Source organism: Sus scrofa, chromosome 8 (genome assembly GCF_000003025.6).
Source record: "Sus scrofa isolate TJ Tabasco breed Duroc chromosome 8, Sscrofa11.1, whole genome shotgun sequence".
NCBI lineage: Eukaryota > Metazoa > Chordata > Mammalia > Artiodactyla > Suidae > Sus > Sus scrofa.
This window is the reverse complement of record NC_010450.4, coordinates 99,967,239-100,039,327: the sequence shown is the minus strand read 5'-3', so window position 1 is coordinate 100,039,327 and position 72,089 is coordinate 99,967,239. Positions and strand designations below refer to the sequence as shown.

At 36.5% G+C, this 72,089-nt stretch overlaps 1 pseudogene; it reads right to left on the bottom strand.

Moving 5' to 3' along the window:
- LOC100518919 lies at window positions 22,713-61,311 on the bottom strand (annotated as a pseudogene).

Here is a 72,089-nt window from a genome sequence, read left to right as displayed (position 1 = left end):
TATTCAGAGCCTTGTCAGGGGAGTTTAGAGGCTAATTTTTTTCTGGGGACACAAAAGCCCAGCTACAATCTAGGAATGCTTTACCCTTATCTTGGAAGAATAGATTTAAATGTCATTAATTTCCCCTGATGATTCAGAGTTGATTTTTATTTAGGTCTCAGTTAATGCCAAAAAAGCAAACTGCACTATTCTCAAATCTATTAGTCATGATTTGCATTGCTTTAAACTATCACCTGCAATAAACTATTCTTTTTAGTTCTTTTTGATGCCTGGGGGTGTTTGTGTCCCAGCTGCCATCTGGCAGTCATTGCTAAGCCAGTGGACCCTTTTTTTCCCCTCAGATTAGTCATCATAGTAAAGTGCAGTGTTCATATGAATGTCTGTTCTATAAATGAATGAAAAGGAGAAACTGTGCTCAAAGTTTAAAGTATGAAAACAGATGCAATTTCTTTCAGAAGAATTGAGTAGGATTTGAATGAGAATCTCTAGATTTATAGAGCTCCCCATAGCTCCCCAACTTTTACATAACAACCAAACATCCATGTACTACTGCTGTATTTTCATTGCCTTTAGGTAACTCATTGGTTCTGAGTCACTTGATTTCTATTTATTTATTTCCTTCAGTCACTCACCCCTGTACCCTCTGACCTTCCGTTTTTATGTCTCCTTCCTACTTGGGCATGTTTGGCTTGCCTGTGTAGTTCTAATCTTTAGTAAACGGATGATTTTCTCAATAGGATGCTTTTAGTATTTCCTTGACATTGTTAAGCATCCTATCCAGAGTGTCAGCTTGCATCCTTGTACCTCTAATACACAATGGACTAATACTCTTGGGTGAGGTGGAAAGGAAACTCTTGTCTGGTAGGTAGAGACATAATACCAGGACAGATTTAAGGCTGGTATGAAAGTTAACTAAGTGGTGCGGTTTTTGATCCTACCTCTTTGTGCCAAGAGGATACTAAGACAAAAGAATGAATGAAGCAGAAGGAAAATCAGAGTTAGCTCTGTTTGTGAAGAGGTGTTAATTAATGGTTTCCTGAGTGGAGAACTGGCAGGTAAAGCTTTTGTCTTGGCAGATCCGAAAAGTAGGACCATGAATTAAAGTTTCAGGTTGTAAGCACCTAAACAAGGGCTACATCTGTGTAACTGGTTTTGTAAAGCCTAGGGCCGTGCTTGGGTGGTCATTTAGTAATAACTAGTGACTGACGTAGCAAAAGGCTTCCAGTTGACTCTAACACTACATCCAGTTTAGATCAAACCCTGTGTTGCTTAGACAATGCCTTAGGTTTCTCTCTCTCATCTTGGGAGCAAATGATACTAGCTGTATTTTTATAAAATTTGTGTATGAGATTAAAATTCATAAGAATGATTCAAGCTGCCTCCAGCATAGGTGAGTAATGGTTTGCAGGTGATAAAGAAAACAAAGAAATGAAGGGGAAAGGAAGTTGAACAAAATACTATGAGAAAAAAAATTTTCAGTTGCTTTTCCCATTCTCCCAACCCTAACTTATTCATCCATTGCAACATACTGTATTTTTTTTTCACTTTTTTCTTTTTCACTTTTAAAAACGGCTACCAAAAGGTACACATGTGGCATTCTATTTCTGCCAAATGTGATCAACGTACTGTGTTTTGTTATTTTGTAGTTACCTCTGCAAAACTATGAGCAACTTGAGTTTGGAGGAAATTAGACTCATATGCTATGATACTGACTAGAGAGTTCTGATCAGACTAGACTATTTTAAATACAACCTATGTTAAATGCTAGTCATGGGTCCACAAATAGAGCAGAATAGTGAAATGAATTTTGGATAGCAGTATACATAGATCATGCAGATAGGTCCCCAGTTTTTATTTTCTTCTATCTTCTCATTCTTACCTCTTTCATCCTTGCTTCCAACACACTAAACTCTTGAAGAAAGGTTTTGAAGAGTGGGAGGGTTTTAATAGGCAGAAACAAAGAGGGGGAATGTTTTGGAGAGAACAACCTGTACAAAATTAGGATTGATTGTAATTACAAGAGCAAACCAGAATGGTGAAGGAGATCAGAACAAAATAAATATGACTCTGACATAAATATTATTTGAGCTGAAGGAAATTAAGAAGTAGCACATGCAGAAAAGCTCTCTCTGCTGTCTCCCTTTTCTGCCTAAAGGCAAGATATAATTTCTCTTTTTTACCATAGATAGACTTTTAACAGTCCAGAAGCACCAAAGGAATTTGCAAACAAAAACCGTACAACATTAGACTCCTCTACTATATTTACCTTCCTAAACTTTGCCACCCCTGCAAATAGGTCCCCTATTTTTATTTTTCCTGTCATTTCTCTACAAGTGTATTATTCTTTGTTGAAGATACTATAGAAAGCCATAGTTCTGGCTATCAATTTGATTTACTTTGTCAAGGTTAATCCTATGTAATTTGTATTGCAGACATTAATAAACTGTTTTTCTCTTGTTAATCTGTCTTATGATTAAAGATTATCAGCTAAAACTCTAAGGGTAGAGGTAAAGTTTTGCTTCTCCTCCAATGGTCAGAGTATAGGATATGTAAGAAGGGAAAGAGCTATAACCTTGGCATGGTGGTTGTAGATACCATGGGTGGGAAGGAAGCAGTAGGGTAGGAGTTAAATTCTTGATTGAAGAGTTTAAACGTAATTTACTATGCAATGAGGAGCCACTAAATAAAGGTTTTAATTGTAAGGAAGTGATCAGGTAAAAGAGTGGTGCTTTAAGTTTACTTTCAAAGTGGTATTTTACTCATTCACATCTATTTATTAACCAGTTTTAATAAAGAAGTATACATTAAATGCTATAGAAGATTAAAAGTATAACTTCTCCTTTAAAGAGAGTGCAATTTAGGGATCCATTACAAAATCTTTGCTGTAGCTGTGCCACCTAATAAGTAGTAAATATCCTAAATGTATAGAAGGAATTGAGAGGAGAGACAGCCTGCTTCTGGTCAATTGGGAAGACCAATTAGGAGGTTAAAACCAGAGGCCAAGCATGAGGAACTTAAACTACCAAAGCAACTGCAGTCGGAATAGAGAGCAGAGAGAATAGATGCTATAATAAACCTAAGAGACTTGGTCACAATTTTGATTAGTGAGGTAATGGGAAGAAGAGTCAAATGATTGAATTTTCCAAGCTTAGACAACCCAGATTTATCCAGTCATTTTCCCATTCATCAGTTTGGTACCTATATATGTAATGATGACCATGTTCCAGGATTATGTAAGTTGTTAGGAAGGGAGGGATGAACAAACTAGTCCTCATGGAACTTACTGTCTAGTAAGGGAATGAGAACATAAACAGAGAAATAGTGTTGTATGACCCAACAGGAAACCAGGGGGAGAGGTTGATTATAAAAGAGGTTTTCATTTATTTTATAATATTTTGAGTTTTAGATGATAATAAGATATGTATTTAGACAGGAAGGAGAGCCAGAGGGATACACTGTTGTTTATCCAGTGGAAATAGTTCAAGCTATGAGGATATATGAGCTCGCTAAAGAGAAAGTACTGAAAAGCAAAAAATAGAGTTTAGCATAGAATCTTAGGAAACACCTGTATTTAGGAAACAGAATGTTGAGTCAGAATCAATTAATGAGACAGAAGAAGAGGATGAAAAATTTGGAAGCAACCATGGATGCTACAAGTTCAAAGAAAATATTTTTAAAAACCCAGCAGTCAAGGAGTTCACCTGTTCAGTGCAACCAAGAGTGTAGGAATATAGATTGAGAAACAGTATAATATTGTAGTGGGGGAGTTCCCATATGGCTCATCTGGTTATGAACCCGATTAGTATCCATTAGGATTCGGGTTCAATTCCTGGTCTCACTTAGTGGGTTAAGGATCTTATATTGCCTTAAGCTGTGGCATAGGTTGCAAATGTGGCTCGGAGCCCCGATTGCTTTGACTGTGGCGTAGGCCAGCTGCAATTCAACCCCAAGCCTGGGAACTTCCATATGCCATAGGTGCAGCCTTAAAAAGAAATAATAATAACAATAATAATAATATTGTTGTGGGGTGAGAATCTAGATTGTAAGCTAGTCTTAGGTATGAAAGGAAACAGGGTGACTAGAGAAGAGCTTGTGAGAAAGAGATAAATTACAAGAAAGTTGTTTTAAGACTAATAATCTTTCATGATCACTAGTATTTGGAATTTTTTGAGCCAAAAAGAAGGAGAAAGCAAAATGAGGAAATAGCTTATCAGCCCAAGGAAGTGTGACAGGGTGAGATTGAGCACACATAGAGAGCCTTGGCAAGGGAGACTGGAACCCACTCTTCATTAGTTGCGGCAGGTATGCAGAAAGAGGTGGTAAAGGAGTGGTCAGGGGGGCAGCTGTGGAAACTGCTGTCAGATAGCCCTGATATTCTTGATAACTCAGAGAAAATACCGTACTGATTTGGAGAGTGTTGGGTGAAGCTTCTAAACATGAAAAATGAAGACAGTTTGAAATAACTGCAATAGCAAATGAAATTATGATTCAACAGAGGTGATTCAGATGATTGCTCACCAGCCAAAAGGCTCTCTGCAGAGAACATTTATCTGCAGTGCGCTGATAGATATGGTTTTACAATTCCCTCTAATAAGCATTGGCTGCCTGGTAGCGGAGAAAAGGGTCTGGTTGATCCCAATTCCCCTTTCTCTAGTCTACCAAGCGTGCTACTGGCAGGGCCGAGGGTGATCCATCTGGTGTCAGAAGAGATACAAAGGGTTTTTCTCCTCATGTTCTCCATGGTTTGTTTACCTCTTTGATGAAAAGAAGCTATATGCCAAAGTGAAGAAAGCAAAGTCACCAAAACATAAGCCCACTCATCTGTCACTGACAGTGTTTCAGACTCTTTCAGTCCAGTTGTTGTGCTGATGAGTGGCGATAGAATTGCCAGAAACCTGAGGAGGAAAGTTCTCAGAAAGTTAAACCAAGTGGGAGTAATTCATTTTCCCAAACATGGAGTGAAAAGTATCTCCAAGAGCAGTAGGAGGTCGCACTCGAGCTTCAGGAATTCTCTCCTATTGCATGTCAGGAGCTCCAAGTACTTTCTGTCACTTTTCTGACTCCTCCTGAGGGACCCTGGAGGACTTGATGCCAGTCAATGCGAGTTGATCCTTATAAACATTCCCAGCTCCAGGTTTTTTGTGGATTTATGTAATATATAAGTGTCATGCTTTCATATGCATGATTGTGACTCAGCTCTTAAGCTCAACCTCAGAACCCTATTGGGAACAGTGTCAGTATAGTCTCTGATTGTCAGGAGTGAATGTGTCAAAAATGTGATTCATATGATAATTTAGACAGTAAAACAGCCCAACAAAATAAGCTTTTAAAAAAACTTTAAGGGAGACCATTTTGACAATACAAACCTGAGGGTACATATTGTAATCCAGCCACTTAAAATTAGGAGACATCTCTCACCAGAGAATTTTTAAACTGCCATGGTCTCTGTTTTTGCAATTAAATTTGCTAATGGTCAAGTTTGTAAGCTAGGCAATATCATTCAAGCTCAGCTCTGTTTTTTTATCCCAAGCAAAGGATCTGTTGAAAGGATGCCATAATAAAGTAAAGATAGGGCTCCTTTGTGCCTTTTGATGAAGTGAGACAGAATGGCATCAGATCAGGGATAACTTTAAGCACTATCACTGCTACATGAGGAGATAAGACAGAAAGCAGTCAGTGTCTGAGTTGTTTTGAAGCAGAAGTCTGCACTTCAGCAAGGAATATTTGTAACTGGAACCAAGTACACTCTGAACTAAGAACTAGCATTGGCTGTGAGTAATGGATTCAGTGCCTGAGGACTGTGTTATTGCTTCTGCTTTTCAATATCTTGGTTCCAGGGAGCAATATGTTGGATTTAAGCACATTTACAAAAGAATAATATAGTTTAACTTTCTAGAATTGATGGAGATAGAGAAAAGGAAGGGCTGCATATGAAGCACTCTTAGCCACTTCCTCAGAAGGGTGAAAAGGAAAGTCTAATATGTTAATCACTTTTTGTATGTCTGGCTCTTAACTATATTAAGCCAATTTTTAAAATAATGAAACTAAGTATTTAAGAACCTTGCTCAGTCACACAGCTGAAAGTAGCAAACCCAGTAACTGAACTCATCAAATTTACCCCTTTGCTTAGTTTGTCTCCAAGTATAGACTTTGGACCAGCAGCATTGGCATCACCTAGAGACTTGTGAGCAATGAAAATTCTCAGGCGCATCCCAGACCCACTGAATCAGAAACTCGGAGAGTGGGGCTTAGCCATCTCTGGTTTAGCAAGCTCTCTAGGTGATTATGATAAATACTAAGGTTTGAGAATCACTTAACCAGTAAAAAGTCCATGTTCCCTCCCAGTTTGCCTCTCTTTCCCCACTATGTAAGAATATTAAGTATAGAATATTAAGCCAGTATGTATTGAGGACATTTTGCCCATGTTGTATGTCCATATTTTCATCATCTACTTAAACATTTACTTATACATTCGTTCATTCATTCATTCATTCATTCAAGTATTGTATGTATAGAGTATTTAATATTGACAGTAGATAAATAAAAGATTAAGATAAACTCACTGATGTTGGAGAAATAGGGCAGGTGCACACTAAACAGTTATGTAACAACCTGAGGCACTATCCAGTAATAGACAGAGTGCAGAATCAGAGAATTCCTCAAGATTTTGGATTTGAAGATGACATTGTCATGGTAGGACTTCATGGAGAATCCCAGAGTCCAGCATGATCTTGGAAGAATGAGGATATAAAGAAGTGATGGTGATGCTGGGGTGGAGGGGGCATATTCCAGGTGGATAAAATCCTAAAAAAATATGTTTGATAATTTCCAGAGCAATATCCTGTTTTCTTAGATAATGAAATTGCGACAGTGGTTTAAGTGTTCACAGGAGGCAGCTGAGGTATAAAGAATCTTGGAATCAGAATGAGGAGACCTGGGTTCTGTCCTCTCACAGCTGGTGACATTTGGCAAACCTTCCATTTCCTTATTTGTAAAACAGGACTTTCAGTGTAGTACTTTTAACAAAATTGCTATAAAGATTAAAAGAAATAATCTCTGTCAGGGTTTCTCATTCTGGCTTTTATGTATGTGCTAAAACAAACAAACAAACAAAAAAAAGCCCAACTTTCAAATCAATTTGGAGAACAGTAGGTTAAATTATGTGTTCAAGAGATCACGACTCTGTGAGAGGAGAAATCAGTATGTGCTGTCCCCCAAACATTGTGCCAATAAATGCCTTTATTTGAGGAGAATCTTTTACTATCTCCTTGGATAAGCATTTCAGAGAGTATAGTCTGAAACATGGTGATCTATAGTGACTGGGCACAGAGTGGGGCTTTTAAATATTGATTAAACTGGATTTTGTGCAGACCAGTTACAGTTCATCTTAGATCTCAATGTGCAATAGTGGAAATGGCACAGTAATGTGAATTCTAAAGCCAAACCTTCTAAAGTCCCAGAGCAATAGGTTGGTATTTATATCTTAAAACTTTTGCCCTTAAACTTTGTACAAAATGCATTTGTTTTTGAAAGTGTTAATAAGCTGTTTCGGAGTTCCCGTCGTGGCGCAGTGGTTAACGAATCCGACTAGGAACCATGAGGTTGCGGGTTCGGTCCCTGCCCTTGCTCAGTGGGTTAACGATCCGGCGTTGCCGTGAGCTGTGGTGTAGGTTGCAGACGCGGCTCGGATCCCACGTTGCTGTGGCTCTGGCGTGGGCCGGCGGCTGCAGCTCCGATTGGACCCCTAGCCTGGGAACCTCCATATGCCATGGGAGCAGCCCAAGAAATGGCAAAAAGACAAAAAACAAAAACAAAACAAACCAAAAAAATGAACTCAAAACAGATCAAAGGTCTAAATATGGAAAGTATAACACTCTTTGAAGGAAACAGAGGGCCAACGCTTCATGACTTTGAATTTGGCAAAGGATTCTTAAATATGACACCCAAAAACAGCAAAAAAATAAAATAAATAAGCCGTTTGACATTCTGAAGCCTTAAATATGTAATGAAATTGCCAAAAATATATTTCATGATTGATGCAGTCAGTTGATAAATGAAACCTATTAAGGTTTCAGAAGTAGTAAAAAAATATTTAAATTAAAATTATATGTAGATGTAATTATACATACATAAATCCAAGGGAGTATTGTGATTGTTATATATAAATAGGACAAAAATTGCATTTTGTATTTTGTAGGCAATAATCATTTTTCATACCCACTCTGTGTGTCAAAGACTGGGCAGGCAAGTTTGAAAAATGTGACAGAATATTTTCCTACGAGGTGAGCTAGTGGAAGACAGCAATACCCATATGAACCGTAAGTGCTAAGGAAGGGCCAAACATTCCATGGAAATTAAAGAAGCAAGCATTTCTGTTGGGGAGGAAGAACAATGGAATGCTCTATCGAGAAGGCAATTCTCCATCTGGGCCTTGAGAGATTATTTTAAGATGTTTGGGGGAAAGGGAGGGATTCCAGGGGGAAAGTACAAAAATGTCAAAGTGCAGGTCCTGTTCAGAAAAAGTAAATAGATCTGCGTAATGAGAGAATAGAATGGGGGCAAGAAGCAGCAGGGGACTTGAGCTGGCCATTAATGTTGAAGCAAGAGTGTAAAGATGGTTAGTGACAATGTAAGAAATTGAGACTTCATTCTGAAGAACATAGGGTATTATCAGAAAGATTTGTGGCAAGAAAAATCTCTACTTTATAAAGATGGTTCTGATTTCTCATGTGAAAATATATTCTAGGTGAATCAAATAGTTATAAGAAGTAGTAGTAGCAAAATATCTATCTATAGAGGACTTGTACTGGGCATATCACAATACTCAATGCCAAGTCCTTTACAGATATTCTCTTCTATAATACTCTCACAACAAGAGGGAGGAATTCTTTTCCTCTTTTTTTTACATAACATAATGTGCTTAAATTCACACAGCTTAAAATTATAGGGGAGAATTCCAAGCCAAATCTGTGTAACTAAAGGCTTTCAACAACCATTCCATGCTAATATTCATTGAAAAATAACAAAATAAACAGAAGGAAATATGGTGAAGCTTTTTTTGTTTGTTTGTTTGTTTGTTGTTTTTTTTTTTTTTTTTTTTTTTTTTTACATTCTTGAGGATAGCAAAAGCCTTTATAAGTAAAATATAAAAGTCAGAAAGGAGAAGTCCCCCAGTGGCCTAGTGAATTAAGGATAGATATTGTCACTGCTGTGGCTCAAGTTTGATCCCTCCAGAGGAACTTCTGCATGCCATAGGCATGACCAAAAAAAGTCGAAAAGGAAAATGATTAAGGAAAAAAGGTAGATTTTATTACATAGACATTAGTACTTTCTGTATAGAGTAATTATAAACAAGGTAGAAACACAAACAATAACCTAAAGAAAATACTTGCAACTGGTATGACAGAAAAAGTATCTACAATATATAAATATCAAATATTTCTAAAACTAGGTAGGGAAAATTTGGACTCCCCTTACAGAAAAATGGGCAAAGAATACAGACAACTAGTTCATAGAAGGTGGAATACTACGGGGAATTTTTAGGAATAAACAGACTGTGAGAGAATAAACATATTCATGCAAAATTTGGTTGGGGTATAACTTTGTACTAGCTTTCTCAAGGAAACTTTGACAGTATGCATCATAATGTAACAATGTGTATTTTTTGACTCAATAATTTCATTTTGAGATTTTTTTTTCCTTTAAGTAGTAAGATATAGTTTGACAAATAGAGACAAAATGATTAAATTGGTTGAAAGAAAAGAGACTTCAAAATTAAATCAGGAGTTTCCATCATGGCACAGTGGAAACGAACCCAGTTAGTATGCATGAGGATGCTGACTGGTTAAGGATCCAGCATTTCCATGATCTATGATGTAGGTCGCAGCCATGGCCCGGATCTGGCATTGCTGTGGCTGTGTTGTAGTCTGGCAGTTGTAGCTCCGTTTTGACCCCCAGTCAGGGAACTTCCATGTGCCACGAGTACAGCCCTAAAGAGGAAAAAAAAAAAAAAAAAAGATTAAACCAAAATCTCTGGATGTAAAATATTAATCTTGCTGAAATTCTTTTCTTTTAAGTGTACTGAGCATACTCTGTAGTCCTTGCTGTTCCTCTGAAATGTTACAAATCTCCAGGGAGAGATGATGGGTATTAGAGAGAACAGTGAGCTAATGAGGGACCATTTTAAAATTTGGCTTCGAGACATGGAATTCAAAGTTGTGGCCCCCTTTTCATAAAATATACCTATTCTGCTACCCTTGAATACTCAAAAAGTAGAAGAGTACTTGGGATGTTAACACTGAATGCATTTTTAAAATACCGTTTTTGCCTACATTTAAGCGTATTAACCTAAGGGTCAGAACTTTGAAATTCAGATTTTTGGATGCATTTTAGTTTCATAACTTAAGGTTATAGGCATTAAGTCTTTTAGTATGAACTTGTTCATATAATAGGCAAATACCAGCTACTCAGCACCTGGTTTCCAACAACCAACTTGCTGCATGAGTAAATATCAGTGTAACCATGTCACTAGATATCACTGAAATTTCAAAATTCTGTAGTCTTCTCAGAGACACAGTTAAATTAAAAGTAAAGTCAAGTGATCAAAAGTATTTGAACTTGAAAGGCACTAGAGTTTACAACCCCTATGGTGAAGGAGGTGATGGACAAAAGATGTGTTTAAAACTGGAAATGTTTCTTCTCTTGAATTGCTATCTCAGTTGTTAAAAAATAAACAAAACAGACATTTCTCCTTAATTTAACATCCTCTTACTGTATCTCTTAACATAACTTCCCCACTCATTTGAATTTCTGCCAGTCACTGTCTTTGGCTCATTATTATCTTTTCTATTGAGCTAGAAGAAACTTCTAATCTTTGATTTTCTCTAAGAAATATGAATACTGCACAATAGTTGTGTTTCCTCTGTATGAAGGATAAGAAGCAAGGAATCTGAAGTAAATACTTCCAATTAAAGCTTTACTCTGACATATAGGAAGCAGCCCTTTCCTGTGCACCCTGGGCCATTTTATCCATGTAAGGCAGTAAGAAAAATCTCATCAAGAATCTAATACAGATGTGTACTTCCTATCTGAATTTGAGATGCTATGCTGGGCTTGGATGTTTAGATCCAGCCACAGTGGAACTGTCTGGAAAACAAAAATTAAAAAGACCAGTATATAATATTCTATATTCTGTTTTGGTCTTCAGTTTTAGTCAGTTCTAGGATATCTATTTCCAGCAAAGTTATATTAGCCAGGGATTCCTTTATGTAAATATGATTTAAGTGTTTCTTTTCAGTGAATACTAACAGAAGGTGTTAACCCAATTCAGAATCTCAACTGTTACTTTTGAGAGATTGGAGGCGTGGCTGTCATCTGGTCACCTGCCATTGGCCTCTCCCAGTTCTTTCCTACTCTTTTGTCCAAATCACCTTTCATTGAGAGACTTTGTCACTGTCACCTGAATGTCACCACATTTGCCAGCTCTACTGGGCATCATTATTTTTCTAGCAAGATCTGCCATTCAATATTTATTTTCTTCTATATGCAGTATCAGCTTGTCTTTGAATCTTTGTATCTTCCTTTGAGCTTTTATTTCAAAGAGGAAATAGCTTCTCTAATTTCACAGAAAATGCAGTCAAAATTTTAATCTATCTCAGAGAGGAATTCCTGTTGTTTTCTTCTATTTCCTGCCTCTCTCTTGTTTTTTTTTTTTTTTTTTTTCTTTCCTTCCTGTTACATTTTTTTCCTTAGTATATCAGGTCCTATCAGCAATGTTGTCTAGCTATTCTGATCATGATGTATGAGGGTTTTATTTCAGGACCACCTATTGACTGGTAAAGAAGTAGGAAGCTTGGATATAGATCTCTTATCTCAGAATACTTCCTCTCTAACTTTATTCTGCAGTTTGAAGCAAAGATTTTTTTAGTGCAAGCAGATAGATGGATGTCCGGTTTGCAGTAAAACCCAGAATGGTGAAAGTTCTTCATGGAGAGATTTAGTGTTTCCTTCCTTTCAGAAACTTTGAGATAGCTCTTAGGTACAATCACTCCTTTATCCTGCCTCACTAACAATCTGCTTTTGCGAAATGCCTGTTTGAATGAATGAGCAATGGTCTCATGTGGATGGTAGTGATATATTTCTCAGAAACATGGTTCTCCCAATTTCTCCCAAACTGTCAGTATTCCTCTGGTTATTTTTCAACTTAAGGAGGCAATATAACATGGCATCTACCCAATGTGAAAAGTCTTAAACTTCATGTACTGCAAATTTAGAACAAAGTTTAAAAGAACATGAAGCTACTGCAGCATACAATAAAGGGGAACTGTTATTTGCCAAAATTTCTAACATTTTGATTTTCTGTGATTTAGGGTGTTTAATTAGCTTCATGAGGCTTTTCTAGGTGCTGTGCTCATGTTGTCTATCAGTTAAGAAGATTGAATACCCTAGATGACTAAACATGAAACTCTGAATTTTAATTCTAATAATAAAATTTTAACATTTTATAAAGAGTCTACCATATGCCAGACGTATACTTTTCCTTTTATCTTATAAACGTTCTCATCCTTCACATTCTAGCTCAGTAGCCTTCAGTAAAATATTCCATGATTCAACTCCCAGACAATATTATAATGTGTCATTAAGCAAATTAGGATCATCTTCTAGAAAATTTGCCTCTAAACATCTTGAGAAAAAGTTAGATAAATCATGATTGAAAAATCAATTTATGAATTTTATAAGAAATCTAGATTTTTGTTATCCAGTGTTAACATTTCTGGATTTTCTTTTATTTATTTATTTATTTATTTTAGCTTTTTAGGGCCACATCCATGGCATATGGAGGTTCTCAGGCTAGGGGTCAAATCAGAGCTGCAACTGCCAGCCTATACCACAGCCACAGTAATGCCAGATCCAAGCCTTGTCTGCAACCTACACCACAGCTCACAGCACTGCTGGATGGCTGACCCACTGAGTGAGGCCAGGGGTCAAACCCTCATCCTTATGGATACTAGTCAGATTCGTTTCTGCTGCACCACAACAGGAACTCTTGGATTTTCTTTTATTTTGAAAAAACAATTTTAAGTAGAAACTACAGTATGGTGGTTCAAAGTACATACTCTAGAATCAGAGAGAGATGACTTCATATAAATCTTTGCTTTGCTACTTAAGTAGTAGTTGGATGAGTTGAAATACATTGCTTAATTTCTCCTTATGTCATATTCTTCCTCCAGAAAATAGGGAGAATAATACTTGTCATAGTGCGTTGATTGCTACAGGCCTTGATATGTCATTGGGTTTTTTTTAAACATATATATACATATATATATATATTTAGATGTGTGTATATGTGTATATATATATATTTAGATGTGTGTATATGTGTATATATATATTTAGATGTGTGTATATGTGTATTCACATATTTAGATTACAAATTACCTAGTATATTTTTAAAGTCTTCAAAATAGGAAATATATCACATCTTTCTCACACCTCTATGCATAACAAAGCTGTCAAAAAATACTTAAAGTAAGAATGAATGAGTGGGTGAATGAATAGAGAAAGCGAGGGAGTGAATTAATTTGGCAGTGCTTGAATTCTGCCAGTTATCTCCTTCAAAAAAAAGAGTTTCCCTTGGAGTTTTTCTGTAGAGTAAAATCAGAAATTTAGTTTCTGGTGGACACCAAAGCAAGCCTTGATAAATTTAAGAAAACTGAAATCATCAAACATTTTTTCCAACCTCAAAGTTATGAGACCTGAAATCAACTGCAAGAAAAAAAACTGTAAAAAGACAAACATGTGGAGGCTAAACAATATGCTGCTAAACAACCAATGGATCACTAAAGAAATCGAAGGGGAAATTAAAAAAAATAACTAGAGACAAATGAAAACAAAAACACGATGACCAAAAATCTATGGGACATAGTGAAAGCAGTTCTAAGACGGAAGTTTACAGCAATACCAGGAAACAAGAAAATCTCAAATAAACAACCTAACCTTAGGCCTAAAGCACCTAGAGAAAGAAGCACAAAAAAAAACCCCAAGTTAGTAGATGGAAAGAAATCATGAAGATCAAAGCAGAAATAAATGAAATAGAGACTAAAAAGCAATACAGAAGATCAATAAAACTAAAAGCTAATTATTTGAAAAGATTAACAAAATTTAACAAGACTCATCAAGAAAAAGGAAATGGCCCAAATCAATAAAATTAGAAATGAAGAAATAATTACAACCAACACCACAGAAATACAAAAGGTCTTAAGAGGCTACTTCAAACAACTATATATAACAATAAAATGGACAACCTAGAAGAAATGGACAAATTCTTACAAAGGTACAATCTTCTAAGACTGAACCAGCAAGAAATAGAAAATATGAACAGATCAATTACCAGTTCTAAAATTGAATCAGTAATTTAGAAACTTCCAACAAACAAAAGCCCAGGACTAGATGGCTTCACAGATGAATTCTTCTAAACACTCAGAGATGAGTTAACACCTATACTTCTGAAACGATTCCAAATAATTGTAGAGGAAAGAACATTTCAAAACTCATTCTGTGAGGCCACCATAATCCTGATACCAAAACCAGACAAAGACAGCACAAAAAAAGAAAATCACAGGCCAATATCACTGGTGAATATAGATGCAAAAGTCCTCAGCTAGTGAACCAATTCCAGTAAAGCATCATATATCCTGAAAAAGTGGAATTTACTCCAGAGATGCAAGGGTTTTTTCAATACCTAAAAATTAATCAATGTGATATACCACATTAACAAATTGAAGAATAAAAAGCACATGGTCACCTCAATGGGTGCAGAAAAAAAAGCTTCTTTTTCTCTTTTTTTTTCTTCAGGGCCTCACCGGTAGCATGTGGAAGTTCCCAGGCTAGGGGTTGAATCGGAGCTACAGCTGGTGGCCTATACCACACCACAGCAGTGCCAGGTCCAAGCCACATCTGTAACCTATACCACAGCTCATGGCAGCACCAGATCCTTAACCCACTGAGCAGGGCCAAGGATTGAACCCACATCCTCATGGATACTAGTTGGGTTCATTTCCACTGAGGCACAGCAGGAACTCCTGGAAAAATCTTCTGATAAAATTTAGCATCCATTTATAATAAAAAAAAAGTGGGCACAGAGAAAACCCATCCCAACAGAATAAAGGCCATACTTGACAAACCCACAGCTAACATCATACTCCAAGGTAAAAAGCTGAAAACATTATGTCTAAGATCAGGAACAAGACAAAGATGCCTGCTCTCATCACTTTTATTTAACATAGTTTTGGAAGTCCTCACCATAGCAACCAGAAAAGAAAAAAAGGTGGGGGGGGGAATCTAAGTTGGAAAAGAGGAAATATAACTATCATTGTTTGCAGATGATATACATAGAAAATTCCCAGAACAGCTGTAAATTACTAGAGCTCATCAATGAATTTGGCAAAGTTGCTGGATACAAAACTAGTATACAGAAATCTGTTGCATTTCTACACACTTAACAACAAAAGGTCAGAAAGAGAAATTAAGGAAACAATCCCATTTACCATAGCATCAAAAATAATCAAATACATAGGAATAAAGCTACCAAAGCAGGCAGAAGACCTATACTCCAGGAGCTATAAGATGCTTTTGAAAGAAATTGAAGGTAACACAGGTGAAATACATACCATGTTCTTGGATTGAAAGAATCAATATTGTCAATATGACCACGCTATCCCATGTAGTCTAGATTCAGTGCAATCCCTATCAAATTATCAAAGGCATATTTTCAAAGAACTGAAACAAAAAAAAAATTTAATTTGCATTGAAACACAAAAGACCCCAAATAGCTAGAAAGATTTTTTTTTTTTTTTTTTAGGTGTGTCTTTTTGCCATTTTCTTGGGCCACTCCCGTGGCACATGGAGGTTCCCAGGCTAGGGGTTGAATCGGAGCTGTAGGCACCAGCCTATGCCAGAGCCACAGCAACACGGGATCTGAGCCGTGTCTGCAACCTACACCACAGCTCACAGCAATGCCAGATCCTTAACCCACTGAGCAAGGCCAGGGATCAAACCCGCAACCTCATGGTTCCTAGTTGGATTTGTTAACCACTGAGCCACGATGGGAACTCCTAGAAAGATCTTGAAAAAGAGGAACAGAGCTGGAGGAATCAGGCTCCCAGACTTCAGACTATACCACTAAGCTATAGTATCGAAACAGAATGATACTGGCACAAAAAGAGAAATATAGATCAATGGAACAGGATAGAAAGCCCAGAAATAAACCCTTGCATTTATGACCAATTAATCTATGACAAAGGAGGCAAGTATATACAATGGAGAAGAGACAGTCTTTTAAGTGGTGCTGGGGTCATTGGACAGCTACATGTAAAAAGACTGATATTAGAACATTCACACCATACACAAAATAAACTGAAAATGGATTAAAGACCTAAATTTAAAACCAGATAACTATAAAATTCTTAGAAGAAAACATAGCCAAGAACACTTTGACAGAAATCATAGCAATATTTTTTTGGACCTGTCTCCTACAGTAATAGAAATAAAAACAAAAATAAAAAATGGGATTTCATTAAACTTAAAACCTTTTGCACAGCAAAGGAAACCATAAACAAAATGAAAAGACAACCCACAGAATGAGAGAAAATATTTTCAAATGAAGCAACCGATAAATTAATTTCCAAAATATGCAAACAGCTTATATAGCTTAATATTTAAAAAAAAATTTTTTTTAAATGAGCGAAAGACCTATACAGATATTTCTCCAAAGAAGACAGGGATTTCTACCAGGAACATGAAAAATATGCTTCATATCACTAATTATTAGAGAAATGGAAATCAAAATTACAATATGGGAGCAGGATCAAGATGGCAGAGGACGTCATGGCACAGCAGAAATGAATCTGACTAGGAACCATGAGGTTGCGGGTTCAATCCCTGGCCTTGCTCAGTTGGTTAAGGATCCAGCATTGCCGTGAGCTGTGGTGTAGATCGCAGATGAGTCTCGGATCTGGTATTGCTGTGGTTCTGGTGTAGGCCAGCGGCAACAGCTCCGATTAGACCCCTAGCCTAAGAACCTCCATGTGCTGCAGGTGTGCCCTAAAAAGATAAAAAAAAAATAAAAATAAGATGGCAAAGGAGTAAGGCATGGTGCTCACCGACTCCCACAAACAAACACACACAAATAAATGTAGTACAGTTGACACAGAACATCTCCTGAATGCTGGCAGAAGACTGTAAACCTCCAAAAAGGGCAAGAAACCCTTCATATTACTGGGTAGAACAAAAGGAAAAAGAGAGAGAAGAGGAGGAGAAAAAGGAATCAGGATGGGACAGCACTCCTGAGAAGTAGCTATGAAAGAGGAAAGGAACCCACACCCTGGGAGGCCACCTAACTGACAAGATTAGTCCAGACAGAGGGACCTCAAAGCCTCAGAGAAAACTTCAGCAGCTGGACTGACGAGGGAAAAGTAGAGAGAGCCATGCAAACCATTGGTACTACTGCCCTCTGGACACCACAGCCTGAGATGCTCTGGCAGCAGGTGGGCATTGAGACTCACGCTCTAGAGGTGAATTCCAGGGAGAGGACTAGTGTTGTCTGTGTGGAGATAGACTGAGGGGCCATGGAGTGGTGCACCATGGCTTGGGGAGTGAAACACCACAACCGAGGGAACTCAGGAGGGCACCTGGGCCCCCAAGAGAAGCAAGCCACCATTGTTAGGGAGGGCAAGAGGAGAAGGTATGGGACCATATATAGGAATATCTTTTCTCAGCACATACGTGGGTGGCAGGACACCTCTTGTGTGGTCTGCAGGGAGCAGGGCACCTCTGGTGCAGGCTACGGGTGGCAGGAGCAAACCTCTATAGCTATCTCAGACTCCAAGGTGGGCATGGCTCACCACCACTAAGGGTCCATGAACAGGTACCACCTGTGGCACCAGTCACCTCAGGGGTCATTGCAGAGAAGGGCACTGCAACTGAGCACCACCTGTTGTTGCTCTCACTCCCCTGGGAATGGACACACCCTGCTGCTGCCATTACCAAAGCCTCTGATGCCTGATGGTCACTACCACTTCCCAGGGCCGAGCAACCAGGAGCAGCCAGTTCCACTGCCCCAAGAGTCCTTGCCACAGTCAGGGGCCTAGGAACCAGGCACTGGCTATTAGCTCTGCCCATTGCCTCCATCTTCCTAGAAGAAAGTGCAGATTGTACACCTGTACACCCCCTATCAAGGGGATAACAGCTTGTACACACTAAGAAAAGAGACAGCAAGCATCCACACCAAAAGCAGCACTCATGCCCAAAAAAATAGTAAACCATCACAAAATACCCAGGGCCACTCGCATATATAAATAGCCCTCCAAGGCTACAAGAGTTGTTTCCCCTAAACTCACAGACTAAGAAAAATATAGGCAAAATGAAGAAGCTCAGGAACCAGTCCTAGTTAAAAGAATAGTACAGTTCCCCTGAAGGTGCAAGCAATGAAATAGACTTCTGCAGTCTAATAGACATTGAATTCAAAAGGAGATAGTGAAAATACTGAAGGAATTAACAGCATATACGAATAGTAATGTAGATTACTTTACAGAGGAACTAGAAGATAAAAGGAAGAGCTACAAAAAATTATAAAATTCATTTGGAGTTGCAGGCTGAGTTAAAGGAATGGAAAAGCAAAATGAATAATGCAGAGGAACAAATAAGTGACTTGGAAGATAGAATGATGGAAATCACCCAATCAGAACAGCAGACAGCCAAATGAAAGAAACATGAAAGAAATTTAAGAGATCTATGGGATAATGGAAACAGGGCCAATCTCTGGATAATGTGGATTCCAGAAGATGAAGAAAGGAAAATGGGATTGAAAATATATTTGAAAAAATTATGCTTGAAAACTTTCCAAATCTAAAGGAAACAGATACCAAGATACAGGATGCACAGAGGGCCCCAAACAAGTTGAACCCAAGCAGACCCACAGCAACACATATTAAAATAAAAATGGCAAAATTTAAACATAAGGACAGGATTCTAAAGACAACAAGAGAAAAACAAAGAGTTAATTGTAAGGAAACACCCATAAGGGTATCAGCTGTTGTCTCTACAGGAACACTAGTAGGCCAGGAGAGAGTGGCAGTATACATTCAAAGTTTTAAAAGGAAAAAATTGCAGGCTAGTATACTCCACCCAGCAAGAATGTCATTTAAAATAGAAGGAGAAATAAAGATTTTCCTACAACAACAAAAAAAAAACTAAAAGAATACATCAATACTAATAAACCCATTCTAAAAGAAATTCTGAAAGGTCTCTAAATAGGAAAGAGGTAAAAGATAAAATATGGAGGAACTAATAAGATTTAAAATGGCAATAAATACATATTTATCAATAATTACCTTGAATGTCAGTGAACTGAATGCTCCAAACAGAAGACATAGAGTGGCAGACTGGATGAGAAAAGAACCTACGATATGCTACCTACAAGAGACTCACCTCAGGGTGAAGGACACATATAAATTGAAAGTGAGGAGTGGTAAGAGATATTTCATGTAAATGAAAATGACAGGAAAGCAGGAGTTGCAACACTCATATCAGACAAAATAGATTTAAAACAAACGCCTTAAAGACCAAAAAGGACACTATTTAATGATAAAAAGATCAATTCTGGAAGAGGATATTGCAGTTGTCAATATATATGCCCCTAATGTAGGAGCACCCAAATACATACAACAAATGCTAACAGACATAAAAGGAAAAATTGATGGGAATACAATAAGAGTAGGAAATTTTAACACCCCACTCACATCAATGGACAGATCCTCTAGACAGAAAATCAGTAGGGCAACAGAGATCATAAATGATTCAACAGAACAGTTAGATTTAATTGAGAACATTACATCTAAAAAAATCAGAATATACATTCTTTTCAGGTGCAGGTGGAATATTCTCAAGAATTGACAACATATTGGAGCACAAAATTAACTTCAGTAATTTAGGAGTATAGATATGATTTCAAGCATCTTCCCTTACCACAATGGCAATGAAATTAGAAATCAACCACAGGAAAAGAAATGAGAAAAACCTGACTCCATGGAGACAAAACAACATGCTGCTAAATAACCAGTGGGTCAATGAGGAAATCAAAAGGGAAATTTTAGAATACCTTGAGACAAATGACAATGAAAACATAACCATTCAAAATCTATAGGATGATGCAAAAGCAATTCTTAGAAGGCAGTTCATAATGATACAGGGCTTGCTCAAAAAAGAAGAAAAATCTGAAATCAATGACTTAACCTGCCACCTTAATGAATTAGAAAAAGAACAAACAGAACCTAAAGTCAGCAGAAGGAAGGAAATCATAAAGATCAGAGAGGAAATCAATAAAGTGGAGGTTCAAAAAAAAAAATAGAAAAAAAAATCAATAAAACCAAGAGCTGGTTCTTTAAAGAGGGTAAACAAAATTAAACCTCTGGTCAGTCTCACCAAGAAGAAGAGTGAGAGAACCAAAGTAAACAAAATAAGAAATGAAAAAAGAGAAATCTCAATGGATACTGCAGAAATACAAAAAACCATAGAGCATACTATGAACAATTATATGCCAACAAATTTGACAGCCTAGAAAAAATGGACAACTTTCTGGAGACATAGAGCACACCGAAACTGAATCAAGAAATAGATCAATTGAACAGACTGATCACTAGAATTGATTTAACATACTCAAATCAATAAACATCATATAGCACATTAACAAAAGAAAAGTCAAAAACCACATGATCATCTCAATAGATGCATAAAAAGCATTTGACAAAGTCCAACATCCATTCATGATAAAAACTCTTGGCAAAGTGGGTATAGAGGGAATGTACCTTAACATAATAGAAGCCATTTATGACAAGCCTGCAGTAAATATAATACTCAGTGGAGAAAAGCTGAAAGCCTTCCCACTAAAATCTGGAACAAGACAAGGTTGCCCCACTCTCACCACTTTTATTCAACATAGTATTGGAAGTCCTAGCCACAGCAATCAAACAAAAGAAATAAAAGGTATCCAAATTGGAAGACAAAAGGTAAAATTGTCACTGTATGCAGATGACATGATACTATTATAGAAAACTCTAAGGACTCCATACAAAAACTACTCAAACTGATTGACAAATTCAGCAAAGTAGCAGGATACAAGATTAACATTCAAAAATAGGTTGCATTTCTGTATACTAGCAATGAAACATTAGAAAAGTAATGTAAAAAAACCTTTAAAATCACACCCCAAAATTAGACACCTACAAATAAAACTGACCAAGGAGGTGAAAGACTTAAATGCTGAAAACCATAAACCATTAATCAAGTAAATTAAAGAGAATTCAAAGAAATGGAAAAATATTCCATGCTCCTGGATTAGAAAGAAGAATTAATGTTAAAATGGCTATACCACCCAAAGCAATCTATGACAATTCAAAACCAAAAAAATCCAGAATTGCCAAAGAAATCCTGGTGGGGGGGCCTTGGGAACAAGCAAGAGGCATAACTCTCCCAGTCTTCAGGCAATATTATAAAGCTGCAGTAATCAAGACAGTGTGGTAGTGTGGTGCTGGTACAAAAACAGACCTATAGACAAATGGAACAGAATAGAAGACCCAGGAAAAAATCCAGACACCTATGGTCAATTAATCTTCAACAAAGTAGGCAAGAATGTAAAATGGGAAAAAGACAATCTCTTCAGTAAGTGGTGCTGGGAAAACTGGACAGCTGCATGTTAATTAATGACACTAGTGGACAGCTGCATGTTAATCAATGAAACTAGTATACACCCTCACAGCATGCACTAAATAAACTCCCAATGGCTTAAAGACTTAAATGTAAGACACCATCAGACTCCTAGAAGAGAACACAGACAAAACATTCTCTGATATCAACCATACAAATGTTTTTTATGTCAGTCTCCCAAGACAATAGAAATAAAAACAAAAATAAACCAGTGGGACCTAATCAAACTTACAAGCTTTTGCTCAGCAAAGAAAACCAGGAATGGGATAAAATAGTTACAAATGGTGCAACCAATAAGGGCTTAATCTCCACAATATACAAACAACTAATACAACTCAACAGAAAAAAAAAATGATGAAAAAATGAGCATAAGACCTAAATAGACATTTCTCCAAAGTAGACGTACTAACGGCTAACAGGCACATGAAAAAATGCTCAACATCACAAATTATTAGAGATATGTAAATCAAAACTACAATGAGGTACCACCTTACACTAGTCAGAATGGCCATCATTAATAAGACTACAAATAACAAATACTAGAGAGGGTGCAGAGAAAAAGGAACTCTCCTACACTGTTGGTGGGAATGTAAATAGACTCAGAGGCATGAAAACAAACTTACGGTTACCAAGGATGATAGCTGGGGAGTGGGGGGAAATGAATTAGGAGTTTGGCATTAACACATGCACACTTCTATATACAAAATATATAAACAACAAGGATTTACTGTATAGCACGGGGAACTATATTCAACATCTTGTAATAACCTATAATGGAAAAGTATCTGAAAAACCACATGTACATATATATTTTTGAATTTTTTATGTACTTATTAAAGACAATCATTTATAGTTTATAAAAATTATTGCCCTAATATACACAAAAAAGTATTAATAATGGTAATTAAAGGCAGCTATACCCACCTTTCCTTGTGTCCACACCAGTACTCAATCTAGATTGATTTAATCTTGAGGTATAATCCAGTAAGACTGAAGATCAAACACTTCAGTTCCTGGAGAAGATAATCAAATACTTCTGGATCCTTAAATTGATTAACATCAATAAGGGAACCAATTTTTGTGTTGTGAGAGAAGTATATTCTTCTGCAATGATGATTTCAAGCTCCTGCTAGCCCCCTTGGTCAGGAGGAGGCCTCAAAGTACCATCCTCTTTGGTAATTTCACTGTCATCAATTATTCTCTTCAGTTCCTCCATCACACTTTTATGTATATAAGTCTCTTTTCGGCTCATGACATCATTTTTATAATTGCCGTTGTTGGCATATCTCAATTTCCCATCGGGTCAGAACTCAAAGTATAGGAATTCGTGACTGAATTTGCCCTTGTGACCCACATGGTAACACAGATAGAAATCACTCTCCACCACTCACAGAGGGCAGCCGGATGAAAGTAATACATAATATAGTTCATTTTAAAAAGTAATTGAGTTTTGGGTCAGTACAAGTTGCTGTTCTGTAAAGGTATGGTACTATTCTGGTATCTTGAGAATATCTGGCCAGTCAGAACTACTCATAGCCTGTCCTACTCCATCTGTCTCCTTTGGAACTCCCTGAAATTTTACTATACTTCAATTATATGTACATAAAATTATTGGAATATTTTCCTTTAAAATTTCATATGGATTTAAAATGAGAAGGCAGTGAATGAAAATGAAAGGTTACATTTGGGAATAAAAATAGCAGTATTCTAAAGTAGCATAGATCAAAAAATAGAGTCTGTAGTAGGACATAGAATCCTGGCAAAAATATTTTTTTTCCAAGGAAAACGTGAATAATTGCTTTTTGGAAAACATAGCTGATACCTCAGAAAGGTCTCTTGTAGATCCTAAAATATTGCATTACAGTGTTCCCCAAGGAGCACTGAAATATTTGGACTTAGAACGCATATAAATTTAGCAGAGAGCTTACTTTCCTAATCTTGTGTGTTGCTGTTATACTATCTCTCTCTTGTTTAACCTTAGTTTTCCCCACACACAAACACACATCTCTCTTAATCATGCAGAAAGGAATATAAGGTGAGACTAGGTCTATGCTGCACCAGACAGAAAGATAATGGGAAGGATATTGACATGAATGATAGGGAATAAGATTTATATTTAGTATAAAGCTGCTTGCAAGAGGAAGATTAGAGCAGCTATAGATTAATTTAAAGAGAAAGTTACCAAAATAAAGATCTGTAAATATTAAGCAAGTTGAAAGAGTGAAGAAATAAGATAAAGTATTTGTAGAGTAGATGCTGAGTTTGGAATTAATGGAACTAGGTTAAGACCTAGATGGCTATGGAAGAACACTATTACCTGTATATTGGGGTTTATATGCAGAGCCTTGTAAGAAAGGGTCCAGAGTGAGTGTAACTAAAAATCAGAACTAAGGAATTCCCGCTGTGGCACAATGAGATTGGTGGCATCTTGGGAGTGCTGGGATTCAGGTTCAGTCCCTGGCTGGGCGTAGTAGATTAAGGGTTCAGCGTTGCTGCAGCTGTAGCTTAGGGGGCAGTTGTGGCTCAGATCTGATCCCTGGTCAGAGAACTACATACGCTATGGGGCAGCCAAAAAACTTAACAACAACAACAAAAAAAATCGGAGCTAAAAACAAACTAGCAAAAATTAGAATAGAAAAAAGTGAACCGTTAGTGCTAAGCTTTACTTACGGATTCAGTGACCAAGCCATACCATAAAACTAACTTATTTGGGAGTTCCCGTTGTGGTGCAGCAGAAACGAATCCAACTAGTAACCATGAGGTTGTGGGTTCAGTCCCTGGCCTCACACATTGGGTAGGGGATCCAGCATTGCCATGAACTGTGGTGTAGGTCACAGATGTGGCTCGGATCCAGTATTGCCATAGCTGTGGGGTAGGCGGGCAGCTATAGCTCCAATTAGAGCCCTAGCCTGGGAACCTCCATACACTACAGGTGCAGACTTAAAAAGCAAAAAAACAAACAACAACAACCAAAACAAACAAACAAACAAACAAACAAAAAAAAACTACTGTGTATAGAGCACGGGCTCTGAAATTAATGGTACTTTAGCTGAAGATATTTTGCCACCTGAAGAGCACACAGTATCCTTCAGAGGGGTGCCTCCATGGGGCAGCACAACTCTCATTTCTGTGGAATAAGGGATGGACCTTTGCCAATAGTAAGAGCAACCACTTGTGCATGTGTGCACATATGAACTTGGGACTTTTCTCTGTGTTTACTTTCTGAGAGAATGCCATCACCCAGTTACCCATTGTCCAAAGCTGTAGAAGGAGAAGCCTTTGCAAATACTTCCTTCTCAATTTTTCACATTCAATACATTGCAAAATCCTATCAACATCACTTTAGATCTCCTGAATCCACCCACTTCTCCATTTCCACTGCTTTACACTTTTCTCACTTAGACTTTCATGAAAACTTTTCTGTTTCTTTGTTGTTTCTTGATTCTTTCTCACCCACCCCTAGGATATACTCTACTTTTCAAAGAGTGGATCCCACATTTGTTCAAAACATGGTTCATGATCCTCTATCTAATAGCACTTATCAAAGTTTTAATTTTTCTATTTTCTGCATGATTGTTTTCAAAGTATTGATTTTATCATACATTTCTGTTTTATTTATTTATTTATTTATTTATTTATTTTTTACTGCTGCACCTGCAGCATATGAAAGTACCCAGCTAGGGGTCAAATCAGAGGTGCAGCTGCCGGCCACAGCCACTGCAACACCAGATCCAGGTGTCATCTTTGATCTAGCCATAGCTTTAGGCAAGGCCAGTTCCTTAACCCACTGAGTGAAGCCAGGGATTGAACCTGCATCCTCATTGTATTGAGTTCTTAACCTGCTAAGCCACAACGAGAACTCCTAAAATTTTTTAAATGACTTATTACTTATGGTATAAAGACTACACTCTCTAGCATTAGTTAGGATAAGCTTTCTTAGCAGAGATCCCTCCAACATTCAGTGACTTAGAGCCGAAGATTAATCCTCGCCAGTGTGGCAGTCCAGGGCAGGAGTCCAGGCTGGCAAAGAATCTCCTGCAAGCAGTCTTTCAGGGTCCCAGACCCAGGATGATGCATCCCCCTTTATCACACAGCTTCCAGTGGTACCCTGCTCTTGCCACTGCAGCTCACAGAGTGGGTGGTGAGTAGTGGAAGAAGCACACCCACTGACTTAAAACCCTATCAGGGATGTAGTGACACCATATCTACTTGCCTTCCATTGGAAAGAAACATGTTGTGTGGCCACACAATGCAAAGGGCACTGGGAAATGTAGTCTCTGATGGGGCAGACCCACAGAAAGGAGAATAGACTGTAGCTCTTTCTGGCCCACCTTTTGCCCAGCTTCATTCTCTGCCATCATCTACCACACTCTCTTTACACCACAACTTTATATTTGTCCATGAAAACAGTAGTTGTCCCTAATTATCTCCTACTCATAATGGAGTTGTCAGGGTAAATATTCCTTCTCAGGGAGGCCATTCCTCACTTTCAGATTAGGCCAAGTCCCCCTGTACATCGCATGGCTCACCCTCCCTTCTCCTGTAGCACTTAGCACAGTTTTAATTTTTCCATTTTGTGCATGATTTTTTAGTATATTTCTTTGTCACTGGATTTTAAGCCCCTCATAAGACCTGTTGATTTTTGCCTCTCGTAAAACCCATTGATTTTGTACACCACTGGTATCCCTGTTTAGCACAGTAGATGAATAGGTCCATAGCAAGATATTGTTTCAGCATTGTTTTTGATATTTCCTTTAGTAGTATTGTCACATGACATTGTGTTTTCTTTTCTTTGCATTGCATTATCTTTTACCACAAGCCACAGTCACTTATTCAATAAATATATGTGTTATACTGTATTAGGAATATGGATGGTAATGTGGTGAGAAATGGGAAAATGTGGTCTTTGATCTTAAAGGTTTTATTTTATAGTTGGTGAAAATGAACAAAAGGTCCTCTAATATAAGACACTTGATAAAAGGTATTAAAAAACAGTATAGGATTAAATATACTGAATGAGTAGTATTGTCACAAAGAGTTATATAATCTCAGAGGTTCAAATGAGTGAGAGTTGTGATGCTGATGGAATGTTTCTGGAAGGAAGTAAAGAATGGAACTAAATCTTTACCTGTAGGTGCAAGAGTGGTGCCCAGACATTTTGAACACATATAGGTTTTTAGAGATACCAGCTAAGCACCAAACCTGAACTTATTCCCCTTAAGTCCTTGGGGATCAAGAAAGTCCTTAGGGAACATCCTCTGACCTCCTGTGACCTCTTCTAGGAAGCAGCTCAGAGTTTGGACTAGAGCCACAACCACCAATTGTTGTAGCTTGTGCTGAAGCAATTGTGTGTAGAGTGGTTGGCATTCTGTGATGTTTAGCCTAGAGGTCCACTCTCTTGTCTTTTGTAGCATATAAAGTCTCCACAGTTTAATGAATTTGTTATAGCTTAGCCCAAGTCTGCAGCTCAAAGGAACTTTCGTCAACATAAACATGTCTGAAAATTTTCAGACTCTGGGAGAAGATATGTAGCCACTGTAGTTGCTAGAGGGTGAGACCAAAAAAATGCAGCATACAAATGGTGAAAATACAGATGTGCTTATAAGCATAAGGATATACCCAAAGGATGAGAAAAAAAGATCTCACTGGACTGACCCAAGATTTGGCAAATGGATAATTAACTTACTGCAAAATAAAGGCTAATTGGGACAAATCTTGGTTATTCACCCTACATGCATCCTTATGACTCCACTTCATCTTTCCTGGCAGAGCCCACTTCCAAGTTTAGAGGCTGAACATGCCAGGCACAGCTAATTAGGAAAGCTTTCAGCTATGACATGAATGATGCTGACTCGCTGGGGCCTGAGTGCAGAGGAGCTTTGGGAAAGCTTTCCTTAGTAACAAAAACAAAGACCCATAGAAGGTATCACCTCTTTTTCCTTACTGGAGAGACCCTGCCTGCCTTTGCCTCATGGAACTATCATAGCTGTATTGAAAACACCAAATCCTAACCACTAAGCTACCAGGGGGCACGTTATCCCACAGCTATATTGAAATTATGAAATGTTGACATGCTGAAGTTGGCATACAATTCAGATGAAAAAATCATGATGGCATTACTGAACAAGGCCTCCATTGCTGAGCTGTCCAGATCTGTCTGGTATCTTGTTCATAGGAGGTTATACATGCCCTTACAGTCAATGCCACTTTTACTTGGGTATTGTATTACCTGCAGCTCAAAGCTCATATCTGACTTAGTAGCTAATCAAATAAAATATAAAAATGAGTTGGATAAAAGTGAAAGATAGCATAAAGATAAAAGTAAGGCTTTTAAGGCTGATTTGTAAAAACGTGTATTTTGCATTGTATTTGCTTGTACACTAAGTTGAATCTATCTAGGTAATATAGTGCCAAAACATCAGAGGACAACAAATATTAATTACAGTTTTCCTCATGTTTCTGAGCAATTACAATAAATAGTTCTTTTGAGCTTCAGTCTGCAGTATTTTAGAATTGATTGGTTGATTTTCTTTATGCAACATATTAAAACATCCTTTTCAGTTCTCTGTAAATTTAGTTGAAAAGTCACATCCTCTTCAAGTTGAATGTAGAAATTTGGTCTCCAATAGCTAGCAAGAAAGTGTTCCATCTATAAAATCTATAAATAACAAGGAAGTAAGCCAAATAGTCACCAGCCTTCATTATAATAGTTTCTTTATAAATGATCTTATTTATGCAATTTAAAAAGGAATCAAAATTACAAATGACACATCAGGTTCAGGGCCTTGTGAGGTCCAACTCAAGTGAGAGACCTTAAAGCTTCAACTTCAGTAACTTCTCTGTACATCTAACTTTAATAATCAATTTTGAATTTAAAAGTATTTATCAGAAGTTTCAATCTAGTCCTTTATATCAATATCAAAATTCATATCCTGGGTTCCAGTCCTGAAAAACCAGAATAAGTATCATTAACCTCAAAACCTGATCTACAGGAAAAAACTGTTGGGTGAACCTCACTTAAGGCAGTCTTTCTTTTCTAAAACTCTGCCCTTAAGTTTTCTTCCTGTGATGTCTTCTGTCTGAAGTTCAGTCATAAAATCCTTTCCTGACAGAGAAGAGAAAGGAGGACATAACGGTATGATCTGTGCTTCCTGCCAAGGTTGCTACTTTGGTGACAGAGGCGCTTTGTACCCTGTTGGTTATTGGATTACAGCTGCTGTTCCTGCCCCCATCCACCCAGGAGCCCAGTGCCCTGCCTTTGTTTCTCGCTCTTTGTGTTTACATGGTTGCCTTCTCTGTGCTGTGTTTTCCTCTGAGCTATCAAATATTTCCAATTCCTATCTGAAGCCTTGTAGCTTCCTGCCAACTCCCAGAGGCAGTCAGGGCACTCCTGACTTTGGCTCGGAACGCAACACATCCTGCCCAACATTTAACTGTTTTTCTACGTATAAATGCAATTTCTATGTCACTACCCATGCTGTCTTTTCTAAACTTGAAACGCTTTGAAACCACAAAACGTTTATCCTTTACCTTGGCTTCCACTCTCTCCCTTTTTTAAATGCACATCTTCTACCTCTTTTAGAGTAGGAGCCTAAGTGTCTGTATTCTTCCAACATGATTCATTTCAAATTGGAAAGATTTTAGGAAGACTGGCCTTTACTTACCTGTAGACTCAATACTTATATTTTATTCATTTGGAATTAACTTTTAAAAAATGAGTTACTAATTTAATAGGATTTTGGAAAGTGACTTAAATAACTTAATTTCCCTTTTGTTCTCCTAGTGCCCCATGTGCATATCACATTGTACTTAAATTGTTGTTTTCTCCTCTCTCCCAAATTGTAAAGGAAAAAGGTTATCTAGTTTCTTTTTAAGAACATTTTTTCCTATCAGAGCAATTTATATTATGGAGCAATTTATGTAATAATATGAAAAATTTAAATATTCTGTATAATCAAAATAATTATTCTGATTTTTCCCCACACCTGATACCTGAAAGCCATAAATGAATTTTTTTTTCTTTTTTTTGTCTTTTGGTCTTTTCTAGGGCCACACCCATGGCATGTGGAGGTTCCCAGAGTAGGGGTCGAATTGGAGCTGTAGCCACTGGCCTACGCCATAGCCACAGCAATGCGGGATCTGAGCCATGTCTGCAAACTACACCACAGCTCATGGCAAAACCAGATCCTTAACCCACTGAGCAAGGCCAGGGATCGAACCTGAAACCTCATGGTTCCTAGTCGGATTCATTAACCTCTGAGCCACAATGGGAGCTCCTCATAAATATATTTTTAAATGTGTGTTTATTTTATTAATTTATCTAAATCACATGAACTGTTGATGCCTTATTTTTACTAAGTTCTATGATCCTGATTACTCTTTAAGTAAAATGACATTTTATTTATTAAATATCATAGAGCTGGTAACTAATTTTTCATTTGGTTTTTCTTCTTTACATGCCCCCCACATCTCTCTACACTCACCAAATGCCTCTGCTCTTTTCTTTCATCTCCCTTTAATTATTATTACCAGTATCACAGTGTTAAAATAAAATATATCCATTTCTTATTACCAGCAGGTCTCACTTGATGTATTTTTAATTGTTAAATTCAAGCCTAAGCAAAAGGTGGATGTGTAGGGTCCTTAAAGCGTACCTATAATGAATCCTTACTATTTTTACACACACATCATGAATTTCACTGAAATAATTAATAAGCAGAGCAAGACAGTAAGTTTAATACATTGCCCTCTAAAAGAGAGGGGGATTAGAAAGTTCTAAACACACTTGAGTTCCAATTCATCTCTGATATTTTGTAGCTGGTGATCTTTAGTGGTTACTTAACTTCTCTGAACCTCAGTTTTCTCATGAAAAGAATGGAAAATGTAATGATCTTAATTGGTTGTTGAGAGGATTAATGGTATACTATATATATATATAATATATGATATCATTGCATCTATTTATAGAGTATTTTTTAAAAATCCCACAAACAAGTAACTATAAATACCAGAACTTGATTTTAAACTGAAAAAGAAAAACTAGATGGTTTATCTATAAATAACTTGGGATATTAAGATTGTTCATAACCTCATGTTCTTATGTCCTTAGGTACTTAAAGCATACAAAGTGAATTCCATATACACGAAGGTATTATTTCTATTTACAAAGGAATTTGTAAAACTGAAGAAAACACTTAGGAAAACCAAGGGGGAAATGCACTTTGTTTAAATTGAGTTTCACAGTGAAACCTCTATACATCCAAAATAGGACACTATCAGAAGTAGCAAATTTGAAGTTCTAGAAAGTTTAGACATTTAAAAAGAATTTTGGCTCTACATTATTGTTTTAAATTTCAGCATGAATAAACCTTATTGTAGCTTATGGCATTTCAGTTCCATGAGTGTGGCAGACACTGTGGATTGACTGATCCAAAGCCATTTGCATCCCCCTTCTTATCTTCTGCTACTGTAGGAGCTCCAAAGCTAGAGTTCCAATATTCATGTTCCTACACCCACTTCTTATTAGGGGTGACCACATGACCCAGTTCTACACAAAATGATTAAGTCGAAGTCACTGGGCTTACCTGCTAAGAAATTTCTAAAAAGGGACATTTAAAAAGGACACTGTCCTTTGGCTTTTCTCTACCAACTTCTTCCTCCTTCTACTTAGAAAGCATCTGAGAGCCTGCCCAAGCTACAGCTATCCCACAACCTCATGGAGACAACATGCATAAGGACCTACCTGACATGCTGAGAATAACTGAATAGCAATAAAAAGAAAAAAGAAAGTTCCCTAGAGCAGTAGACTACTACCCCTGACTGGCTGTCTGTCTGAGATAAATAACCCCTCTTTGTCTAAGTCACTGAATAGGCTTCTGGTTGCTTATATCTGAATTCAATCCTAATGATACAAGTTTCCACTTGAACACAGAAGACAGAGAATGATTTAAAGACTATTTTTTTTTTCAATTCTCTCATGGAAGGTACATAAGTAATATTCTAGAGGCAGTGAAGTTAATTTATTACATAAAATGAGTGATTAGGGTAGTAGGGTTTGCCTCTCTTCCACATCTAGCTGAGAAAAAATCTTCACTAAAATAAACCTTGCTGTATAAAACCTGCAGGTCAAACAGCCTAGGCATTATCAGATTAATTTATTAGAAATCTAGAATCTCAGATTCCCCTTCTTCATCTACTGGGAAAGCATCTTAACCATGATCTCCAGGTGATTCATATGTACATTAATGCTCATTTTAAAATAGTGGATAAATTGTGGGCTCTTTGAGGTGAAAGTACCAGTCTTTAAAAAAATATTTTATATCTCTATTTCCTGATACAGTGTCTAGATAGCACCTGATAAACCCAATCAAATATTTGATGAATGAAACAAAACACTGGCTCAGTATCAATCATTAAACTTCATTATATATTTGATTATCAGAAATCTAACCATTATTTGCAAAGTAGCACCTATGGCTATGAGGAAATGAGTAATGGGCCAGATATGATGTGAGACAGGAAAAGTGGTTGAAAATTTACAAAGTTTAGAATGGAATAAACAATAGGCTCTAGTTGTGCACTGAAATTAAAAGTTTTAAAGTATGCAGGCCCCTCTAACAGAAAGAGTTAAAGATAGAAAATTAAAGGGTAAGTCACAGAGAAATGCCCTTGCCGACAGTTACTATTTTGCCTAGACCCATCTGATCTGTCTGTTCTAGGCCACAGGTTCTCCTAGAGTGATGGGATCACTTAATTCTGAGGAAGACTAAGGCTGCTTTCCCAGGAAAATGCACAAACACATTTCATACAGCATCAGGAAGTAAACAGACTCCTTAAAGCATACCTATCAAGGGTGCAGTGGATTTTAGGTAGAGAGCCAGCCCTTCATGGAGTTTGAATTTCCCATATTATCAATTGGGTAGATTGATAGTCTGTCAAATCTAGAAATGGTTCAGATAAATAGATGGAGCCTCTTTCCTCACACATCTTAAATCCTAAATTATAATAATTTATTTCAAAACGTCTGTCATGATTATTAAGAAAAGAATTTATTCAGCAAGTATTCATTGATCTTCATTATGTGTAAGACATTTTCCTGTTTAGAATATAAGGATAAGTAGCAGATTCTATGCTTAATTTATCAGTCACGAATATGAGTACCCATTTAAAATACTTTAAAGTGTGTTCCTCTAAAGGGTTTCATTGAAATCCAGGTTAACTTTTGACTGAATGGAAGCATGGTCCTTCTGCTGGTCTTTCTTCTGTGGGCCTGTTGTGGCTAGTGAATAACCCATGATGGTTTAAGAAATGAGCTTTTACATACCCTTAGTTGTTGGACTAACAAATACTTGGACTTGGGCACAGATGAAGTGTACCCAACTTGGAAATATATACAAGGATGTGTTAGAGACTCCCTTCCATTCTTACAAGGCTGCTAATGTTAGAGGCTATTATGGGTTGAATTCTGTCCCCCTGAAATATGTAGTGAAGCCCTAACCCTTAGTACCTCAGAATTTGACTTTCTGTGGAAATAGGGTCATTGAAGATGTAATTAGTTAAGATGATGTCATACTGAAGTAGGGTGGGCCCTTAATTCAATATGATTGGTGTCCTTGTAAGAAACATAGAGACATGGGGGAGAACGTCATATGACTATAGGACCAGAGATTTGAATGGTTAGCAAATAGATGCAAACGAAAAAATGTCTGGGGCCACCAGAATCTGGAAGAGTCGAGGACAGGTCTTCCCATAGAAGGTCAAGAGGGAGCATAGCTTTGTGAACCTTGATTTTCTGACTTCAAGCCTCCAGAACCACAAGAGAATAAATTTCTGTTGTTTTAAGCCATTTGAGTTTTGGAAATTTCTTCCAGAAATCCTAAGAAACTAATAGAGTGGGAAAACCAAATCCTAAATTATAATAATTTATTTCAAAACGTCTGTCATGATTATTAAGAAAAGAATTTATTCAGCAAGTATTCATTGATCTTCATTATGTGTAAGACATTTTCCTGTTTAGAATATAAGGATAAGTAGCAGATTCTATGCTTAATTTATCAGTCAGGAATATGAGTACCCATTTAAAATACTTTAAAGTGTGTTCTTCTAAAGGGTTTCATTGAAATCAAAAAACTACTCTTACTATGTGCGTGTGTTAAGTGCCTACATATCTTCACTGTAGTATTCTTATTCTTAGAAAAAATATAGCCTAATTTTTATTTACAAATTATTTAGCTGATCTTGGTCTCTTGTTCTTTCATCGATAGAATGGACATTAAATATTAAATGTCAAAATTTTTTCAGAGTTCTAATTTTCTCTAAGGTTATCAAAAATAAGTGGTAGTTTGTTTGCTAGGGAATTATCTTAAATGGTTTGTGGGTATATTACCTAAAGAAGACAAAACTCAGGGAAAACAGCTATCTTCAAATAGCTGAAAGCAATAAAAAAAAAAAATAATGGAAGAGACACTGTCGTGTGTGGCCTCAGATAATAGAGGGGATCTGGTAGAGATGGAATTAGACTAAATATATGGGATAACTTCATAATGATTTTTGGCTTAAACATGTATTTTGACCTTTACATTACTAAGTTCTTTGTCATAAGAATTGGATACCTTAACTGCTGTATGTCAGTTATATCTTGATGAAACAAAAATAAATAAATAAACATTTAAGAAAAAAAAGAATTGTTCATCTGGACAATTATTTGTCAAGATAGATCAAAGTCATGTTAAGCTTCCGGGTTGGTTGGTGATTTCCTGAATCACATTTTCCGGATAATATAGAATCCAGAAGGGTGTATTCAGAAGTTCATTCACTTTGGAGATAGAATGGAGTTCAAACCCTCTGTCTGTCCTTTATAGCTATGTAAACTTAATTTTTTTTAATTTTTTAAGTTTTATTGATTTATAGCTGATTTACAATGTTGTGATAGTGTTTGCTGTACAATGAAGTGATTGAGTTATGAATGTACACACATCCATTGTTTTTCAAATTCTTTTCCCATATAGACCATCACAGAATATTGGGTAGAGTTCCCTGTGCTGTACAGCAGGTTCCTTTTGGCCAGTCATTCCATCTACCACAGTGTGCTTATGTCAGTCCCAAACCCTCAGGCCACCCCTCCCCCACACCAGTCATTTTTGGAACTGTAAGTTTGTTTTCAAAGTCTGTGAGTCTGTTTCTGTTCTGAAAATAAGTTCATTTGTATCCTTTATAAAGACTCCACATGTAAGTGATATCATATGATGTTTGTCTTTCATTGTCTAAGTTCACTTAGTATGATAATTTCTAGGTCCATCTATGTTGCTACAAGTGACATTATTTCATTCTTTTTTATGGCTGAGTAATATTCTACTGTATTTATATACCACATCTTCTTTATCCATTCCTCTGTTGATGGACATTTAGGTTGCTTCCATGTCTTGACTGTTGTAAATAGTGCTCTAATGACCATTGGGGTGCATGTATCTTTATGAATTACATTTTTTTCCAAATAGATGCCCAGTAGTAGGATTGCTGGATCATATGGCAGTTCTGTTTTTAAAATTTTAATTTTTTATTTTCCTTTCCTGTGGCATGTGGAAGTTCTTGGGCCAGATATCAAACCTGTGCCACAACAGTGACCTAAGCCACTGCAGTGACAATGCCAGATCCTTAACCCACTGCACCACAAGGGAACACCTATAAACTTAATTTTTGAATCCCATCTTCCTTGTCTGTAATATACATATATTAATACCCATACTAAAAATATTATTCTAAATTGCAAATAAAATAATGCGTATAAGGTATCTAGTCACTAGTCAGTACCTAATCAATGCTGGTTCCATCCCTTGCTCTGTAACTGTGATTGTATTTGCTACTGTTAACTGTATTTTGTACTATACAAAAATAAACTCATAAATGAAACAAGAAACCAACATTAAAGAATTTTTTAAAACAGAAAGACAAGTAATAAAATATATTCCACCTCCATGTTAATATTTACAGTTGTAAGGATATAGAAGTTTGCCACTAATCACTCAGATTTGTTCACTAAAGCATTTAAAATGGTAAATTTCAACCAAACATTTTGAAGATAGAGAAAAAGAGCAAAAGTTCAAAACCATTGCTAAACTCTGATCCTGTGAGGTACCAAAAGGTTCTGAGCAACTTGAAATAAAAATAGGCACTGCTTATATTATTTTCCAAAGTAGTTACTTCTTCATGACAGTTATTCAAATGTTTATATTTGAACAAACATTTATTCATAGTGAGAAAACACGGAATAGTATATCATTCTTCAGTTTAACTGCTATCTAGTATAATTCCCTGGCTATTTTACATTCACCTATTGTGTTCTTGATAGGGGTGGTTCTATAGTAATATTCTGCATTTCTCTGTTAGAGTTAGAATGATTGCCTATGCATTCCTAAAAGCAAAGTGAAAAACAGACAAATACATAAATGAAAGTCCATTGAAGCTCTTTTGTAATATTTATATGTTTTCCCAGGTCTTCTCTATGTAAATGCCAATAATGCTCATTTTTAAAAATTATTTCTACTTTTCTGAATATTAGCTTTTATTTTGGTATAGTTACTAGGCATTTCTTATTAAGTATTTTCAGTCTTGATTTATGAAGCTTTAATTTTCCTGTAGTTAAAACATTGGTGTTAAAATATGTCATTCGAAAGTATGTTTGTGAAAAATGAAAGAAACAACAATCAAAATCTTAAGATATATGTTCAGATTGTTACCAAATCAGGCCCACCTCAAAAATCAGTGCTAGAGAGAGGCAGATGTTGGTATAAAGGAAAGTTGCTTTTAATCAGAATGCCAGCAGTCTCAGGAGATGGTGGATTCATTGTCCCCTAAAAGCTACCTTTTAAGATTTTGCTCAGCCATAAAAGTTTTTAAAAGGGTAAAGGGATGCAATCTCAGTTAATCATTGAGATAGGAGATTAGAGTCGTCACCATCCTTCAATGTGTACAGACTTATGTGTGGGCTTGTCGCCTTCTTGTGATTTTTCTTTAGATGCCATCTTGGTCATATAGTTTGTTTCAGAGATTACTGAAGGGGAAGCTAGAGAAGAGATCTTGTCATCTGTTAGTTAGTTATTCTTCATTTCTACTTCTTTGATCTAAAGAAAGAACCAACAGGTTAGGTGAGGTATTGGGTGATCATAAGATTTGAAAGGTGTGCTAGGGCCGGAGATGAATAGAGCATGGGGGTGCCTGGCTTAAGGTTAGTGACAAGACAAAGGGGCCTCCTGGAAGGAACTTTCCTGTCAAAAGCTGCTTATAATATCTTTTTGGTCTTTTGTCTTTTTGTCTGTTGTTGTTGTTGCTATTTCTTGGGCCGCTCCCACGGCATATGGAGGTTCCCAGGCTAGGGGTTGAATCGGAGCTGTAGCCACCGGCCTACGCCAGAGGCACAGCAACACGGGATCCGAGCTGCGTCTGCAACCTACACCACAGCTCACGGCAATGCCGGATCGTTAACCCACTGAGCAAGGGCAGGGACCGAACCCGCAACCTCATGGTTCCTAGTCGGATTCGTTAACCACTGCGCCACGACGGGAACTCCTGCTTATAATATCTTAACACCATTATGGATTAGTAGGTGACTCTGGACAAACTACATAAATTTTCTGAATTTTTGTTTTCTTATGTACAAAAAGGAAATTATATGTACTTTCTACAAACCTAAGGATGATAAAACTCAAATTAAGCATATAAAAATTTCTATGTAAATTGTCAAGAGCCTCATTGACAAAAGACATTATTATTTAATGTTATTTTATTGTGATTACTCTATTTGTATTTTTCTATCTTTTTCAATTCTTAATACCTGTCACAGTATTAAACTTGACCCATTGTATATTTGGTTTATTGTCATTCTGACAATCTTAAAAAAGTCAAGTCCCTATTACACCAAAGGAGGTTGACTCCCTATTCAACCAATGCTTTCATTCAACAAATAATTGTCACTAACTATGTATCAGGAACTTTTCTAAGCATTGGAACCAGTTTTTATCTTCATTCAACTTATATTCTACTGCTTCAGACATAGAATAAGCAATACAAATAAGTAAAACACTGTATGCAAGATAATGTTAAACACTAAGGAATAAACATAGTGCATGAGTGTGCACTGGTAGATGCAGTTTTAATAGGGTGACCAGGAGGTCTCTCCAAGAAGCTCACATTTGAATAACGCCATGACTGATGAAATATAAGCAAGTCTTTTCAGCTGATTCATAGCATAAGCTAATTTTTTCTGCCCTCCAGATGTGGCCAGTCTCTGCTGGGTCACACCGTATCTTCCAGACTCTGCTTTCATGTGTGCTGGGTATCCCGACTAATCCTGCCTGGCTTTTCTACCTCTGCCATGCTGAAGAGCCCCTCTTTATAGCTATCATCATGTATATTATTTAGCCTCCTCAGCTAATGCCACTGCCATTCCTGTTGGGAAGCTTTGAAACAGGTGAGGTACTGATATTTCCACTGCATCTAAAGTATTATTTTCAAGGTGGCAAGATGAGACTGTTCCAGACCATCCATTAATAAAGTTGTACCGTGTTCTCTGTAAGCATGCAGAGAATGCCTCTGTCTCTGCTTTCTCAATCAAAGAACAAAATGCTGCAATTAGCAAAGTAATATTTGATTCAACTCACTTTAGCTTATGTGATATACATATGCCATAAAAATAAAGCCAGGAGATGCCATATAAATTATTCAAACCTGTGTGGGATATTGAGATCATTTTGAATGCTAGGAATTACTAGGTAATATGATGATATTATATCATTTACCACATTATCCCTAACATCGTAGGACACACAAAAAAAGCTTATAGTCAAATCACAAGCTTTTAATCAATTCAGACCACATTTCTGAGTGCCACTGTCAGCTTTCTGCACCAGCTGTTTTGCAGCTGCAATGAATTTGACATGTTCTGAAATCACCATGGAATGCTCCAGATCCTTTGGAAATACAGAGCAAAGCCTAAGAAATAAAAATTGTAGCCTGCCACACTGAACAAAATCAGGGAAGACATGTTTTAGAGAGTTGTGTGTACATGATTGTCTTAAAATATTTCAAATATAGGACCCGGTGTTGTGCTGAGCTGTGGTGTAGGTCACAAATGCGGCTCAGATCTGACGTTGCTGTGGCTGTGGTGTAGGCCGGCAGCTATAGCTCCAGTTCAACCCCTAACCTGGGAACTTCCATATCCTGCACTGTGGCCCTAAAAAACAACAAAAAAAAATTTGAATATGAGTAGTTGTAGTATTTAAGATATGTAATAATACACACATATATATCACATACATGCAAATGATACTATTTTTAATAATTTACTGCAAAAATCTTTTAATATGGAAAAAATATTGAAATAATTTTAGACTCGTTGCATATATATCTACCACCTACTACTCTTTTACCATATTCTCTTTATCAAGTGTATATCCAAATATTCATCCTTATAGGAATCCATCAGTTTATCTCATTTTCTATATATGTTTAATACCTTCTTGACTACTTACTATGGAAGTACCCAATTTAAAAGAGCCAAATGTAATTGTTCAGAATATAACTATTAGTTTCTAATCTGAGAATGATGGATTTTTAACCCTGGAAAAGAACTTTAATCTCCTTACTGTAATCATCTTGTTATTTAGTTATAGAAATTAAGACATACTTGTTTTAAAGAGTTTGAGTAAGAGTGCCCAACTACTACTTAGTAACTAATCCAAGCTTAGAATTCTTACTCAGTATTTTGCATAAACATTAACTTGGACAGTAAGAGAAAATGGTAAGGTGTTAGTAAGATGAGGAGAATCGTGGAAGCATGCTCTTTGTTAAAAAATGGAAGTGGGAGTTCCCGTCGTGGCGCAGTGGTTAACGAATCCGACTAGGAACCGTGAGGTTGCAGGTTCGGTCCCTGCCCCTTGCTCAGTGGGTTAAGGATCCGGCGTTGCCGTGAGCTGTGGTGTAGGTTGCAGACGCAGCTTGGATCCCGCGTTGCTGTGGCTCTGGCATAGGCCGGTGGCTACAGCTCCGATTCAACCCCTAGCCTGGGAACCTCCATATGCCACAGCTGAATTAACGGTGAGGTTTCAGAAGGTACCCGAGTTAAGTGAGTTAGGAGCTGAACACATATGAAAATCCTCCCACTGTGTAATCAAAAGAAAAAAAATCTGCTAAGAATGCCCTAATGCTAGTAGAAATCTTGTATGTGTGCCCAGTTTATAAAATTACGGAATGTCAAGGGGATGAAGAATTTAAGTCTAACTGTGTTCAGAAGAAGGGAATTTGAGTGGGAGACAAAGAGCGTCTGCTGCTCAAATCCAGTTTGATAAACTCACAGACTGTCCCAATTAGCACAGTTTAGAGAGCATAGAAAGAATACATACTTTAGCTTACACATCCTCTCAAATAAGAGATGCTTTGCTAGAGGGGTGCTTAAAACTAACTCTAATCTTGCTCACAAATGATATGCATTATTTCCAGACATATGCTTAGATAAGAGTTCAACTCTGTTCAGAGAATGAATGTATCACCATTTCATCCCTTTGGCACTTTTATGTTTCTATGTTTTAACACAGGTTTTAAAAGAAAATTTAAAATCAATAGGTGAATGAATGTTAGAGAATTGCTAAAATTTAGAAAATGAAAAATTCTTTACATTTTGATTCATACTTGAAAGTTGGTAAAGCAGAGAATGAAGGCTTTTTTCTCTTTTTTATTTCTTTCTCTTACATCCTGTGAAACCTATCTTCTTTAGGACTATTTTCTTAGACTTCAGGTGAATGACTGAAATATTTTCCCTGATACCGTAGTTTTAGTGATTTAGAGTGCTCAAGAACTTGCTGGGAAATGTTTAAAATTTAGCTTCCTGAGCTCTAATGTGAACGAGTTCAACCTTCTGTGCTTTTTTTTTTTTTTAAGTCTTATTGAGGTATAGTTAATTTACAATGTTGTGATAATTTCTGCTGTATGACAAAGTGATTCAGTTATACATACACAAACATCCATTCTTTCTCAGATCTCTTCACATATAGATTATCACAGAATATTGGGTAAGATCCTTGTGCTATATAGCAGTTCCGGGTTGGCCAATCATTCCATATATCACACTCTCCAGGTAAGTCTTTAGGTGACCGGTATGTGAGAATTATTGGCATGGATAATTCTGTATTAGAGGTCAAGAAGTCTCGTGTTTAGTTCTGGTCCTATAGTAAATAGTAATTTATTGGATGGCCCTACCAAAGTCACTTATCTCTAGAATTTATTCTCTGTGATGTGGTAGATTCCAGACCCATCCAGAAAGATAAAATAAAAATTATTTTTCTCTTATGGAGCTCTTCTTTGTATGACAAACAATACAATAATAATTATGGTAGGACATTTATAAGATTTAAGGTAATGTATTTAAGAACTTAATGTTTAATATTAAATAGTGCTCAATAAATAATGGTCATTATAATTATAAAATTGTTAATACCATAAAGAAACAGGCGTTAAACTCATCTGTTATTTAGACTAGCCTTGTAAAATGTTAAATTGACTAAAGTATTTCTGAACAGCAGGGTCATCTGCTCTAAATGCTCCACTGATCATGGTTTTATCAGATGACTCACTCATTTTAGGGTACCATAAATGTGGGGCTTGTGGTCTACTTAGGGAAAGCAAAAGGTAACAGAAAAAAAAGGTTAGGGTCAATAGGCCCTGGAGATAGACCACAGGAAATGAATACATTTAGCCTCAAAAAGATAAGCTCAAGGGTATATCAATCTCTTTGACTCTCAATTTCCTCATCTTCAAAGTTGGACTAATGATTCCTATTCTCAGGTTCATGAATCAAAAATAACTGTAATAAAATTCTGCCATTACTAGTTGTGCAAATTTGGCCCAAATAATTCACCTCTCTGAGCCTTATCTTCATCTGTAAGATATAAAAATATGCTTAGAAATACTTTATAGTTTGTGAGAATTCTTGGTGCATGATACAATCTTAGCACTCGGTGAATATTTTCTAGTGCCATGGACTCATCTATTAGTTTCCTAGGACCTCAAAACAAAGCACCACCAACTGGGTGGCTTAAAACAACAGAAATATCTTATCTCACAATTGTGGAAACTAGATAATTCAAAATCAAGTGCCAGCAGGGCTGTTTTCCCTCTAAAACTTGCTGGGAAATTTTTCCTTGCTTCTCCCTAGCCTTTTGAGGTTGGCCAGCAATCTTTGACATTCCTTGTCTTGCCGCTGCCCACCCACTTTCTTCTTCTACTATCACATAGCATCCACCTTTATGTCTCTGTCTGCACATGGCCATCTTCTTATACGAACATCAGTCATGCTAGAATAAAGGTCCCCTCTACTATTCATTGTCTTCATAGTAACTGATTATATCTGCAGTGACTCACATAAGGTCACTTTCTGAGGTACTGGAGGTTAGGACTTCAACAAATCTTTTTTGAGGAGGAGCACAATTCAGCTCATAACAATGCATCAGTGTCTGCTTTACCAGGGCTATAGTGAATATTATGTGAGATGACAGATAAGAGTATTCCATACACAAAAATGTTACATAGTTTTTTTTTTAATAAAAGCCTTCGCATAAATGACAAGAAATTTTTAGAATGAGAAGGAGTAGCAAATATAAACATACTTAAACCTAACACAAAAATAATTTAAGTGACACATTGGAAAAATACGATAGCAGTGATGTTTCTGAAATGACTCTTTAATTGTTGTCTTTGAAAATAACATTGTTAATACTGCAGTTAAATCTTAGTATTGAAAGATTATGTTGGTCTAGAAAGAAAGCAGGTAAGGCTCTAATACTTCAAATTGTAAAGTTCATATCTTATCCTACTAAACTATATGTAACAAATAATATTTTACAGATGTATGTTAATCATTTTTCTCATTAGTGATAGAAGGAAAATTCCCTTTGTGCCATAAAGGATAATAACTATTAGCACCCTATATTTCTCTCTTCTCTAAAAATTGGAGATCTGATATGAAAAACCTTACCCACAAGTCGTATTTAGTAAATGAATAGCTTGGAATTCAAACCCATCATTTTGAATGAAAATCTTGTCTTTCTTTGGTTGTTCATTTGTTTTTACTTTTGTTGTTGTTGTTTTCTTCTATTTATGACACTGGTAGTACTAGATCAAAGAATGGTAGTAGCAACAACAGAGGATGTGACCAAGGCAGTCATTATAATTGTTGATTGACCCGAAATCTACATAGGGAGATAAGGCCATGCATTTCTAGTTTCCTTTCTGAAAATAACGATTTCCCATCATTTTTTTCTGACCTTCCTTAAATTAATATCCAGTTACTTTATAAAGAATAGAAATGATTCTTTGATAATAATTTGTTCCATTGAAATGATGAAACATGTAACACTAACCATTGCATATTGTGTGCAGCAACCAATTGTATACAACTTTGGATTTACTCAAATCCATGTATAAACTTAATGGGATATAAGCTGAAATCAGTAAATGTCAGGTGCAGATAGGGGAAACAGCATGTCAACTTAACTCTGCTCATCCTACTTCTTCCCTAGAGAACATTCAATTAGATTTATGTTATAGTTTCACTCTAGTGGGTTGACTTACAAAAGCTCTTTCTTATACCAAAACAAAAAAAAAAAAAAAATTATGCTCACCTTGGGAAAACATAAAGCTTTGCTTCCAGAAGCTGTTGCCAGCTGGCCTTCCTCAACCAAATCTCAGTAATTGGACCGAAGTCATGTGTTATATGCTAAGGTCTAGAAGAAGTCCGAACTTTTGGAGTAACATCTGCAGAGAAATTATAAGCCAACGTAAAAACATGTTCATTGTTACTGAAATTAGGAAGCTTGCATCCTTTAAAATTTTTCTGCTTCATTGGGTATTCTTTATTCATTAAACCTCTCCAAGGCATTTTCTTTGGAACACAAAAGGACAGCTCATACTCTGTTTTTTTAGGCTCATAAATTATTTGTTAGTTGTCAGAGTCCAAAGTTCTACAATGATGCTTTATTTCCTTTTAACACCCACTCACCTAGACCTCCATTTCCAAAAGAGAGCAGCTGGAAATTTTATACACTATGCATTTTTTTTTTACAGTCCTAAAGAATTGATTATTAAAACACAGATTGAATTTCTTAAGGTCAGTATGCTATGTTTGACTACATGTGATTTAAGTAATTATGCTTGACTAAAATATCAGAGATTAAAAGATGTGACCCAGAAGTGTTAGCTTAGAAGACTCTTCCAATCCTGTAAATCTGATTGGCCTGTCTTCAGACAAGCCTCACAAAAGTTATTCCATTTGACTCACTTTAATTTATTGCCCAGTTGTGGGCTTGGTGCTCACTAGGTTCCAGGAGCTATGGGGACTGCAGAGGAAGTAAAATCATGATCCTAGTCTAGGAAACTTAAAATTTCTATAATGGATATTTTCTTTTATAGTCAAGACATGTAAGTATCTTCAAACAAACAAACAAAACAATTTAAACCCTTATGAATATCAAACCCCAATGATGAAGTGCCAAATTCATGGCATAGAAAATACATGTAAAAGAGGGTCGATATTCCTTAGTTCTAATGCAAAACTGTCATGGTTTGAGTCCATTTTTATATTCTAAAACTGTATGTGAAACATGTTTTATATAATTATCTTTATTCAAAGTACTTCCTTTGTTAATATTTGGTTTATAAACTTATTTGGGAAATTTTTCAATGTTGAGCAAGGACAAAAAACATTTTAGCCCTACATTGAAAAATGAAAAAGGTTTTTTCCTCTGCTTCATACCTGTATGCAATTTAGAAGAGTGAAGGGGTAAAACATAAACAGATTTAAATGAATGTGTCATGAATCTGTGATATTTATAGTTCTAAGGCTTTCTGCTGAGTTTTTACTTTTCTCTACAAGGGACAAGTCCAAGATATAAGCTATCTATTTCTTCTCACTACATCTTAGCAGGTTAGTAATTTAGTCTGACTCCTGATATTTAAGGGAATTGCTAGAGGTTGATTTGAGCGATAACAGGGAAGCTAACTGGTCTCTGGCTGTTTTTTTCATTTCTTTCAAACGTATCTACAAACTTTAAACATGTGTTTAGTTCTTCCGTCCTCAATGTTCTCTGTTATTGAGTCTCACTCAAGTCCAAAGTCAACCTCTTCTATTGTGCTTGGTTCTTGTCAGATAAGAATGATAAGTAGGAAATGGTTTATCTCTAGACTTCAAATCTCTTTTTTACACACACACACACCCCCAACCCATATACTAAGAGGCGAATTTAGCACTTTGGTTTCTCTCCTATACCATTCCTAAAACCTTCACTATAAAAAGAGCTGATAAATTTTATTCCAATATATATTATTGACTGAAAAATACAAATTCATTCTAGTCAGTCTTTAAATTTGAATCAATGTTTCTTAGGACAGAGACCTTGTCTGTTTTACTGGGTGCTATATCTTCAGTGTCTAAGGAAATGGATTAGCACATAATACATGCTCAGTAAATGTTGAATGAATGCATGCATTGAAGATTAAATCTTCTGCCAAAGGAATTGGACAACTGCAGATGTCCGTGGAAGATGTTTAATTTATGTCTTTTTTGTTTGTCCCTGATATACCTCTCTCAAAGCTGCTTCCAATTTATATACAGTTATGCATATGGTGTCCTTCCTTCAGCTGCCTACCCCTGCTTTCCTATCTTGATAGTAAAGAGTAGAAATCTTCACTTTTACCCTGACTCTATATGCAAACATTACAAACCTCTCTGTGGGAGTTCTCATCGTGGCTCAGTGGTAACGAAACAAACTAATATCCATGATGACACCTCACTCATTGGGTAAGGATCTGGCATTACTATGAGCTGTGGTGTAGGTTGCAGATGCGGCTCAGATCCCACATTGCTGTAGCTGTGGCATAGGCCGGCAGCTACAGCTCTGATTTGACATCTAGCCTGAGAACTTATATATGCCATGGGTGAGGCCCTAAAAAGTCAAAAAGTCAAAAAAAAAAAAAAAAAGGGAAGAAAAGAAAAAGAAAACTCTCTGGGAATATTAGAAAAGTGGTATTTTAGGTGAGTGTTGGCAAAGACTGAATTGCTAATCATCTGAGTCCCCAGCCCCCCTTACAGCTGCTGAAGAATAGGCCCTTAGGCACACAGAAAAGAAAGTCTTTGCGGTGCATGAAATTGATAAAGGAAAAGCAATTCTGTAGCCCTCCCAGGCATATCTATTAGTCTTAAAAGTATTTAATTAACTTTATTGCAAAGCAACCACACTAAGGAATAGAATGAGGTATTTAATTTGTGTGTGTGTGTGTGCCACTGTTTCTTGACTCCTGAATCAGGGGAGCTTAAGGGAAGGAAGTACCAAGAAATCTTGTGGTGTTGATCCAACCAGGTTGTGTGAGAGAAACTTTCCCCATTGTTGTATAAGTGGTAAACAGTCACAGGACTGGCCAGGACTCACAAACTCACAAAGCAGTTCTTTATTTTCCTACTGATTTCTGGGACTTAATCCCCTCTCCTGCACCATCAAGAGACCTCCAGAAAACAGAGATACTAACGTTAAAGTTCAGTGTTTTCTGGCTCCGATTACAGCCATGTAAGCCAAGTTTTCTTTTCCATAACAAATTCTAATCTTGGGTGTCTATTCATCTTAATACACACACGTATTTATCAGCCCATGGAGTTAAGCCTTCTGCTCAAACTAGCTTTTAGTCAGTTACTGACACTACCCCCTCTCTGCATTGTCTGAGAATTGACAGCAGAAACTCTTAAATGAAACCATTTCCTAAACACAGTAGAAAGCCTTGAAGAACCTGAGTGTGTGTCTGCTTTTGTCAAGGGGAGCACAGCATGTTTGTAAACATGTGGCTTGGAAGGAAGATTCAGGCCTTGACAGCAAGCCTGTGGCCCACTGATTTCCTGTTTGTCTCTTGACAATGTGTTACCCCTAGTAACTGATGGGGGAAATAATCTCTGAGAGAATGGCCAGCACTCCTTTTCCTTATTCTAAGTTCTGAGTTTGGCAAGTAAGGTAAAATAGAAACTTTGAACTGCCTTCTTAATTGCAGAAATTTGGTATACCTCTCTTGTCTTCATTCACTTCCCTCCTTCCTTCTCTCTTAAGCAAGGAGAACGATAGAGAAGGAGAGAGGGAGAGAGGAGATGAGATTCTGCCTTGGTATTTTGGTCTGCTGAAAACTATACGCGTCAAGTTGATATAGGAGAAATTTTTTAAAAAGATAACACAGTACCTGCAGAGTTACCATAAATAAGCTCCACCTCCATATCATAGAAAGTGGCTCAGCTGAGTAGACCAGTGTACCTTGGATGCCTTTAGTTTACCATATAGGCAGACAGACAGAAACAAGTCACATACATCCATTTATTCACTCAGGTGGCACTTGCTGCGTAGGAAACACTGCAGACATGTATGTTATTTTATCCCTTTTGAAGTAGAGTTTAACCCACGAGGAAACAGAACAAGAAGAGGTGAGGTACCCTGCCCTGGGTCACACTCTGCAGTTTCAGGGCCTGGTCTTTGGGATCCCAGAGCTGGTCTGGTCCACATACTACAAAGCCTCTTCAGATAGAAGTGCCTAGTGTCTGAGGTACAGCAGAAATTAGACAACACAGATTCTTAAGGCAATAAATCAAAATAAGGACATGATTCCTGAGAAAACTGAGCAACCACATACTTAACTGTCGTGTTCACAGCTTTCTTAATAAGAAGCAAGAAAAAAATTGAGTCAGAGGGTGATGACTAATAAGGACCTTTCAGAATCTAACACATACATTAGTGTAAGATGGAAAGAGTATTCAGTAAAAATAATCATTTGTTTCTACTAATGGTCACACAAAACAATGAGCCAAGTCTAATTTTGAGTAACGATTTTCAGGTTCCTGTGTCATTAAACATTTTATATTCTCTATATCATGGCAGCCGTTGCTTCACAAATGACAATCAGAATGACTTTACCTACATGCCAAGTTCCTCTCAATATATGTCATCTCTTTGTCAAAAACGCTCAAACAAAATTTCCTTATATATTTGGGCCTGCGATAGCTGTTGTTTGTACATATATTTTTTTAACCATCAAAGGGTTACCTTCATATTCTGAAAGTGCTTGGATTTCTCATTATGCTGGTCACACACTTAAACATTTTAGTAGTTAATGGGCCATTTGCTCCACAACATCAACTGTAGGTAGTGCAAATTTAATTTGGAGGATATCTTTATATTAGGATCCACTAAATTTTTAGAAATTACTGTTCCTTCATAAAACTATTTTCTTAATATTATTACTATTACCATTCATACTTCATATTACTACAGTACATGTTACTAAAATCAGCTCAGGTCATTAATTATTACATAATCAAAAAATATCTATCAGGATGTATCTTAATTTCTACCCATGTTAGTACTCTAAATTTTACAGAAATCGGTAGCTTCATTGGTTTGTTCAATTTAGCAGAGACACGTTCACAATGATTTAGCCTTCCACTTACACAGGCTTCTTCCCAGACAGATTCCTAGAAACATTCACAAAGTCATAATAATTTTTGTGATATTTACAGTGGTAAGATATTTTAACTACAATTGATTAAAACCACTGTCTCCGTCCATCCCATCTTTCCCCCAGTGGCAGGCAATGCTGGAGTGGCCACAAACATATTTGAAATCTGGCTAAAGAAAATTTACCTTGACAATACTTTGAGTTTGAGTTTAATGGTATACATTTATATGGTTTATGGTCACTTAAAGTGTATAGGTATGTAATTGCTGACCATCTGGATACAGAGATGACTTCCAGGAATCTTTCTCATGCTCTTTGACTCAAACGGGGCAGAGGTAGAGATCCTTTGATTGTGGTCAGTTCAAAGAGCAGTGTGACTACACTGCTTATGGAAACTTGAAATGCCTTAAAATCATCAGGTCTTAGATGAAACACCTTGGGTAGAGATTTCCATCTGTATCTGACAGCAATCCTTTGTAACACTATAAATGATGATATATGAAACTAAAAGGAACATTTTAAACTATCAAAAAATACATCTTTAATATGCTAAAACAAAGACTTAATTATCTTCCTATTCTTTCTAGAAAATATTACGAAATTATTGTCATGTGAAGAATACATCAAAAAATAAGGGACAGACAATAAATTAATAAAAGTACTATGCTTTTTGGGCATTTTGATACTTACTTTATTTGCCATCTTAGGAAAATTTGGTCCTTATTAAGACTCTTATTCTCAATAAATTATTACATGTAGCTAATTTTGCATTTGCAGGTTTGTGTTATCTTTTGGGGGAGCATCCCTAGTGGTATAAGCTCCATAACCTGAAAAACCTGGATTCAATCCTGCATGACAGGAAACTAAAATAATTCAATTTATTTTCCTAAGAATATTATGTATTTGTTTCAAATTAAATTTAGTTACCAAAAATAAAGATTTGTTTAAAGTTTTCCTTTTTTACTTTAATAGATTTCATCAAGATGAAGGACCTTTATGTAGTTGCTCTTAATATGGCAATTCTGTTACGTTGTTTCATAGCCTGGCAAGCTAAATTGAAGTAAATAGTACATTTTCAAAGACTCAGCTTTGCTATCTATTAAATGGGTAATGAATTAGATTGCCTACTTTCACTTCCCTCTGGTCACCTTGGTTGTGCCTTTTGCTAAGTGAAAAAAAGACAAATACCCATCACAAATAATATACAGTGATATAATACACATTAACTTAGGACAGGTTTGCAATTTCTCTGTGGCTTAACTTTTTCAAAAATAACCTGGGACAATTAATACATGCTTCACAGGGAAGCTTAGAGGGTTAGTAACACAATACCAGTGTAAAGGCTTAGAAAAAAAGTGGCCTCTAAGACTGAGGTAGAATTATACATGATGTGTCCCAAACAAATTGGATTATTCCAGAATGGCTATAGGCCCTTAGTTTCATGAATGATCCTTTAAAAACAAAGAGTTAAACCCTGAAGGTTCAGTTACAGCTTGATGAAATACTTGGAATGACCAAATTTAGAATTCAGACTTTGTTGTACTTCAGAGATAAGGAACGGCCACAACTACCATTTCTTACCCTTGTCCAGAACAACACCTTATTATTCTCTCCTTTCTCCATAAATTGGAGTTTACTAGGCTAAGCAATTTTTTACATAAGTTTTGCAGGCATATCTGGTGGCTGCCACCAGATAGAAGGGGTGAGGACATTTTCATGCACTACTGGTCATGGCCTTAAACTCTTCATCATTTCTGTTTCTTTCCTACAAATCCAATCTTTGTTAAAATAACAAAACATAGCAGTTAACATTTCAAATATTTGCTCATATTACTTATACACTATAAAATGCTAATAATGAGAAAAAATTTCAAAAAGGTAAAAAAATTTAGGACACTTTAATTCTTACCAACCATTGTAAATTTTTTTTTTAATGTGCTTATTTTTTTTATTTTTTTTTCAGATTCCTTTTTAATTTTTTTTTTTTAATTTTCCCACTGTACAGCAAGGGGGTCAGGTTATCCTTACATGTATACATTACAATTACATTTTTCCCCCACCCTTTCTTCTGTTGCAACATGAGTATCTAGACATAGTTCTCAATGCTATTCAGCAGGATCTCCTTGTAAATCTATTCTAAGTTGTGTCTGATAAATTTAAATCTTGTTCTCATTCAAGGCATTTTCCTAAACTCAAAGTCATTCATTGATAATTTGTGGACTCCCAGTTCTAGTGCTTTGGTGCTTGAGAAGAACCCTGACAGAAATAGCCCTCATAGAAAGCCCTCTTTAAATTTATTTGGGAGAATAATTTCTATTTTATAAATACCACTCACAGCTGATCAGAGGCTAGGTATTAAGGCCTTTTTAAAACTTCTGATTAGCTCTCAATTCACCCAGACCAGGTTTCCAAATTTTTACAGCGTTCTGCTCCATGTGGCCTCAGAGAGAAGAAAAATATTCACCTCAGTTTATAAATCTTTTCAGGAGGCAAAATATCCTATATTTTGCCCAAACTCTCAGAGGGTCTCTTTCTGGTAAAAAGTGTTTGTTTTCTCTATTTCTCTAACTTTTCCAAGAGATTACAATTCTTTAAAATGACCATTTGGCATAAAAGCTAATATACTCTAAAGTATTTTCTTTTGTAAGTTCTTCAGGCTTTTGCTGTTTCATAACTATTCCTTTCCAGAACTTTCTGGTACCAATTTACTTCAAGGGAATCTTAGATTTTTATCATAGCCTTTATTTCAAAAATGACTTGAACAGCAAACTCAAGTTTTGAAGAGGTTATAGAAGTTTCCTTGCTTAACTAAAGAGCCCATAGTCTAAACAAAAACTCAAATACAAAAGCTCTCTTGATAACCAGAAAAATGATACTGTTGGAAATTGTTTAAATTCTACTGATAACAAAACCCATTCCCAGTAAAATAAAATGAATGCTCATATGGATATTCCGTTATGAAAATAGGTTTCCTTTTATCTTCTGTGGTAAGTATTTATTGTTTTAACAGCTCTTGGTAAGAAAAGCATAGCTACATGTATGGGTATAATTTTCTTTGATGTAAATTTCTCTTCTGTTATTTTCCTTACCTCCTATTTGTAATTTTGCATTGCTTTATGGAGCATCCATGACACTGTTAACTTTTTTCCCAAACAAATAGGGTCATTTACTCTAGTTCTGCTCCAATAGCTTGAAAAGTCCCCATTAAACACCCAGGTATCTTCCTAATTAAAGCAGGTACCTGACTCTTGAAAGCCCACTGGAAAATTCCACTGATGTTTGACACTTGGGGCAAATCAGCAATGAGAACTTCTGCTTAAGCTTTTTTAAACTACAAAGGCTCTTAGAATGTGAGCCAAGTACTTAACTGGTATAACTTTTCCAAAGAATTCCAGAAGTAACTCTTATCTTCTTAAGTTGATGAATCGAAAGATATAAATAAGACTTTATCTTAGGAAATTATCTCTGGAAGCTTACTGCACAATATTTTGTTGTATAAACAAACAGTTTCAAAGGAAAAACCATCCTTAATTAGAACAAACTTTAGTGCAGGTATTGAAAATGGTCTATTCTGAAACCCTTGGAGAAGCAGCATCTCAAATGGTATCTTTATTGCTATTAAGTATACATGACCTATGGCATAATCTTGGGTATGTTCCCCTTAATGGAAACAACCAATTGCTTTTGAGTCACCTCTTCACCATGGTAATCATAAGTAATTGAATATAATTCAAGGAATACTTCTAAATAGTTTGGCAAGAAAAAAAACCTAAAATTGGGTAAAACTTTCCTAAATATTTCACTCCTCAATTTCAAAATATCTAGAGATAAATTTTAAAAGTGTCTTGGAAATTCAGATGCAATCAATTTCACCTAAAAATTTCAGGATTATAGTTTTGTCACAATTGTAGCAGATAAGCTGATTCTTTGTGAATAACCAAAAATTGATAAAAATCAATAAACATTCCCCAAAAAGAAAGACTACAAGGCAATGCAGTTGACCTTTTGACTTGCCTGAGTAATTGACCTGAGTAATTTATGAGGTCTTCTTCATCTCTTTTAATTGTTCTGTTAACATGTTGAGATATATTTTGTTTTGTTTTTCTTATTTAAAATTAAACAGCCATAACCAAATGAGTCATAAACCTAATATTTATATCTTTATCATTTCTTTTTTTAGTATGAGATAATAATTAAACAATTATATATTGATTTAGCATATATTTAAAGAGACTAAAGGTAAGAAAGTATACTAGAAAATGTGTTGAGTTCAGCTCGAAATGTTACATGAATTAAGCAGTTTTTTCCCCTATATTCCTTTAGTCTACTCATTCATTCATTATGTAAATAGGCTAAACCTGTTTAGAATAATATACAGAATAAGTTATCATGTATCATTATCACTGTTATTATTTTGCTCCTTGTTCTCTTTACCTATCATAAGCACTGAGCCCCCTGAGCTGTCTCCAAGGTTGAGGAACAGTGTATTTAGACTCTGTGAAAGAGGGGACTGCTAAAAAGGAGGATTTTATCAAAGGGGCACATGGACCTCCCTAGAGGATAGACTTCTTGGCATTATGACTTCCTCAAGTTCTCAAATTGTGCTGGTGACTGACTGAATCCTCTATGCTGCCTGGTCTCTAATTAAAACAAGATGTCTGATATCAGAGGAAATGAGGAACAGAGTTCTGGCATGAAAAGCATTTCTCATTTCCTTTGGACATTTGAGACTTTAAGTGAGTTGTGGCACTCCACCTCTGGTGATTCAGTGACACCATGCATTTAAAATAATACCCACTCCTCTCTTTGTAACATGGACTCCAGTTTAGGACATCATTTTCTTATATGAAAACAGCTATGACTACCATGATAAAATCTGCTTTGTTATAGAATTTATATGAAAAGTTTTAAAAATTTAAACTCATGTATAATAGAAGGCTTCCTATGACACCACATCTGGTTAATAATCAACAAAGAAATGTTGATGCAAATTATATAAACCTATTGGTACCGTAATCATTTATTCTAAATAGTTTGCACAAGAACAGTTAATGAGGAGGAATGAAGGCATTAGTTTGGAAGACTTGGAAGAGATTTGACCTTCTTGTTTCTCTGAGCCAACAAAGCAGGTCATCTAGATATATGCTTACTCAGGACTAGAACATCTATAGGAGAAATCGATTCCTAGAGGATGAGATTAATTTGCAGCATGTCAAACTCTTTAACACTGCAAATTTGCCACAGGCATGGGATCTTTTTTCATGTATTTTTACTTTCTTTCATCCTTAGTCTGAATGTTCTTCCAAGCATTTATTCAGTATTCATTAAATTGATAAATGGTCTTTAAGATATTTTTCTACAACCAGTCTGTAAACTCTGCTGAAATAGCCTTTCCCAGAATAGAGAGCTATGAAAGGCATTGGAATGCCAATCAAATTTTGATTCAGTAAAAAAAAAAAAAAGTTAGATACATTTAAAGCTATAAATTCTTCTGTCTACCAAAGACAATTTTTCTCACCTTTCCTTTGGATTTTTTAGTTGTCTTTGCTGAAAAATGTGTATATTAAAATTGTACAAAGATAGTAAAGCCGGTGTGGGGATATACTGGAATTACACTTTAAATTTAATAATTGACTGTTCTTCATGGAGTCACCATGACAAACTACAGAATCTAGAAAGCATGTTTTTTCCTATTGTTTCACTATGTTTCCTTCAGTGCAGTTTGATTTTTATCAATAGGGTGTTGACATCATTTCCTTTCTAAGTGGCCATTGTTTAACTCTGGTGGAGAGCGGCAGGAAGAAGGCAATATATTTATTTATATAAAAGGTTCTAGTCAGGAAAATACTTTCTTGGGTATTTTATTTCCTCATTGTCAAATGCAAGGTTCTTATAAAAAGATAGTGGCAGTGTTTCCATTTAACACAAAAATGCGGTCATTTGTTTCTGTTCATGGAGCTTTTTCTTACCTCCATATCACTTTTGATAAACATGTTTTATTTTGGGATTTACTTTTTATCCTCCCCTAAATTCCAAAAAGTTATCTTGGCATTAGGATCCCCTGAAATTAAAAAAAGAAAAAAAAGAAAAAGACAAAAATCAAATACACTCATGCTTAGTGAAGATTGAGTTGTCTTCCATAATTCAACAGCCTAGTCTTAGGGCAAATCCAACTAAAATGGAAAGGATTATACTCTGAGTTGATCAAAAGATTGGAGGAGACTTGGGCTTTCAGTTTGACTTAGAGGCTGAGTTAGAAAGCAGCTAGAACAGAATAATAATGAAAAAGTATATGATTCCCTGAAGTATGCTTTAATCCCTTTTATTCTTCTCATTGCCATGGTCTTTTTTTCAGAAATGGGGTTCAGAAAATAAGGGCAAAAATGTGATCTTTTGGATCAGCTTAGAGGCTATTTCTCCCTATAGCTTTAATGATTGGGAGATAATTCTTTGAGCACTGGTAAATCTAAGGTTAATTTTTTCAAATAATAATATTAAACTTTTACTGATACCTCGTGTGTTATAGTCACTCAACTATGTCCTTTACATCAGTCATTTTATCCTCATAACAACACTGGGAGAGGTTGGTTCAATTTATCAACCCATATCATAGGATGAGAAACACTCAGACTTGCCTAAAATTATGCAGTTGGTACATTGTAGAGCTGGGATTTTAACCCATCAGCCTGACTTCAGAGTCTGAACTCTTAAAACTGTTTTACCGCTTACCTAATGTAAGACACTATTCATTGAGTAGTTCATTGAGTAGTTCTCAGTGAACACTACTTTAAGTATATTTAAGAGAACATGATGTAAAAATACATGTGCTTCCATTCTCACTATCCCTCTACCTTTAAGAAAACAAAATATTTATCACCAGAGATCCAGGAACAGTGCTAAGCCTTAGAGACACAGAGATGAATCATACAGAGATCTTTCTCGCTTACATCTCAAAGCCTGGTGAAGGAGGAAACTATATCCTTATTTGTGGGATTGTATGTTTTTTTAAAAAATAACTGCAGGTTCATTTAAGATAAGAAATTCAAATAAGTTCAAGAACACCCATTAAATAACTTTACATGTGACCAAGTAAAATCTTACCTTTATGTAATAAACATAAGTGATGTCTGTGCACGATTGCACAGTGATAAATTATTCACAGTGTTCCATAAAGAAAAAGTCTGTGCCATTTCATCACGCAGACTATAATATCTGAGTGACAGGTGTATGGTAATTTTGGTCCCTATAGCATCCTAATTAACTTTTCCATCAACTCAGAGTCTCGATGACACCACAGGTACTGACACAGTAGCCTTATGATGTGGGAAGCATTGTAACTGAACAGGGAAAAAACCCAAATAAACATAGGCTCAAGGATCAGAATGTAGTGTTTTCATACCACTCCTGCCCTTATAAGTACTAGGACTTTAGACTGTGCCCTCATTTGTCAAAATATGGATACTGTCTACCTAATCTTAAAAGTAGGTAGTTTTTAAGATTAAATGAGATAGAAGTAAAGTACTTACAATATAAGGGGCTAGCACAGTGGCTGTTACAGCGTGAGCTCTTAGGGAATACAATCTCTTTTGCTAAGCCCCCAAATCTTTCAGTATTCATGGCAACATCTAGGCTGGCTTAGTAGTCTCTACAAAGAATACTATTTTTACTGTCATAGTGGAAATTAATGGGGATGGTATTACAAAATTAAAGCAGACTAGGCTCATATCTCCTGTTTTGTGCTCTCTCCAATGCCTGGAGGAGAGGCTGTCCTCTAACCTCCTGCCATTGAGTGTCTTTCTGCTTGAATTTCCTAATGAGAAATGGGTAATCAGCTGGCTATTCCTCACTTCCAGAGAAGGTGGACAAAGACTCTATTTGGGTGTTTCCTGTGCAGATACTGCGCCTATAAGGAGAAAATTTCAAAAGATTTAAATTAAAGAGCATACACCCTACAGAAACCCTGGCCTAAGGCCCTCACTGGGTCATTTTTTCCTTTGTCTATAACTGACATATTCTTTAGAAGTTTTAAAATACATCTTCTCATGAGAGTACAAACCCAGAAATAGAAAATATCTTGCTTAGAGCTTGGTGTGCAACGCAGGTGTCCTCATTCCCAAACCATCATTCTTCGTGAGCCATGCAGCCTCAGTGATGTATACATAGCTGGGCAGACCTGGAGCCTAATCCCTGTACTATTCACATTTAACAAGATACCAGCCCAAGAACTTTGATCAATCATATCTATCTTTACTGAGATTTTTCCTTTGGGAGTTCAGAGGCTTTATAAGGCCCTTCATTCAATACAGCCTCTTAAATATCATCTGGAGACATTTCACCCATCTCCAAAGTTTAATTTCTGTGAACAGAGCTAAAATTGTGCCCAAACCGTACCCTCAGTCCTCATGTGTGCAACGCCTCACCCTCACGGCCATTCTTCTCCATCCCCTCCATTTAGTCCTCACTCATAACTTGTCCCACTCCCTCTCATAGGAGAAGTCACCCTTCTCTGACAAGGACACTTCCTTTATAACCAGGGGAACAATGTCCTTCATCATTTTGTTATATTGACTTATATTTTTGAATATTCCATATTTCAGCTCTCTTCTACAAACTCTTAAATATTAACGTGGAAAATAAAACAAGTCAAGTAATTATTTTCTCAGGAATGGTCAGGGCAATGTAGGTTGTTCCAAGGAAATTCCCTCCACTGACCTGGAGCCGCTAAAACCTCACTCTGAATCATTGTTGACAAAGAAATAAAACACAGATTCTAAGAGTATAGTCAGGGTTCCTAAGGTAGTACCCTGGGAGTCAGTACAGCTGGGAGAAAACTGTTTTCCCTCTCTTTTGTGGGGGCAGGGGGATGCGTCTGAGGTATGCAGAAGTTCCTGAGCTAGGGATCAATCCCACACCACTGCAGTGACCTGAGCCTCTGCAGTGACAAATCTAGATCCCCAGCACATAAGCCTCCAGGGAACTCCTCTATTTTTGCTTGTCTTTCTGTTTGTTTCCTCTGCTAGACTGTGAGATCCTTGAGGGTAGAACTGTATCTTATTATTTGGTATTTTACCTAGGATAAATTGGCTACTCACTGAATGTTCAGGAAGGAATAAATGGATGAACAAATGAAAATCCCTTTGGAAACTAAAAATTTTGTAGGTATTGAGTACAGGGGAGAGCAAAAGGAGAAAGGATTGCCCTCACAACCCACTTACCCCAAGATGATGGCAAGAGTCTGAGTTGAGCAGTGTTAAAGATATCCCTCCTTCCCAGACTCAACCCACTCCTCTTCCTTTAAAAATCCACACTGGGACCAGAGTCCCAGCAGTGCCAGCTCATTCACTGTCAGGGAATATCAAGGCAGCTTTCCTTTGTGGTCTGTGGTTAGAGATAGCAGAGGCTCACAGACCCCATTTGCCTGGTTCAGGGCTGTAATCCCTTTTGCTGGCCTTTCAACTGTGAGGACATCCCTCAGCAAGGCCAGGGGGGAGCCTTCATGCCCCCTTTTCTCTGCTGCCTGTTTCCCATCCTGGACGGGAAGGTTTCCATCACTTCTCTGAATAAATAGCTGGTCTACCAGGCCAGCAGGTCCTTTAGATTTTACACATCATATGGTGCCAAGCAGCATAAATTTGAATCTCCCATACCTGATCTCCCCCCTCCTCTAGCTCCACCATCGCTAAATAACACAGGGTCTTTTTTACATTGGGAGCTGCCAGCTGTGCAAAGGGAGATAACTGGCAGCTCTCCCAGCCAAAAAAGCTCAATAAGGATGAGAGCCTGTTGATGAGGTGGGCTATGGCTGTAGCACCTAGATTACAAATCCAGTTTGAAAATTGCAAAGGTGCCTTAATACCATAAACAAACACTATAAACTTTAAAAAAATTCCATCTTCCTTATCTGATTGAGGTTGATCCAGGTTATCTCAACAGCTAAGTGGCAATGCATTTTAAATGAAACAGGAGGCAAATCTAGATACTTTAAATAAGCACAGAAAACAGAATGGGGTGGTGCTGGTACCTAGTGCCTTATCTCACTTGCAGTCCCTAGGAAAAAATAGTGTTATTCTCAAAGAAAAATGTTAGCTGATGAGAGTGGCCAATTGATAGTTCTGTGGCCTTTAATACTTTATGTACCAAATTTTAGCTTTAGAATGCACTGAGATAAATTTGATTTTAAAGTTGAGCATAGTTTGAGTACAGATAAACTAATAAAATAGAGCAAAATAACTCCCAGTGCTTCTCAAAGTGCTTTCCATTGATACCACAGTGAAAGTGTGATTGAACATTGGATAAATTAATTTGAATTTATAACATCTTATTCCCAAAGAGGCATTCTCCTTTTACAGATGAAAAACTAACAGCTGCATATTTACATTGTGATATGCACTGATGTGATTTCAAGGTTTTCTCCCTGAATACATAGCAGACATACCTGGCCCATGGAAATTCCCCAAAACAGGTTCTCTGTCTCCTGTTTTTTTTTTTTTTCCTAGTTTAAAATTGACAATGCTGCATTTTATACAAAGATAGTGGTTCAATGAATTAGCAATTATCTACATTCAAAGAAAACTGCTATTGAAGAATTAAATGTATCATATAGTCGTTATTGAAGAGACAGAATTCAAAAGCCAGTCATTTTTAATGTTTAACATAATCATGCTCTAATTTAGATTTGTTTATTGTCACTTGTTCTGATTCATAGTCATTTAGATAATATATCACATTACTAACACATTTATAATCAAATATACATCATAAAGGAAACCTATCTACTTGAAAGTAGAATTAATAAAAAGTAAAGATAGCTTTAAATGTTGGTTCAAAGAAATTATGATCATTTTATGTTTTTTAAAAAGTCATTGGAAGCAGAGGTCATTTGTAAAAGCAATTTTGTGCCTTACTCAATGAACATGAATAAAAAGAAAGACACTTGATTTGCATGCGCATCAAGCAATCACAGATCACTTAGTAATTTTAGAGAACTGCTAGTCTTTGGTGCAGTAGGAAAATGAGCATCACAATCTTGAATAAAATTCACAGAAATAGTCTCAGGGTAGTAAATTGCCTGTAAACTCTCGCCTGGTAAAAAGCACCCCGAATTTCTGAATAACATCAAAGAAATCTGTGTATATCATGATTTCTCCATCTGAGAGTCTAAAATTGACCAACCTAATCAGTGCCATAATTATTACACTTGATGATAATGACTTTTCACATTAACTTAATTCTTAGCGCTTATCTTTGGGTCTTTTCATCCCTCCTCTACCTGCTCTAATTTCTTTTAGGACAGTTTTGCCAACTCATATCCCCATCGTATTGTATTAAATTAAAGAATTGTTCATCCCAATTGTATGACATTAAATGATGCAGTAACTGTGCAGACCAGTGTTTCTTTAGATCACTGCCATTCCTAAAATATCAACTGGCAGGTCTCCAGCTTTTCCATAATGTTGTTCTTCATATTCTTCATACCACCACGCTTTAGGTGGTACAGAATTCTCAGATGTTTTTTTCCTACTCCAGTAAATATTTGCCAGTTACTTGAGGTGCAAAGGCATAATATTGATATTATCACAGAAGATTAAATTACTTTTAATAATTAAATCAATATTTTAATTTGTGTAAAATTTAAAAACAGGAAGATGTTATCCTCAATCTTGATATTAATCAAATAATTGCAAATTTTTAAAAATGAGTTACCGTTTTCCAAATATTCTCAATGATTAAACAAAACGCTATGTTTTGGAGCACTTGAGATTATTACAATTGACCTAACATTCTTGGAGGACCACTTGGTCTTATTTTTGTTGTTGTTTAATTTTTTAAAATTTTATTTTATGGCTGCAACTCTGGCATACAGAAGTTCCCAGGCCAGGGACTGAATCTAAGCCGCAGCTGCTACATCACAGCTGCAGCAACACTGGATCCTTTAACCCACTGCACCAGGCCAGGGATCTAACCTGCACCTCCACAGCGACAGAAGCCACTGCAGTTGAATTCTTAACCCACTGCACCACAGCGGAAACTTTGGTCTTGTGTTTTAAAGGCACTAAAATGTGTGCTATCCTAATCCACAAATCCCATCTCTTGGACTATTTTCTAGGGCAAAATTAACAGATATGCAAATATTTATTTATAAGAATTCATTACAGTTTTATAGAGTATCAACATGGATATGTGTATATATATATACAGCTTCATATATCATGCTTCATTCAAATAATGTAATATGATGACAAAACAAGAATCTGGAAATATAGAATACAGATATTTACTGGTAAGGATATTTACTGGTAAAACATAAACATAAGGGTGTTTATGTTTTATTTTGACTGATGAGTAGCTAATAGCAGTTGACAAATTATTAGCAATTTGTGTAAAAAACTATTATATGTGTAAGGGGAAGTGTCTAAAATGTACACACTAGGAATTCCCATCATGGTGCAGCAGAAACCAATCCAACCAGTATCCATGAGGATGCAAGTTCTATCCCTAGCCTCGCTCAGTGGGTCAGCAATCTGGCATTGCCATGAGCTGTGGTCTAGATCACAGACCTAGCTCGGATCTGGCATTACAGCGGCTATGGTATAGGCCAGCAGCTGTAGTTCTAATTCGACCCCTAGCCTAGGAACTTCCATATGCCTTGGGTGTGGCCCCAAAAAGCAAAAATAAATAAATAAATAAAACGTACACACTAAAATATTTATAATGTTTTCTCTGAGCAATTTATAAAATGTCCTATTTTTTTCATTTCTGTTTAACAATATTTTTACATTTTTGTATGATTTTTTAAAACATTCTAAAGTAAAAATTAACATAAAATAAGAATTTATTACTGGCATATTTGTTCATTATCTATTCATTAACGATAATGAGCAAAATATTTCATTCCTCACCTAATCTTGAAAAAAAATCTTTATGTACTCCATACATGATATTGTTCCACCTCGATGACAACCACACCCTTTGCTTGTAATGGTCATCCTTAAGTTCTCCTCTTCCAGCTCGTCTCTGTAGAACCATTTATAGGAATTACTGTTTGTAATTGGAAGGGCAGGCAATAGCAAAAGTAGATCAATTCCAAGGAGTTATGAGTATTGAAGGAATTAGCACAAGGAAAATAAAACATATTTCCAGGGCTGTAAGGAAATACTTCAAGTCTGCCAGCTGTGCTGCAGTAACTCTTCAACATTTTTCAGTAGGAAAGGGGCCACTGTCACTAAAAGCCTTGAAAACCAAAAACAGTCCAGTCATCTTAGCAATGAGAGTCCTTTGTTGATCAGTCCAAATCCATCATCTTTATTAGTAAAATGAAAGCACTCCTTCTGCATGTGGTCAGCTTGACCTGTGAAGTAGAGCAGATCATTCTTTCCTCAAGCATCGCTCCATCGTCCCATCCACTGAGTGCTAGACTTTTTCTCACGATGAGATATGTTTTGTTTTTCTAAATCAAATCCATGGAAAATTGATATGTAAATGCTGAGCACTGCTTGCTTCTGCGTGATGGCATTCTTTGTGCAAGACCACACCTTTGGGAACGGCAATCTGTATAGTTAGGTTATTCATCGGAAATTATGTAAATTCTATGAGAATTGGTACCATGTCTTATCTACCACTTCAGCACTGGGTACAAAGAAGACATTCAGGAGTTCCCGTCGTGGTGCAGTGGTTAACGAACCCGACTAGGAACCATGAGGTTGCAGGTTCAGTCCCTGCCCTTGCTCAGTGGGTTAACGATCCGGCGTTGCCGTGAGCTGTGGTGTAGGGTTGCAGACACGGCTCGGATCCCGCGTTGCTGTGGCTCTGGCGTAGGCTGGTGGCTACAGCTCCGATTCGACCCCTAGCCTGGGAACCTCCATATGCCGTGAGAGCGGCCCAAGAAAATGGCAAAAAGACAAAAAAAAAAAAAAAAAAAAAGAAGACATTCAGTTAATACTTGTTGAATAAATGAATGAAGAGTGAATAATGAATGAGTATATGAATCAAACATAGTAATTAAAAGTGGAGTGTTTTTATACGAGTGGCCATGAAGAAATTATAAAACATCAGGTAGACTAAATTTTATGTAACCATTTAATGCATGATGAATATGTCAGAAAATAACATGGAATATTAAAATTATTTTCTAAAAGGTGCTAGGTTAATAAGATAGAAATTAGATAAAGCAATTTAATCCATATTATGCACCATAAAACAAAAGCCCATATGATCTAAAGTGCCACAGGAAAAAGAAATTAAGTATTCATCAACTCTCTAAAGAAGAGTTAGTGAATATGTAAAATGATAAATACCCAAGCTTCCTAACATGGAAGCAAGCAATAGAAGAAATGCTAAACTAAATAATCAACATATAGGAGTTCCCATCATGGCTCAGCAGAAACAAATCTGACTAGCATCCATGAGGATGCAGTTTCAATCCCTAGCATTGCTCAGTGGGTTAAGCATCCACGTTGCCATGAACTGCAGTGTAGGTCACAGACACGGCTTGGATCTGGCTGTTCCTGTGGCTGTGGCGTAGGCCAGTGGCTACAGCTCCAATTCATCCCCTAGCCTGGGAAACTCTATATGCCACAGGTGTGGCCCTAAAAAGACAAAAAGAAAGAAAAAGTAAAAGAAAAAAATAATCGACATACAATGATATAAAAATTCTAAACTATTGTAAGATTTTAAAAGTGGTAAACTTTGTATTTTTTAAGTTCAAATCAGTTGTAAAATATACTTAATAAACCAACATATTGAAATGTCTGCAATCTCAAAAATAAGAAATAAATAGAATTAGAAAAAAATAGCATGGCACCATTTTCACCTATGAATTGGCCATTAAAAACTAGCTGCTAATGTTCTTTGAGAGCATACTAAAAGTGGTAAAGTAAATCATACTTTGCTGATAGCAAAGTAAATTAGCACTATCCTTTTGGGGAAAAATTGGCAGTATGTTTCAAGTAGTGTAAAATGTTTGCCTACTTTGTTCTAATATTTCCATTTTGTAAGATTTACCCAATTGAAAATAACACACAAGAAATACTTCTTTGTATTCATTGCATTTTATTTATAGAAGTGAAAACAAAACCATAGCCAAAAATGTCCAAGAATAGAGAAAAAGTTAAGTAATTTTGGAACGCCCATTCAAAGGAATGTGAAGAAGCAATTTTTAAACAATTTTTATTTATTTATTTATTTATTTATTTATTTATTTATTTATTTATTTTAATTGCGGCACCTGTGGCATATGAAGTTTACGGGCTATGGATTGAATGAAAACTGCAGCTGCAGGTCTGCGCCACAGCCCCAGCAAAACCAGATCTGAGCCATATCTGTGATCTATGCCACAGTTTGCAGCAATGCTGGATCCTTAACCCACTGAGCAAAACCAGGGATCGCATCCACATCTTCATAGAGACAACTGTAGGGTTCTTAATCCACTGAGTCAAAACAGGAACTCCTGAAGGAGCCATTTCAATGAGAGTTATGGATATGAAGAAAGCAGAACATTATATACATAATACCTTTGCAACTATGTAAAATATATTCATCTGGAAAAGGTGCACTGGAATATTTTCATATGAGGAGGGGAGGACACCTTTATTTCTTGCTTCTTCCATCCTCTTGCCTGGAATAGAGATTCATGAGTTCTAGAAGCTTCTTTCACCTTGAGGGGAAGATTAGCACTGAGGGACAGTCAAGCCTAGAGCTTGAAGTCTGAGGCCCTATAGGCAGTGGAGCTACTGCACCAGTCCTGGGCTGAATACCTCAGATTCCTTATCTCAGCGTTTATTATTTAAGCCTCAGCTGTTTGGGTTTTTCTGATATTGCTTGTTTGTTTTTGCTGAATGCATCGAACTTAATCCTAACCAATATGTAATTTTTAAAAATCTAGAATCCATTCTATATTTAGGATGAACAAGCAATTCCAAGTTCTAATTAAAATTTTATACTAAGTATTAATATTTTTATTCAGAACATACCCTGTTTTTCTGCCCCACTGGATATCATCCATTATTTTTTAAATGTCCGTGTTTACCAAAATAGGAAATGGTACACTGCAATACTTTGTCATTATTAATAGTCATTAAAATCAAAAGTTTTGAAAGTAGTTAATGTAACTCTAATCATTTTTTTCTTGTTTCCAGTTCATTTCTCACCCTAACAATGACAACCGGCCTCTATTTTCAGTTTTTTCTCTTTGCTTCAGAACCGTCATGCTCCTCTCACGGGAACTGACTAACTGTTTAGTTTTGGCAGCCGCAAAATATGTTCCCAGGACAAACGGCCCATGTGCACTGTGAAGTGTACACAATTCCCAGCTCAGAATAATGCTACATGCTAACAAGCAGATGCATACAGCTGGCTTCTTAAAAGACTTGGCAAAGTTCACTCTTTGTTCAGCTTTCTTACAATTAATCCTTAAAGGATTTTTCTGAATATTTTACACCGGCCTTATTTTATACAAGAATATCTAAACTGAGAAGAAAATTAAATACATACACATGATATATATATATATACAATGATTAAGTTCTAGGACTTTTTTTTCACTTGAGCCATCAAAACCTCAGTATAATCATTTTTAGAATTAAATATTGTGGATGGAGTCAGAAATGTTTATTAAAATAAATGCTAAGTCCATAAAATTAAAAGCAAAAAGTAGATTTTATTTTGACAGGTCAGCTAGAAAATATGTGAACATGAAGTAAAGCAAACTTTGGAGAGTTTCCATTTGACCATACACACAAAGAATAGCATGTGATTTAAAATATTATTCGGCACCAATTCTGTGCTACATGGTCAAAAGAAAATTGCTTCTCCCTAAGTATTTATAATCTAATTGTAATCAATTAATACTATTCTATTACAATCTATTATAATTCTATTACAATATTATGGTGTGTAATTATAATCACAGTTCAGAGAGACAGAGAAAGGAAAGAAGGAAATAAGGAACAGAGGAAGGAGGAAAGAAAGGAAGGATGGGTGGAAGGATTGGAAAAAGAAGATAGACAATGCTATGTCCAAGTAATGTTACATTAATTTCTCTAGCAAACATGTGACTATCCAGTAAATTCGAAAGACAATCATTTTTTGTCTATACCCATACATGCATACATCTACATGTATGTATATATGTATAATTTTATAAGCTAAAAAAATCTTTTTGGAAGAAGCATAAATGTGTTTATCATTTTTAATATACATATAATATTTTAAAGTTCTGATTCAAAAATAATTCATGAAGTATTTTTTATTTGGGTAAATTTTGTCAAAATTGTACACAAGTCTGAGGCAATCGATTCTGCAGGATTTTTTCATGATAGAATATTTAGTTAAAAATGATCCACTAGAAAATGGGTAACTCAATAGTGACTCTTTATATCAAACTAGTAGTATAGAAAACAGTAATATATAGGACAGTAAATGAAGAGTTAAAATCACAGGTTCAGGTCAAATGACCTCTTCCCTTAAGAGTCTGTGTTTTTTGTTGTTTTTTTTTTTTTTTTTTTTTTTTTTGTCTTTTTGCTATTTCTTGGACCGCTCCCGCGGCATATGGAGGTTCCCAGGCTAGGGGTCGAATCAGAACTGTAGCCCCCGGCCTACACCAGAGCCACAGCAATGTGGGATCTGAGCCGCAGCTGCAACCTACACCACAGCTCACGGCAACGCCGGATCGTTAAGCCACTGAGCAAGGCCAGGGATCAAACCCGCAACCTCATGGTTCCTAGTCGGATTCGTTAACCACTGCGCCACGACGGGAACTCCAAGAGTCTGTTTTAACAGCCTGACCTGCTTCCTCTGAACAAACATCACAGTTCGTCATACCTCTAACTTGACACCTGACTCTTATCTCACATTGTAATTTTCTGTGTAACTTTACATAGGTTATTGCCCCAGCCTCCTACACAGTTCCTCTCCCTCCAATCTTGTTTCTTTGCACTCTAATGATTCTCAAACTTAAGCCTCATTGGAATCACCTGAAAGACTCAAAAACATGAGCCTTTGTCTTCACAGTTTTGATTTACTATCAAAACTGTGGTGAAATCCAGTAATTTGCATCTTTAATTAAGTTCCCAGACAATACCTATTCTGTGGATTCTGAGAATATTTGTAGTACCCCTGACTGGTCTAATCTTTACTAAGGAGACGGAGAGGGCTTTAAAAGCAAACACCCAAGGATGCGTAAAGAGTTCTGATATCTTCAGGGTGGACTCTGCTGCGTGGTGCTTTCATTCATATGGTACTTCCCTACTGGAGCCTATTTCTTACCAGTCCTCACCTTCACACTCCGGAAACAGTCACGTTCAACTTTATTGGGATTCTCAAATGAGATGAGCTTTCTTTCTCTTCAGGGCCTGTATGTCTGTGCTTCCTGACACACTCATTTCTTCCTCTACTTGGTTAACCCATCTTTATGTTCCAGGTAGCAGATTTTTCTTCTTTCAGGAAGGCTTTCTGTCTCCATTAGAAGTGTTGCTCCTATTCATTCCCCTTAGTACTCAACTCCTATTTTAGCCTAGCAATAATACAGTAGCTCTTCACACAATTATAGAGCCAGTAATGGCAGCACTTATTTGTTTACTATTATCTAGCACGGAGTGTAACATGTGCCAGCTGCTCAATAAAAATCTGTGGAAAGGATGAATAATGTAATGAATGAATGTCCCGGTTTATCTTTCAGACTTTAAGCTTATAAGAATTTAGTGCCCGAATCTCTGTCTTCTTCATAGCATCCAGATACTTCCTTGCACATTGTAGGCTCTATATAGTGATGATTTGGCTAAAAGAAGAGATGAATGGATGTAGGAATGTATGGAAGGAACTGGGAAGCATGGGAACAAGACACACAGCCAAATACTATTTGGAAAAGCAAAGTAGGAATCTTCTTCTATTTACTAAACAAAAACAAGCAAACAAGCTCTCTGACATAGATTCACTGAAGCCAGCCCATAAAAGGGAAGGAATGGCAAATATGTTATCATGGAAAATTGAAAAATTAAAGTATTTTGTGTGGGTATTTCGTCATCTGAAAGTTCAGGGTTTCAAGACATTAAGCCTTACCAGAAAAGTATTCCCCGAAGATGTATAGGGTGCAATGTACCCAACAGAAACAACATCCATATTAATAGAGGAAATGGCAATATCACATTACATTTCTGTAAGTAAAGAGCCATAACAGGAATATTCAGAGGTTGGCTTCAGCTGTGGCTGCCATCTGGTAGGTCACAGTGTGGGAAAAATGAGAGTTGTGACACAGAAATATAAATCATAGTCCTGGGAAATGGAAAATCAGAATTCTGTTCTTGATTTTAGCTGCTGAATTGATACATGAATTTGAACATGCTGAGTGCTTTAGTTTCCTCCTCTATGAAGTGGGGCTAATAAAATTTTCAGTAAGACAATGCAGAGATGAACAGATATCTGTCAGTATGGAAAGCTCTCTGGACATATTACTATTCTGAGGCAATTTCAGATACTGTTTTTCTCCAGTCTCAGTTTTTTCTCCTATATTCAAATATGGCTAAACTTCCTGTTATTTTGCAGTTTTATGGAGCCTGTGTTTTATATAAATGTACATTTCCCAAGCTGTTGAGCACAGTGATTATTCTTGCTTTCAGTGAGAAATTCTGCAGATAACAGAAATAATCAGAATTGAGCAGCTGCTAGCTTGCCCATTTTTAAAACAATTATGAATGGTTTCATTTTGTGTATTATTTGCTGCTCTCACATTCTCTTTTCTTGCAGCTTAGAACTAAAGACTTTTCTGTTATAAGCCTATAGAGATGAAGAATATAATTAAGAAGCAGCAGAACTTGTAGCAGGCAAAACTTCCAGCAAAGATGGCAGGAAAAAAAAAAGTCATTGAGCAGGAAAGAAACCTAAACCAGGAATCATTAGAAAATGCAGTACGAATATGGGGGAAAGGAAACCTGGGGGAAAATATTTGACTCACAGGAAAGACTGCCCAACCCCTCACGGTAACTCAGCAACAAAAGCAGATAAATGCAGGTAGTGTATAACTTAGGAAGATAAATATGGATTTTCCATACACCTCTAGCAACACTATTTTAATTGTCTCTGGCATCTTGGCTATTCAGGTGGGCGAGTCTTGCAGAGCATTTACTGTGAGTCAGGTAGAACTTTTCAATAGTAGCTTTGCTTATGTGATTCTGCTAGCCCGAAATGCCACTTCACTTCTTTCCCTAATTCTTCAGCACCTCGGTGGAAATGTTGCCAACCTTTCTCGGTGGAAATATCTGTTCTGCCCTCATATCTATAATAGCACAAAGATCTCATTATATCAGAAAAAAGTTTTCTCTCTCCAGCCTTATGTGAGCTTCTTGAGAACAAGGATCTTATTCTCCTTCATGTCTGCACTGCCGGTTCCTCTTCCAGTTTTCCTGCCACATAGTAGAAGCTATATAAACGTTGGGCAACATCTCAGCCTTTGGTTAAAAAGAGTAAGCGTGACTCAGTGCCGGCTGACATCATCAAGTGCTGCTATCATTACCTGACGTAAGACTGAGCACATTTCCATCTTATCAGGAGTATCTTCTATGTTTATGGAAGCCTGCATACTGCTGCTTTCAGAATGCATAAGTAGCTGTTCTCTCCTCATATTACTACAAAGTCAAAGCAATAAAAGCATCTTACATCACAGACTTGGCATTAGATTAGCTCAATGAGAGCATTTTCCATATAAAGATCAATGAAAGAAAGCCAGAGCAATTACTAATTAAATGGAGAGAAAATGTTTTTCTGATTCTGAGCCAATAGATTATTTTCATTGGCGAGATATTCAGCATCTCCCTCCAGCAAAGTGCCCTCATTTTTAGGGAACTAAGGTGTTGAATTTTTTTGAAAGACTTGAGGTCCCCTACTTTAAGAGATGAATGTAGATCAAGTAGATGTCTGGGATGGGGGTAGCATAGTGCTTTGCTTTTTGTAGTGTGCACTCAACAGACCCTTAACAAATAAATGTAAGATCTAGAGGTACAGATGTTTTTAAAAATCTACTTGGGTTAAAATAATGTGTGATTTCAAATTGAAGCTACCAGATACATTGCATTCTTCAGCCAAGTCACTAATGGCAGTGTACTGTGCCAAATGCTGAATTGCAGAAATTATGACACTTGTTTGTGAAATGATACCCACCCACTAATAATGCCCTGGTTTTCAAGAAGGACTAAATAAACAATAACACCGGCCACTTTACCATAATTGCATCCTATCACAATTTATCAATGTTAAGAGACCCTGTTCTAGAGAAGTAAAGTGAAGACTTTGGTGTTTTTACATTTTTCTACCTTTATCACATCCTCAAAATGTTTTTTGTCTTATGTCTCATGCCATTTGGGCCTCATTGCTCTCTTTTAAGTAATGGTGAGCAGTAGTTTAAATTAGTAGCTTATGTCTAAACTAGCTTTTGTCTGTTTGGGTGATTTCTGGAGAAATCCAAATTTCTCCAGAACTGGTCTGGAGCTGAACCCACAGTATCTCTGAGTTATGCCAGTATAGCTGTAACATTAGTGAGAGGCTGCTTTAGAATCACATTACTCTTTTCTGTGATTATATCTCCAACCATTAAAACAAACAAATATCCCAGGTAGGGAAAACAGAATTTGGATCATACTTTCTGACATTTTAAACAGTTAAGGCAAATTTTAGGCAGTAGTTCTTCCCTTCCTGTCTCATTTGGGTTTAGACTTCCTAAATTGAGGTGAATTACTATTTCTGTCATAGAAGTACTCCCACAAATCTCCACTCTTATTGCCAAGTCTATGATTAATTTAATTAAATAAAATTTTTGAATCGGAATAGACTTTTTTCATCTAAATAATACATATATACATACATACATATTTAATGAGCCTCAACTTTACATTAAAAATTATGTTTTATTAAAATAGTAGATAACCATAAAATAAATCCCAAACCATCAGTTGTGCCAATTATGATAAATATTTTCTGACCCAGATCTTTTAAAGTGAATCTTTCCACACTCTTACTGCCAAGATCGTTCTTGTTCTGTCCAATAAGCGTAAAGAAACCTCCATGAATCCTGTAGATATTTAAGTCACACTATATATACTATATATACAAAAAAAGGAAAGAAAGAAAATAGAACTTTCCTAGGTGTAATGTATTGAGTATTCTCTAAAAAAGAAGTGAGACTTCATGAAAGTCTCTGTTTTTCCAACACCCTCCCCAGTTTATACAGTAAACTCAGCACACACATGGTATGGCAGAGCCCAAAAGAGTATTCTGCCTAAATCTACACCCCACAGTCCTAAAGAGCTGGTGAATTTTGATTTAGCTTTCTTTAGCTCTCACATGGCTAAATTAAAAACAAAACCCTGCCCCGCAAACCAGTTTTTAAAATATAAATTGCTTTCCTTGCTACCCCAATTCCCATTTTCTTAATCTTTGCTGGTGTGTGCGTGCACGCACACATGCGCATGATGAAAATGCAAGAGGGCACAAGATAGAAAAAAATAAGCAGGATCTGATTTCTTTCTCCACAGACTGCAGAACAGGATACATTGGGAAATGAATTTCAGTTAACTCATGTGATCATGGCTTTTGGGAAGCTGTAGCCTAGAAATAAATCACTTTCCCTAAATGTAATGTGAGAAGATTTTACTGAGAGACAAAGTGCCACTATTAGAATGGCAAGGAGCACTAGGGTGTCTGGATGAAACCTGTCCAGAATTCCTAATTTGTCTGAAAAGCCCAAGTGTTGTTCAGCCCTCCAAGTCAGTGGCTAATCTGGAAGAAGGATTAAAGCCTGTATTTGAAGCTCCCAGAAATCACCTTGCGAATGTGTCATTGCTGAAAACATTTTTTTTTTTTCCATTTTGTAGTTTAAAAAAAGAGCTGGCAAACAACACGAAGAAGTAGCTCATAAATCAAAAGATACAAGCAGGGCATAAGTTAGAGTCAGGCCATTGTGATGAGAATTTCCACAGCAAAAACCCAGTTCATCAGAATTCAACTGGATGAATGTAATCATTAACATGAGAAGTTAAAAAACAAAATTCTCCTGATTTTTCAATTAGTGCTTTCAGTCACAGTTAGACCTATTGTGGGAATAAACATCATCCTCCCAGAAACTCCATTCATAGGATTGTGCATGAATAATCCAGTAGGAGAGTGAGGTGGGGACCTTACATCTCAGTAAAGAGCAAAATCTCTTGTCTGTTTAATTTAAACTCTGTCACGTATTGAAGGAGATTAGTAGAAGCAATTTTCTTCATATCTCCCTACCCCCAGAAGAGGAAAACACAGCAAATAAAGATCTAAAAATAGCAAAATCTACATCATCTTCCAAATCAGTTGAAAAACTGCCACATATTAATTTCAGGTTTTGTTCTTATAAAGGGCAATAAGAACTCTCGGGACAGCCAGTTGATTTCAGCAACCCTTGACATCTGGAAGAAGATGGTTACAGTATTGAAGCTGGTGGAGCATATAAGGTAAGAGAGAGAAGTCATTCTGTCTGTGCACCAGAGTCACCTCTGGAGAAGAACTAATGTTAAATGCAATGCTGAGGTATAAACACAGTGATTAGTCCTGAGGTATAAATGCAAAGCTATCCTAAACCAGAGATCAGAAAATATGTTATGTAAAGAGCCAGATAGTAAGTGAATGTAAGCAACCTGCATGATCTCTATTACGACTGTTCACCTCCGCCATAAATAATACATAAATCAGTGAGTGTGCTGTGTTCCAAATCGATTTATTTAGAAAAGCAGGCTAGATTTAGCCTGTGTCTTATGGTTTGCTGAGGCCTGTTCTAGGTTGTTTTGTTG